Below are 72,089 nucleotides of genomic sequence, written 5' to 3' on the forward strand. Positions count from 1 at the left end.
ACGTTTTGTAAACATTGCATTCTTTTCAAAAGGTACACAATAAATGAATATCAATTTCTAAGGTTTTCAACATTTGATGATTTCTACATATAGACAATCACCATAAATAATAGTTTACCATAATACATCCGTTGACAATGAAGTCAAAATAAGATACACGGTGATGATTTTGTGAATGCAAAGTTTTCTTGAATAAAGCATGTATGACTCCATGCACATAGCTTGTATCACATATAAGCAAATAGCGGAAGACTTCTAGAAACCTGAGAATAAACATGCTTAAAAGTGTCAACACAATGGTTGGTGAGTTCATAGTTTTAATGTTGCGCATAATCTGTATATAAAGGTGAATCACGAGATTTCAGTTGTTTCATCCAAAACGTTTATCAAAAGATTCTACAAGATTGAGCACCCTGGTAACTAAACTTAACGTATATATAATTTGCACCCTTTGTATAATCATCTTAATAATACACGCAAACCAACGTGTACGCTTCTCAAATAGCATACATCCGTTAAAAGGCTAGCGCTCTAGCTCGGACGGGGATATCAAGCCCTATGGATCCATATACAACTACTCGCGCCCACCAGTTCTTATAACTGGCAGTTACTAGTTACCAAAGCTAAGGGAGTTTTGGTTCAAACTCAGTGTTGAATTTAGTATGTACTTGTATCCATTGCGTTTAAAATAAAGTGCATGTATTCTCAGCCCAAAAATATAGATTGCAAAAGCAATTAAAAAGGGAGCAATGAAACTCACCTTAGCAGCACATAAGGTCATTCATCAAAAAGTGACCGTAACTCAGAATGCAAGATTAACCGTAGATATCAACCTAGAGAACATATGTTGGTCAATACATGTCTAATAAACTAGGTTGGGTTATAGTGTATCACAATCCTAATGCTCGAGATCGACATACAAAAGTTATCAAAAGTCATTTCAAAAAGTCAACTTTGACAATTGTTCAACAAAACGAGACGTGCCTTATATAAGGATTCATTTACTTGGCTAGTAGTATTTTATCAATCTCATAAACAGGTTGTTTAAATATTAATTGTAGATTCAAAAGTAATTCCAATTAACGTCAATTATAATTCAGTTGACCATATCTTTTGATTCGTTCATCGAAATTACGCGATTTCTAAATGAAAAGTTATTGATTTTTTGCCATCTTTCCGAAAACATGTATATCATATACCTTTTACCAGTAATATATGTATTTAATTCGTGATTCATTATAAACTATTTAACGACGAAATTTAGCATACAAGCATGTATAAATATATACTCGAGCACTAGACATGTATACACTATTAATATATAAAAGATAAGATATGAATGCTCACGTATCAATATTGAGATTCAATATTGCAGGAAAGTACGTAGACGCAACAGAGATGATAAATACTAGGTTTGACTTGCGAACAATACCTATGAACATTACCCATAACCTCCATAGCTATAACCCATAATTTCCTTAGTTCTATCCCGTTTAAAGCTTGTTTTGAAAGTGACACGCGCATGACCTCGTCGTAATATTTTATGTATTATATTACTAAAAATATTAAGATTAATAATAATAATAATAATCTTAATAATATAATAATAATAATAATAATAATAATAATAATAATAATAATAATAATAATAATAATAATAATGATAATAATGATAATGATAATAATAATAAATAAATAAATACTTACAGAGTAATAGGTGTAAAAAAACATGCGCTGTTTTATAAATGTTTTACGAAATAGGCACAAGTACTAAAACTAATTCTATGTGGGTTTAAACCAGAAATATACCCTTAGCTTGGTAACATTAAACTACTTATCTATGTACGGTAGGCGCGAATCCTAAAGATAGATCTATTGGGCCTGACAAACCCCATCCTGACAGCCTATAGAATACCTTTATACACTTGCGAGTGTACATATATTTATAAACGGAAATCTTGTGGTCTATTAATATATTGAAATGATTGTTATGATAAACCTATGAACTCACCAACCTTTTGGTTGACGCTTTTAAGCATGTTTATTCTCAGGTATGAAAGAAATCTTCCGTATGCATTTGCTTATATTAAAGATATTACTTAGAGTCATTCATGGCATATTTAGGTCAGTACCTCGCAATGGGACTAGATGTTGATGACTTCGTCCAGGTGGATAAGGACGGGTCACTAAAATAACCGAGAACCACTTCACCCGACCCGCACCCATCCTACACATACATATGCACATAGGATATTAACACTCACCTTGTCGCCTTGATGAATGCTTCCAAATAATCTGCAACACGTCAATGGAAAGTTCCTATTCCATTATCATAAGTACAACAACACAATTAGGATGGATTTACAAACCAACCCAATTCGACACTTAGTGCAATTTCGACCCAAAAGCACTTCCAAGCACAAACCGCGCCCAAAACTAACCAATAATCACTAACACAAGTGAGAATGGTCCTAATACGCCATATTAACCCAATCATAAGTGTAAAACACTTATAATTCTCAAAATCACCCATAAACCCTAATTTTGACCCAATTCCAAAATTAGTCTTTCAAACACACAAATGGGTTCTAACACTTCCATAATCACTAAACCTAGTGATTAAACCCAATTTCAAGTTCCAATCATAACCAATTTGTTCACCAACCCAAAATCCACCAACAACAACGATAAACCCGATTACTAGCATCAAAGAACTCATTTCAAGAGTTTAAATGGGTTTATCAACAATTTAAGTTCAAAACCCTAACTTGAATATCAAAATCAACTAATGAAATTCGGAGTTAGAACTTACCACAACAACCAAAACATAGCTAGGAACGAGGTGAACAACTTTAAAACCCGAGACTTTGATCAATTCAAGCTCCTTCTTCTCCAAAACCCCAATTCTCTCACTAGAATTCTCCCTCTCTCTCTCTAAGATACTTGAGAGTGTTTATGTATGTGAAAAGTGATCCAAAAGTGGATCTAATCCAGCTGATAATGCCTGAGATTCGGCCTCAAGTGAAAGGACCAAAAAGCCCCTCATTAAACTTAAAATAGAAAAAGTCAAGAATCTGTCGATGGGCTAGTGCGCGGCGCGCACCCATGGGTGTGCACGGCGCGCACCCATGGGTGTGCGCGGCGGAAAAATCTGAGCTTTGTTTAATTACACAATGCTTCTTGCACTTTATGTAGCATAATTACACTTCCGTATAATAAATATTAGGGTCTTACAACTCTCTCCCACTTAGAATTGATCACGTCCTCGTGATCCTCGTCACTTAACCAAGGTTCCTGTGAAGCTACAATAACAAGATCATAACAATCTGTAAATTGGAGTACTTGATCAAACAGACAACCAAAACTCCATGAAACTCACTCTATTCGTTCTAAACACGCTGAACAAAAACATTAGATACAAAATGAGCACAATATTAATTACAACAACGACAACCACCTTACCTAAGCCAAATATAGACACATAAACCCGGTCCCAAATCCAACCCCGCATCTTCATCCGCAAAAACCGTCAATTCAAACCATTCACCGGGCAACCCAAGAACACCTAACCCGAGGCCTATTTACCGAAGTCAACAATGTCGACAACGCCAGTAACAACATTGTAACATCCTCCAGATAGGGTCTGGAAGAAACGTCGCTAATATCAAATAAACCAACATATTATAATATACGAGAACAATACTACATGATAAAATCAAACTTTATTGAGAGTACACAGCGGAAAATGAAATGTCATTACAAGAATTGAAATTACAATAAAGTAAATGTTTCAAATTCAAGAATAGTAAATGCGATATCTCTTGTTCCTAAGTCCAAGTAGCATCACATAAGCAGTAAGTAAGTAAGCATGAATCAATCAGCACCTGACACAAACATGCTAAAGTGTCAACCAAAAAGGTTGTGTGAAATCATAGGTTTAACAAAAGTAGTTATCGTTGTTTTTAGACCACAAGATTTAGTTTGTAAAGTTGATCTCCTGCAGGATCAAAAAGTTGATCTCGCAGATCCAAAAGTTATGCCAGTGCGTGATATTTAGACTAAACGTTCAAGTTTGCCCCAAAGACAAGTTGTAGTTTATACTTATCGGTTTAATTTCATTATTAAGTAATACAATGACTTGGTCAAATGTATCGGGGACGTTACTCCCGATAGGCCTACCCCCAATAATTAAGCATGCATTCAACAAGCAATTAAAAATATCACTGTAGGGACTTAGTCGGACATAGCCGGGTATAGCATAGTTTAGTAGTTTGGTACTTGTGTCTAAGTTGTAAAATGTAAAAACAGCATGTGTCTCACCCCAATAAAAGTAAGTAAGTTAGCTAGCAATAAAGAGTGGGGCTATGAATTCACCTTAGTAAGTAGAGAGAGAGTTATTCCTCGGAATAGAAAGTTGGATGAGTGAGCAGAAAAGTCAACCTATTGACATTTAAGAGTAGTAAGTATTTTTGCCCAAGTTTAAGTAGATGTTTAAGTATGATAGTGTTGTAAGTATAGTTCGTTTTACTAAGTTTCATTTCCTAGCAAGTTTCTATCTTTAGAAAGTTTCCACTTTTAGTAGATTTCTTATCTTAGTAAGTTTCTATAACTAGAAAGTTTATACTTTAAGAGTGTTTTCCATTTTAGGATACTTGCCGTATTAGATAAGCTTTCAATCACCCCTTTCCCTTCGAATGGCCATTTCAGGTCTAGGGGCTTGAGCTATAGGATCCTTTAAATCGGAAATCCAAACCCTTCCGCCTAGAGTTTCGTAGAAACTATTCGTCAAGAAAGTTCGAAGATCTATACATCTCTAATACATATCCCAAAATATTTTTATGTGTTATAATATAAGTAGTAGGTTATAGGTGTTAGTAATAGTAATAGTGTATATGTAATGACCCGGAAAATTTCGACTTATTTAAACCAATTCTCTATACGATTTATTATTTTGACACGTTAAACAAAGTCTGTTAGATTGAGTCTCAAAATTTTAGAACTGTTTCATATATACAATTACCTTTGACTACTCTCGACGATTCATGAACAATTATATGTATGTATATATATATATATATATATATATATATATATATATATATATATATATATATACAATTAAAAACGACTTTCCTACAGTAAAACCCTATTTGCTACAGTAAAAATTACTTTTCTACAGTAAAACACTATTTGCTACAGTAAAACACTATTTGCTACAATGAAACCGTATTTTGCTACAGTGCTACAGTGATTTGCTACGGTAACACTATTTGCTACAGTAAACACTATTTGCTACAGTAAAACACTATTTGCTACAGAAAACACTATTTGCTACATTAAACACTATTTGATGTCGACGAACTAGCAAACAAAAATAGAAAAGGCGGCCATGCGATCGCATGGCAAAAACACGGAAAACTCATGCGATCGCATGAGCTACAATAAATCGAAAAGTAATATAAATATGCCAGTTTTCTCGACGAACAACACACATCTTTTTTTTTTCTTCTGTAACATATTTATATTTATATTATAAATATAATTTTAATTTTAAATTTAAGTTTAATAATAATAAGGTATATACGAGGGTGTTTTTAATTCGGGTTTCAAACCGCTTTAAGCTAAGAAAATATTGGGTATTATTTGGGGTATTGTTCTTGAATCCAAGGCCAACCATACAGTCGTCTACCATCATTACGTCTACGCAATTTGCCTACAATATTGAATCGCAATATTGAACTGTGAGTTTATAGTCTCCCTTTTTATATACTTTAAATATTTTTGGGCTGAGAATACATGCAATTTATTTTAAACGCGATAATACACAAGTACATACTAAATTCTACACTGAGTTAAACCGAAAATCCCTTAGCTTTTGTAACTAGTAGCTGCCAGTACATAGGATATGGACTGGTGGGTGCGAATAATTGTATATGGATCCATAGGACTTGACATCCCCGTCCGAGCTAGAGCGCTAGCCTTTTAACGAACGTATGTTATTTGAGTTTAAGACACATTGGTTTACGTGTATTAAAACGAATGGGGTAATTATCACTATAGCGTTAAGTTTAGTTACCAGGGTGCTCTGTTACGTAGAATCTATTGATAAACTTTTGATGAAATCTTGTGGTCTATCTTTATATATGTTTATGACTCGAGCAATTAAACCTATAACTCACCAACATTCGTGTTGACTTTTTAGCATGTTTTATTCTCATGTCCTTAGAATGCTTCCGCTGTGATGTGCTTGTTGCCTGCATGGAGTCTCTCATGCTTTGTACAAAGTTTATTACATTCAAAATAAAACTGCGTTGTGTAATAAATAATTGGACTGTGATGTCAACCTGTAAATTAAAGACTTATGTATTTCGGGGTTTTGCTTATACCTAAGCACTCGCCCACATGTTTATAACTTTCTATGTTTAGAAAGTCACTTATTTTAATGAATGCAATATTTTATCAAAACGTATCATATAGAGGTCAAAACCTCACTGTGGAATCAATGATTAACGTGCCGCGTCAATAGCAATTTTGACGGGTCGTTACAGTATACATGTTAATTAATAGTATAATTAGTATTAGGGTTTCATTAATTAAGGTTAGTTAATTAAAGTAGTATTTTAATGATTAGGGTTTAGGGTTTTGAGGATCTAAATAATATGAATGTTAAGATCATGCACGAATATGATTATGAATATAAACATGAATTGAAAGAAAGATTTAAAAGTTTTAAGATTTTGGATCATACATTGTTAATGATGATGAATATTAACAAGAAACAAGAAGAAAACTTGGTGATGAAGATCAAATAACCCAAATAATGAAGAACACGCTTGAAAATTTTGATGAACACGAAGAACAATCTTGAAGATCCGAATACCACAAGAGAGGGAGAGAGAGAGAGAGATTGTTTTTGAGAGAGGATTTTGGTGTGATTTGTGAATGAGAAATTAGGAGTCTATGGGTGTTTATATAGTGCAAGTATTAGAGTGTTAGTCAACATAAGGATGTTCTAATTAATGATTTTATTTTATTTTATAATTTTTAGTCAACAATAGGTGGTACTAGTTTATATATATATATATATATATATATATATATATATATATATATATATATTTTATTTTATTTTTTTAGTCAACATAAGGATGTAATTGTTTAAGATTCTTTAGTCTCATTATTATTATTATTATTATTATTATTATTATTATTATTATTATTATTATTATTATTATTATTATTATTATTATTATTATTATTATTATTATTATTATTATTATTTTTACATTTACTACATGATAAGTATTATTTTCTTTTTACTAATTCATGACTTGTATATATATTTTTTTTATTTAGTTCCCAATTGTTTTATTATTTATATAAATGTCACTTTTTATTTATTACTTATAGGTTATTAGTTATAATATTACATAAATGCATAAATTTTAATTAGCAGTGAGTGTCGACTAACAGTTTATTATTTTCATCTTTTATTAACTTGTCAATTATTGCACAAAGTTAATTAATATATTTTATAACTCTTAACACTTAACAATTGTTGATTAAAGTTTAATCATTAAGTTTTAATCATATTGTTTGGGCATTTAGTATTGGAAAAATATAGAATGGAAAAATGAGGGTCGTTATAGTACCTCCCCGTTATTAGAAACTTCGTCCCGAAGTTGTAAGTAGATTTCTCGTTTGCATCAACAGTTGAGAAGAGATGGGGTTAGTCTTCGCGTTCCCATGTATGTTAGGGGCTTCTACGCAAATTCCAACGGACTTTAACAATAGAGTTTGTTTTTTATGTTCTCGGGTACGGTCGGGGCCAATGAGTGTTAACAATAAGTATATTGTTTTGTTTACATGTTTGATCTCATGATCCTTAACCTTAATAGGTCGTTTACAAGTACATTAAATGCGGAGAATTTTCCAAGGAATAACAAGGGTGTCGTTTGACTAGTTTTTCTTTAAAAGGAAAGATGATGCTATAACAGCATGAAATTTATTATTGAGCTCGTTAAGATCTTGAATGTTTATGCCGCAATAGTAGGGCAGATAAAATAGAGTAGAGTACGTAAAGATTTCAGTTACGTAGTTTGATGTATGGCTGGTGTTTGTTAGAGATAGTACCAGCTTCAAGTTTCGAAAGGTAACCATAATACCTTTAGTTTTCAAGAGATGTCTAATAGAAAAATGAGATGTTAGTTGAGAGTTCGTTGATATCAGGATAATACGAGCGATTAAATTTAAGACATCGTTCAGTATACATGAGAACTTGTCTTTAGAAATAGTTTCAGAATGTAGCTTTAAGATTTATGATTTCAGTTTCATGTCGAATCATAGATTAAAACTTGACTAGAATAACATCTAGTTGCAAACCAAAAATGAAGAAATGTTTAGAGTATCTTCATAAATGTCTAAAGTAACTCCTTCAGAGTAAGAAAAGTGTTTTCGCACAAATGGCGAGTCGGTCTATTATTTACTTATGAGTTTAAATGTGGATGAGAATAAATGTGAATAATTGATTATAAGGTATTGTTTCTACCATGAAGGAACCTTTGCTTCCTTGTTCAAAAGATCGTAGTATTGATGTTTACGAGAGCGTCGTGGTTTGGCCATGAAATACCGAAAGTAGAAACTTCTTAACGAATAACATAGCAAGGAAGAGATGATGTACGTAAAGAGGTAAGTCTCGTTCTTGCACGGAGAATGGGAATAAAGGTGATCCAAACATATTGGAGAGCAATACGAAAGTTTTAATAATAAACCAAAGTAATTTTTGAAAAGTTGCGACATTTGTTATAACAATATAAATGAAGCGGAGCTATTGGTAAAACTTGAGTTATGTACAACACGTACTATTTTATGTGAAATAATTTGAACAATACGAAAAAAAGAGTTGTTTAAAATAATGTTTAATTTAATGAAACAAAGGTAAATTGCTAAAAATGCGAAAATGTTTATATAATTAGTGAAAGTAATTTTAGAGGAGGTGACGAAATGATGTTCATAGTACAACTAGGGTTACGTAAAATTTTGTAAAGTAATTTCGATTTAATCAAAGTGGAAATTTGTAGAAGTGAAAGTATAATTTGATATGTACTAGTCAAAGTACGTAAAGTTAAGTTTATGTATAAGGTTTTATAAATCACATAAGTGAAAAATCATTTTTTATAAATTCCGAGATAGTTTGAAAATAAAGACTCGTGTAAGAAATCTTTGGAAAACAGAATACTTGTATTTAAGAGTTTTTTTGTTTGAGAAAAATTGATTGAAGATTTTAAAATTCCGGAGGATAATTGTGTAATAATTGTTTCAAGGTAGTGAAAACTAATGGATCGACTTTTATCAGGGCATGAGTCCTTGGACTCGAAATGTTAACATTAAAGTTAGAAGGATGATAATGTGATTATCATCAAATGAGTAAATCCCTCGGATTTAGAGTTATGTATGAAAGAACTTCAAATAAGATTTGCAACTTTGAATCGTTCGAATGATAGTGAGAGTTCGAGAACTCGGCATGAATAATCTGGCAGTCACATAGACAAGTATAAATAAATGCTAAAGCAGTGACTTTCAACTACGTAATGATTGTTGGAATTCATCCTTAATTGGTCTGAGAGGAGGATACATTAAAGTATGATGGAATCATTTCAATTGTTACGGCAGTTTTTCAGATGAGTTTAGCTCAAGCCACAACTTGAGATAGTGTATTTCACCTCTGGTTTTCTAGTTGACAATGATCGATTATTGTTTGAGTATGACACCATTACTTGCATGGTGCCAAGTAGTCTATTATAAGTAGATGTATGAGTACATAAGTTTCTTGACTATGATAGTTAAAATGATACATGTATGGAGGTTTCATTCTTCAGAAGATTATGCATATGAGATATTTATCATCTCAACATAGATAATGTAATGGTGTTTGTAATATTGACGTTGGAGGGTTCAAATGACATAGGTTTTTGAAAGTCATATGAGAATTTACACTGAGAGTGTAATAACAAGTGATGATTATGTATCAATGATCAGGAGATATCCATTTAGGATGAATGAATTTCAAGATTCGATAGTCTACAACTTTTTATGGTACATGAAAGTTTGTTAAATGAGTATGAGATAGATATATAGTTTGATTAGAATGAGTTCTTCGTATCTACTAAATATCAAAATGATCATTTTTCTCTTTTCATGCCCTTGCATTTGGGTTTTTGAACAGATAGCTTGAGAGTTTTTCTTTGATTCACTTTCTATTCCATACGTCATGATATTGGAATATCTCTATGAATTACCGTAATATAATCACGTTGGCCACCGTCATTATATTTCACTAATTCATATTTCCTTTCCAAGGTCACTCCATAAGGTCAGGATATGTGATCAATGATGACTTCTAATATAGTGTGTTAAGGACAACAGTAATCTTAGCTGGATCGACAACATGTCGGTTTTAAGCCAAAACTTGCACTTTGGAAAAGTTTACGTAGAGTTGTTCTTTTTCTCAAGAATGAGTTTGTAAATGTTGCTCACGTCCTTTCTCACTCTTGGAGCAGTTTGAAATGCCATCCGTGAAAACAGTTACTAACTTATGGTTGGCTAGTTTTAAGTTGCAGTCTTTATAGACTTGGTTAACCTTCATATCTTTGATAGTTATGGAAGTTGTGGAAGACGTAGTCAGACGAGAAAATTATGAAACATCGTGGTAAGAGTTGGTGTAGTTGGACGAACCATGATTCTTCACTACATAAGGGTGTATAGAAGTTTGATAAATCCGATAGGATAAAGATGAATATGATATAAACGAAACACTTTGTATTATTAAGAACGAGGCATTAAATAAGCCTTTTTAATACACGATTCGGATATAGAAATGGTTTAAGGCATAGCCTTTACATAGATGAGAAATTGGAATAGGATAAACTAGGAAATATTAGGATTGAAGTAGTCTTCATATTTCTTCTTCTCGTCCTCAACCTTCTTCATAAACTTCTCAACTTTCTCATTCTTCGCCTTTTGTTTCTCATGCAAGAACTCGAGGCGGTTTTCCTCCATCTTCAATCTAAAGTTAACATCTTCTCTTAGGTAGGCAAGAGATTGCTTCCCCCATCGGGCATTTCTATCACCTTCATACTTCACCAACTTTATCTCCTTCTTTAGCTCAGCATTTTTCTCCATGAGCTTCCTGATCGCTAGGTCTTTTTCCTTCATTTGAACATCGATCCTTGCAATATGACGAATTAGGCCATTGGTAGTTTTTCGCAGATTCATGATCTCGTACTTGGCATCAACTTCTTCGTAGGAAGGAGATCGGGATCTTTTCTTTGACTGGCCATCTTCTTTAAAATCAGCAGGGCAATTCCATTTACTTTCCGTTCTTGGAGTCGGGTAGTATTTGGGAGAATTAGGTAAAGTATCCGGACTATAGTTTGGTGAGGGAGGACCACCAAAGCCATAAGTTAGACTTTGGACTGGTCTTGCAGTTGAAGGATATCCAGTATCTTCTTCGATAGCAGGTTTGAAGTGAGTCATTACTTCAGATGGTTTGAAAAGAATTGTCTTGTCGTTTTTATTAACGCTTGACATCCTATCATTAGGAAAAAGACTTTGATTAGCATATTAAGCCACGATTATCAAGGCAAGGTTGTTAAGATTATAAGGCAATCCTAAGTGCTTTAAAGTCTAAGGCAGGAAAGGTTATAGTTTCCTAGATTGCTAAGGCACCCTAGCTAGCAAGTAAGGCACACATAAAGATGCAATCCTGGTTCTCTATAACAGCCTGGTTGAAATGTCCCATTCTTATTGATTAAAAACGTTCCATATTAATTGATTTCGTTGCGAGGTTTTGACCTCTATATGAGACGTTTTTCAAAGACTGCATTCATTTTTAAAACAAACCATAACCTTTATTTCATAAACAAAGGTTTAAAAAGCTTTACGTATATTATCAAATAATGATAATCTAAAATATCCTGTTTACACACGACCATTACATAATGGTTTACAATACAAATATGTTACATGGAAATCAGTTTCTTGAATGCAGTTTTTACACAATATCATACAAACATGGACTCCAAATCTTGTCCTTATTTTAGTATGCAACAGCGGAAGCTCTTAGTATTCACCTGAGAATAAACATGCTTTAAACGTCAACAAAAATGTTGGTGAGTTATAGGTTTAACCTATATATATCAAATTGTAACAATAGACCACAAGATTTCATATTTCAATATACATCCCATACATAGAGATAAAAATCATTCATATGGTGAACACCTGGTAACCGACATTAACAAGATGCATATATAAGAATATCCCCATCATTCCGGGACACCCTTCGGATATGATATAAATTTTGAAGTACTAAAGCATCCGGTACTTTGGATGGGGTTTGTTAGGCCCAATAGATCTATCTTTAGGATTCGCGTCAATTAGGGTGTCTGTTCCCTAATTCTTAGATTACCAGACTTAATAAAAAGGGGCATATTCGATTTCGATAATTCAACCATAGAATGTAGTTTCACGTACTTGTGTCTATTTTGTAAATCATTTATAAAACCTGCATGTATTCTCATCCCAAAAATATTAGATTTTAAAAGTGGGACTATAACTCACTTTCACAGATTTTTACTTCGTCGGGAAGTAAGACTTGGCCACTGGTTGATTCACGAACCTATAACAATATATACATATATATCAAAGTATGTTCAAAATATATTTACAACACTTTTAATATATTTTGATGTTTTAAGTTTATTAAGTCAGCTGTCCTCGTTAGTAACCTACAACTAGTTGTCCACAGCTAGATGTACAGAAATAAATCGATAAATATTATCTTGAATCAATCCACGACCCAGTGTATACGTATCTCAGTATTGATCACAACTCAAACTATATATATTTTGGAATCAACCTCAACCCTGTATAGCTAACTCCAACATTCACATATAGAGTGTCTATGGTTGTTCCGAAATATATATAGATGTGTCGACATGATAGGTCGAAACATTGTATACGTGTCTATGGTATCCTAAGATTACATAATATACAATACAAGTTGATTAAGTTATGGTTGGAATAGATTTGTTACCAATTTTCACGTAGCTAAAATGAGAAAAATTATCCAATCTTGTTTTACCCATAACTTCTTCATTTTAAATCCGTTTTGAGTGAATCAAATTGCTATGGTTTCATATTGAACTCTATTTTATGAATCTAAACATAAAAAGTATAGGTTTATAGACGGAAAATAAGTTACAAGTCATTTTTGTAAAGGTAGTCATTTCAGTCGAAAGAACGACGTCTAGATGACCATTTTAGAAAACATACTTCCACTTTGAGTTTAACCATAATTTTTGGATATAGTTTCATGTTCATAATAAAAATCATTTTCTCAGAATAACAACTTTTAAATCGAAGTTTATCATAGTTTTTAATTAACTAACCCAAAACAGCCCGCGGTGTTACTACGACGGCGTAAATCCGGTTTTATGGTGTTTTTCGTGTTTCCAGGTTTTAAATCATTAAGTTAGCATATCATATAGATATTGAACATGTGTTTAGTTGATTTTAAAATTCAAGTTAGAAGGATTAACTTTTATTTGCGAACAAGTTTAGAATTAACTAAACTATGTTCTAGTGATTACAAGTTTAAACCTTCGAATAAGATAGCTTTATATGTATGAATCGAATGATGTTATGAACATCATTACTACCTCAAGTTTCTTGGATAAACCTACTGGAAATGAGAAAAATAGATCTAGCTTCAAAGGATCCTTGAATGGCTTGAAAGTTCTTGAAGCAGAATCATGACACGAAAACAATTTCAAGTAAGATTTCCACTCGAAATAAGATTATTATAGTTATAGAAATTGAATTAAAGTTTGAATATGATTATTACCTTGTATTAGAAAGATAACCTACTATAAGTAACAAAGGTTTCTTGATCTTGGATGATTACTTGGAATGGATTTAGAAAACTTGGAAGTAAACTTGCAATCTTGGAAGTATTCTTGATTTTATGAAACTAGAACTTTTGGAATTTATGAAGAACACTTAGAACTTGAAGATAGAACTTGAGAGAGATCAATTAGATGAAGAAAATTGAAGAATGAAAGTGTTTGTAGGTGTTTTTGGTCGTTGGTGTATGGATTAGATATAAAGGATATGTAATTTTGTTTTCATGTAAATAAGTCATGAATGATTACTCATATTTTTATAATTTTATGAGATATTTCATGCTAGTTGCCAAATGATGGTTCCCACATGTGTTAGGTGACTCACATGGGCTGCTAAGAGCTGATCATTGGAGTGTATATACCAATAGTACATACATCTAAAAGTTGTGTATTGTACGAGTACGAATACGAGTGCATACGAGTAGAATTGTTGATGAAACTGAACGAGGATGTAATTGTAAGCATTTTGGTAAGTAGAAGTATTTTGATAAGTGTCTTGAAGTCTTTCAAAAGTGTATGAATACATATTAAAACACTACATGTATATACATTTTAACTGAGTCGTTAAGTCATCGTTAGTCGTTACATGTAAATGTTGTTTTGAAACCTTTAGGTTAACGATCTTGTTGAATGTTGTTAACCCATTTCTTATTATTACAAATGAGATGTTAAATTGTTATATTATCATGATATTATAATATATAATATATCTTAGTATGATATATATACAGTTAAATGTCGTCACAACGATAATCGTTACATATATGTCTCGTTTCGAAATCATTAAGTTAGTAGTCTTATTTTTACATATGTATTTCATTATTAATACACTTAATAATATATTTACTTATCATTTAACATAATTAACCAAGTGTATCAATATCTTAATATGATTCATATGTACCTAGTAAGACGTTGTTATAACGATAATCGTTATATATATCGTTTTCGAGTTTCTTAAATTAATAGTCTCATTTTTATGTATATAACTCATTGTTAAAATACCTAATGAGATACATACTTATAATAAAATCATGTTAACTATATATATAACCATATATATGTCATCGTATAGTTTTTACAAGTTTTAACGTTCGTGAATCACCGGTCAACTTGGGTGGTCAATTGTCTATATGAAACCTATTTCAATTAATCAAGTCTTAACAAGTTTGACTGCTTAACATGTTGGAAACACTTAATCATGTAAATAACAATTTCATTTAATATATATATATATAAACATGGAAAAGTTCGGGTCACTATAGTACCTACCCGTTAAATAAATTTCGTCCCGAAATTTTAAGCAGTTGGAGGTGTTGACGTATCTTCTGGAAATAAATGCGGGTATTTCTTCTTCATCTGATCTTCACGCTCCCAGGTGAACTCGGGTCCTCTACGAGCATTCCATCGAACCTTAACAATCGGTATCTTGTTTTGTTTAAGTCTCTTAACCTCACGATCCATTATTTTGACGGGTTCTTCAATGAATTGAAGTTTTTCATTGATTTGGATTTCGTCCAACGGAATAGTGAGATCTTCTTTAGCAAAACATTTCTTCAAATTTGAGACGTGGAAAGTGTTATGTACAGCCGCGAGTTGTTGAGGTAGCTCCAGGTGGTAAGCTACTGGTCCGACACGATCTATAATCTTGAATGGTCCAATGTACCTTGGATTTAGTTTCCCCCATTTACCAAATCGAACAACGCCTTTCCAAGGTGAAACCTTAAGCATGACCATTTCTCCAATTTCAAACTCTATATCTTTTCTTTTACTGTCCGCGTAGCTCTTTTATCGACTCTGGGCGGTTTTCAATCTTTGTTGAATTTGGATGATTTTCTCGGTAGTTTCTTGTATTATCTCCGGACCCGTAATCTGCCTATCCCCCACTTCACTCCAACAAATCGGAGACCTGCACTTTCTACCATAAAGTGCTTCAAACGGCGCCATCTCAATGCTTGAATGGTAGCTATTGTTGTAGGAAAATTCTGCTAACGGTAGATGTCGATCCCAACTGTTTCCGAAATCAATAACACAAGCTCGTAGCATGTCTTCAAGCGTTTGTATCATCCTTTCACTCTGCCCATCAGTTTGTGGATGATAGGCAGTACTCATGTCTAGACGAGTTCCCAATGCTTGCTGTAATGTTTGCCAGAATCTTGAAATAAATCTGCCATCCCTATCAGAGATAATAGAGATTGGTATTCCATGTCTGGAGACGACTTCCTTCAAATATAGTCGTGCTAACTTCTCCATCTTGTCATCTTCTCTTATTGGCAGGAAGTGTGCTGACTTGGTGAGACGATCAACTATTACCCAAATAGTATCATAACCACTTGCAGTCCTTGGCAATTTAGTAATGAAATCCATGGTAATGTTTTCCCATTTCCATTCCGGGATTTCAGGTTGTTGTAGTAGACCTGATGGTTTCTGATGTTCAGCTTTGACCTTAGAACACGTCAAACATTCTCCTACATATTTAGCAATATAGGCTTTCATACCTGGCCACCAAAAATGTTTCTTAAGATCCTTGTACATCTTCCCCGTTCCAGGATGTATTGAGTATCTGGTTTTATGAGCTTCTCTAAGTACCATTTCTCTCATATCTCCAAATTTTGGTACCCAAATTCTTTTAGTCCTATACCGGGTTCCGTCTTCCCGAATATTAAGATGCTTCTCCAATCCTTTGGGTATTTCATCCTTTAAATTTCCCTCTTTTAAAACTCCTTGTTGCGCCTCCTTTATTTGAGTAGTAAGGTTAGTGTGAATCATTATATTCATAGATTTTACTCGAATGGGTTCTCTCTCCTTTCTGCTCAAGGCGTCGGCTACCACATTTGCCTTCCCCGGGTGGTAACGAATCTCAAAGTCGTAATCATTCAACAATTCAATCCACCTACGCTGCCTCATATTCAGTTGTTTCTGATTAAATATGTGTTGAAGACTTTTGTGGTCGGTATATATAATACTTTTGACCCCATATAAGTTGTGCCTCCAAGTCTTTAATGCAAAAACAACCGCGCCTAATTCCAAATCATGCGTCGTATAATTTTGCTCGTGAATATTCAATTGTCTAGATGCATAAGCAATCACCTTCGTTCGTTGCATTAATACACAACCGAGACCTTGCTTTGATGCATCACAATAAATCACAAAATCATCATTCCCTTCAGGCAATGACAATATAGGTGCCGTAGTTAGCTTTTTCTTCAATAATTGAAACGCCTCCTCTTGTTCATCCTTCCATTCAAATTTCTTCCCTTTATGCGTTAATGCAGTCAAGGGTTTTGCTATTTTGGAGAAATCTTGGATGAATCTTCTGTAGTAACCAGCCAATCCTAAAAATTAACGTATATGCTTTGGAGTTTTTGGGGTTTCCCACTTTTCAACGGTTTCGATCTTTGCCGGGTCCACCTGGATACCCTCTTTGTTCACTATGTGACCAAGGAATTGAACTTCTTCCAACCAAAATGCACACTTTGAAAACTTAGCGTACAGTTTTTCTTTCCTCAATACTTCTAGCACTTTTCTCAAATGTTCTTCATGCTCTTGATCATTCTTTGAGTAAATAAGTATGTCATCGATAAAAACAATGACAAACTTGTCAAGATATGGCCCACACACTCGGTTCATAAGGTCCATGAACACAGCTGGTGTGTTAGTCAATCCAAACGGCATAACCATAAACTCGTAATGACCATAACGCGTCCTAAAAGCAGTTTTTGGAATATCATCCTCCTTTACTCGCATTTGATGATATCCAGAACGTAAATCGATCTTCGAATAAACCGACAAGCCTTGTAGTTGATCAAATAAGTCGTCAATTCTCGGCAGTGGATAACGGTTTTTGATGGTAAGTTTGTTCAACTCTCTGTAGTCAATACACAACCAAAATGTACCATCCTTCTTCTTGACAAACAAAACAGGAGCTCCCCATGGTGATGTGCTTGGTCGAATGAAACCACGTTCTAATAGTTCTTGCAGTTGGCTTTGCAGTTCTTTCATCTCGCTGGGTGCGAGTCTATAAGGAGCACGAGGTATTGGTGCAGCTCCTGGTACAAGATCTATTTGAAATTCAACAGATCGATGTGGAGGTAGTCCCGGTAATTCTTTCGAAAATACATCGAGAAATTCTTTTGCGACGGGAACATCATTGATGCTCTTTTCTTCAGTTTGTACTTTCTCGACGTGTGCTAGAACAGCATAGCAACCTTTTCTTATTAGTTTTTGTGCCTTCAAATTACTAATAAGATGTAGCTTCATGTTGCCCTTTTCTCCGTACACCATTAAGGGTTCTCCTTCTTCTCGTACAATGCGAATTGCATTTTTATAACATATGATCTCTGCTTTCACCTTCTTCAGCCAGTCCATGCCAACTATTACATCAAAACTCCCTAACTCTACTGGTATCAAATCAATCATAAATATTTCGCTACCCAGTTTAATTTCTCAATTCCGGCATATATTATCTGCTGAAATTAATTTACCGTTTGCTAATTCGAGTAAAAAATTTACTATCCAATGGCGTCAATGGACAACTTAATTTAGCACAAAAATCTCTACTCATATAGCTTCTATCCGCACCCGAATCAAATAAAACGTAAGCAGATTTATTGTCAATAAGGAACGTACCCGTAACAAGCTCCGGGTCTTCCTGTGCCTCTGCCGCATTAATATTGAAAACTCTTCCGCGGCCTTGTCCATTCGTGTTCTCCTGGTTCGGGCAATTTCTAATAATGTGGCCCGGTTTTCCAAATTTATAACAAACTACATTGGCATAACTTGCTCCGACACTACTTGCTCCGCCATTACTCGTTCTGACACCATTTGTTCCTTTCGTTCTGTTAACCCCTGGTCCGTAGACCTCACCCTTCGCCGCGCTATGACCATTTCTTTTACACTTGTTGCAAAATTTGGTGCAGAACCCCGAGTGATACTTTTCACACCTTTGGCATAGCTGCTTCTGATTGTTGTTGTTGTTGCGGTTGTTATTGTTGTTGGGATGATTGTTGTAGTTGCTGTTGTTGTTGTTGTTGTTGTTGTTGTTGTTGTTGGGCCGTTTGTTGTAGTTGCGATTGATGTTGCGATTGTTAGGATAATTGTTGCGATTATTATTGTAATTGCTGTTGTTGTATTGGTGATTCTTATCACCGTTTTCCTCCCACTTTCTTTTGACTTGCTTCACATTGGCCTCTTCAGCCGTCTGTTCTTTAATTCTTTCCTCAATCTGGTTCACTAGTTTGTGAGCCATTCTACATGCCTGTTGTATGGAGGCGGGCTCGTGTGAACTTATATCTTCTTGGATTCTTTCTGGTAATCCTTTCACAAACGCGTCGATCTTCTCTTCCTCATCTTCGAACGCTCCCGGACATAATAGGCACAATTCTGTGAATCGTCTTTCGTACGTGGTAATATCAAATCCTTGGGTTCGTAACCCTCTAAGTTCTGTCTTGAGCTTATTGACCTCGGTTCTGGGAAGGTACTTCTCGTTCATCAAGTGCTTGAATGCTGACCACGGTAGTGCGTAAGCATCATCTTGTCCCACTTGCTCTAGATAGGTATTCCACCATGTTAACGCAGAACCTGTAAAGGTATGCGTAGCGTACTTCACTTTGTCCTCTTCAGTACACTTACTTATGGCAAACACCGATTCAACCTTCTCGGTCCACCGTTTCAATCCGATCGGTCCTTCGGTTCCATCAAATTCCAAAGGTTATTGTTGGTATGTAGCGCAGCCTGTACTGCGGCTATGTTTGAAGCAAGAAAGGCACGAAATTCCTCTTCGCTCATATTCAAGGTTTGTCGAGTAGTCGGTGCCATTTTCTTCAAATGTAAGACCCAAATATTTATTGTACATAATGTATTTATGGTGTACGATGCGTGTATGAAGTGTACGTGTTGCTTGCTCGAACGTCGAAGGAAACTGGACGTTGTCCGAAGTGACAAGGTGTGTACGTATCTTTTCAACCCCAAATAAAGTTTGAGTTGATGTTTCAAAGCCTTACCATTGGATAGAATATCTTATTACGTTTCCAACGATATTTGATTCATCGAAAACGGAGCTACGGTCAAAAAGTTATGGCCAAAACAAGTTTCTGAAATCTGACCTGCATGTTGGAGCGGCGCCCCACCATTTGGCGTGGCGCGCCGAACCCGTCTGATGCAATTTTCAGCCTTTTTAAAAGGTCTAAATGAGGGGTACTTTGGTCTTTTCACTTGGGGTCGGTTTGGGGTCATCAAAACTGATCCATTGATCAGTTTGGATCACATCTCACTCATCAAATACTCCCATCCTCAAACCCTAGAGAGAGATTGAGTTCTAGTGAGAGAGAACTCCATTTGGAGAAGAAGGAGGTTGTTTCGGGTCAAACCTCAAGCATTAAAGTTGTTCTACTCGTCAACGACATCATTTTGGCGGTATTGGTAAGTTCTAACTCCGAATTTCATTGTTGATTTTGCTATTCAAAGTTAGGGTTTGAACTTGATTTGTTGATAAACCCATTTAGACTCATGAAGTGGGTTTAGTGATGCTAGTAATCGGGTTTATTGTTAGTGTTGGTGGATTTTGGGTTGGTGAACAAATTGGCCTTGATTAGGACTTGTAATTGGGTTTAATCACTAGGTTTAGTGATTATGGAAGTGTTGGAACACTTTTAGGTGTGTTGGTTGACTAATTTTGACTTTGGGTCAAAATTAGGGTTTGGTGATGATTATGACCCAATTGTCGAATTAATAAGGTTTATAAACTTAAAATGGATTAGGTTGAAGCATAGAACCGAGTTAAATATGTTTTGGTGTCAAAACTTGCTAATGGCATGATATTGACTTCTTATGGGTCATATTAGGGTTTAAGTGTCATTTTGGGCAAGATAGGTATTTAACACCTATGATGGGGTTTAATTGGCGTATTAAGACCATTCTCACTTATGTTAGTGATTATTGGTTAATTTTGGGCGCGGTTTGTACTTGAAAGTGCATTTGGGTCAAATTTGCACTAAGTGTCAAATTGGGTTGGTTTGTAAATCCAATCTAAGTGTGTTGTTGAATTTGTGATAATAGAATAGGTACTTTCCATTGACGAGTTGCAGATTATTCGGTAGCATTCTTCAAGGCGACAAGGTGAGTGGAATAATTATATGTGTAGGTATATAATGTATCTATTTGTTGTAGCGTGAAATGTGTAGTGTCGAGGTACTAAGACACCACGTTTCACGTGAAGAGTGTAGCATCGAGGTGTTAAGATGCCACTCGGGTGTAGCATCGAGGTGTTAAGATGCCACCTAGGAGTGTAGTGTCGAGGTGTTAAGACACCACTCCGTAAAATAATGAGTGATGCATCGAGGTGTTAAGATGCCACTTGGGGTGATGTGCCGAGGTGTTAAGGTGCCACCCTAGGGGTTAGTGGTGCGAGGTGTTAAGTGCCCTAACGGATGTTACGAACACCGATGGCGTTTTCGCGAGCGCCGTTCCCTTGTACTATTGGTTAACCATGGTTATTTGTGTTGTAAGCGTATTATATTATTCGAGTTATATTCATACGCGGTTGTTATGCTAGCTTGTGGTATTGGAGATTTATAGCTTGTTATTGTGACGATAAGCTAAATGTGTATGCTAGCGTGTTTGCGGTTTGGTGTGTAAGTGTATGCAAGTAGGTATAATTATATATGTATTCGTATAATTATTGCATTCACTAAGCTTTGCTTACCCTCTCGTTGTTTACTATTTTTATAGGTTCGGTTTTGGACAAGGGTAAGGGCATCGTTTTGGACTAGAGATCCCGCTTGATGCTAGGGGACGCTTTTGGCTTTAGTAGCTCTTGGAGTTTGACCGATAGTTGGGTAGTTTAATCCCAAACGCCATGCTCATTGTGTAGTTTGGAACTTAAACTTTTTGGTGGTCGAAACTCGTAAATTGTATTAAACTCATAAAACGGCTGATGTGGGCCCCGCTTGTAAAACATTGATTTTATAATTGAAACAGGTTAGTTTTACATATTTGGAGGTATGGTAAAAAGCGTTTCGTCTAAAAGTGTCGGGAACTAGTCAATCTTTTTCGCATTTGGAGACTTTCCGGACAGACCCGAATGGCGCGCCGCGCGGCCATCCTGGCGCGCCGCGCCAGTTCACTGTGCAGCAATTTTTTTTTATTTTGTATTTTCACGTGGTTTGTTCGCGGGTTGGTTTGGGTTGTTACAAGTGGTATCAGAGCATGGTCTAAGGGATTTAGGTGACTTGAGATAGGCGCCTAGACTTAGACTTTTTGTGTGCGCGTTATGCGGGACTTGTAGGACTTTGAGTCGGAACGAGATTGGTTAGTGCATAGGTTTATGTGAACTAATCATGTACTAATTGTTTGTGTTGTGTTTAGCCATCATCAAGCGAGATAGACGTTGTACTAGCGAGTTAACGCTACGTGCTCGCGTAACAACGACTAGCTACCGTTGTTACGGGTGCAAATCATGTCAAACAAGCAATGTACAATGATTGTTGAGCAAGATGGGGTAGTGTGGTATATGTATATATATATATATATGCATACGTGTTATATCTTTTCGTTCCATTGGTTAATCTATTTCATTTCTTAAGAATGAAGACGGAAGATGAATACGGAACGGAAGGGCCTACTCATGAAAGGAAGGGCGAGTTAGCGGTAATGGTTGAAGCCGCGATTGAGCAATGCGTCTCGGGTTTCGCCAAGGGAGTTGGTCAAGTAGTCAAAGAGTCAATCGAAGGACGAGTAACCGAAATGGTCCGAGACCAAGTGACTAAGGTTGTAAGGGAAGAGTTTGAGAAGAGGTTTTCTAAACCTCGAGGTAGTAGTAATGAGGATGTACTTGCAAGATTGGAGTCAAGTGCTCCTGGTAAGAGGACAAGAAGTGCGCCTGAAGGCGTCGGAAACGTGAAGAAGAGGAGTAAGGGAGGTCATGTACCTACGTGTTATAATTGTGCTGAAAAGGGTCACCTGTCGCGTGATTGCACGCTTGCGCCTCCTAAAGACGACATATGCTTCAAGTGTCGAAGAAAGGGACACCGGAGGTCGGAGTGTCCCGAGTTGTTTAATAATCAAAGTAGAGGTGTAATTGAGGCGGCTAGTAGCTTGAAGAAGGGAGCGTCGGGCCCCGGTGGGTTGAAGTGTTACAAATGTGGGCAAAGGGGGCATAAGGCTCGCGAGTGCCCGTCGGGCAAGAAGGTATGTTTTTACTGTTAGAAGGAAGGTCACCAAAAGCCAAAGTGTCCTAAATTGATTACTAAAAGAGATTGTAAGTTGGGGGATTTCACGCCTACGGGTTATGATCATCTACAACGAGGTTATATGACACGCGATTGTGCAAATATGCCTTCAAGTACGATCATGTGCTTTAATTGCCGGAAGGAGGGACACAAAAGGTCGGAGTGTTCCGAATCATTCGCCGACCGAGTTAAGAGGTTAGAGCGCGAGTATTCGATGGATGGTGAAGCACAGAAGTCCAACGATGATGTTTCAGGTATTTTCGTCTTTGGTACAAATATGCCTTATTATTGTTTATTGTGTGTCGATGGATTTGTGTATGCATTAGAGACTTAAACTTTGTTTCGAGACCTAATTAGTCTCAAGTGAACGTAATTTTTTTTCAAAGGTACTCATAAGGGTGCGGGGTTAGTGAGCTCGGTGAAGATTCGGTTTGTTGGTGGTTTTGATGATAGTGTGCCGGGGTAGCGCTTGAGTCTTTGACTCGTTGGAACGTGCCCTGGGGACGAATGCATGGCGGTAACACGTAGTATTGATACGGGTGACGTTCCTAATGGAAGTACCCTATAGTGACGTTTGGTTGTCGGGCGAAGGGCGTAAGACTTGGTGCAACCAAGCATTCTTTAGTGTTAGGAAATGTTTCTACTAAGCCATAGGTATGTGCCTTGGTGTTCGATTATTAGAGCGTTTTGCTTTCGTGTTGAAGTTGTTGAACCCTGAGGTTCGACGGGTGGATAGAACCCTTGAGATCGAGTGTTTTGGGTCTCGATGTATGTTGGAAATGGAGTCTACGGGACGCAACGTTAGGTGCCTCTTTCATACCTACTAGCGTGGTATTCGACTCCGATGGTGTTGCGGTTACATTGTACTTAGGGTACCGGATAGAAACCCTTAGGTACATGAGTGACTAGGTGGAAATTTGACAAACTATAGCAATTGGATTATTGCAAGTGTAAGGTTTGTGTAAATTGTGGTAGACTCTTCGTTCAAGAGTTTAAAGATAGGTTAAATTCCTTCGTATGCTCAAGGTTGGAGCAAGATTATGGTAACGTGCTTATTAAGAGATGCAAGAGATGCAAGACGGGAGAACCTCATCTCTCTCATAGGAGTTACGGTAATGTGATTTGGCGCATTAGTTGTTAGGTTAGTGGTCACTCTTTCTGCGAAAGTGAGCATGTGTTTATCGTCGGGATTTATTGTTAAGGACGAATTCGCGAGAATTCAAGGACTATGACCAATGAGGATATTGGTTGTGTATGTTGATAAGTGGTCATTCCACGGGATGCTATTATTCGATGATGTGGTAACGAAGCGGAGTCCTAAGTGGGGGAGTTTGTACTCTTGCACGAAGGTGTTCTATTGCAGTGATATTTGGACGATGCTCGTAGGGATTCGAAGCTAGTGTTGAGACCTACATTGGTAGATTGTGGTAAAAGTAGGATTTGGAATAAATTGTACTTATGGTTTTTGGATTTAAATTATCACCGCGGTGGTAAGGTGGTAAATCTCATTGGGAGATAATTTACGTGTTCGACGAGCAAGGTAAGATCCCTCGGTAAAATCACAGGGCCGATCCTTAATTTGATTTCTTCTGATTGCCGATTCTATGGCAAAGATACCGAGGATGCTAACGAGCATCTTCGTAATTTTAATGATGTTTGTAACTTGTTTAAGCTACATGAGGTTGCCAACACTTCAATTAAGACAAGACTTTTCCCTTGGACTCTTAAGGGAGAAGCTAAGAGATGGTTAGATAAGCAACCAGAGGGTACTATTACATCTTGGGAGACTTTGGAAGATAAGTTTTTGTCAAAGTTTTTCCCTGCATCTCGAGCTGCTCGACTTCAAGCAGATATTTCTCAATTTAGACAAAAGAGCAGTGAGACATTGTTTGATGCTTGGGACCGTTTTGCTACTTTGTTACGCTCGTGTCCGCAACACGGGTTGAATGATTTACAGAAGGTTCAGATTTTCTACAAAGGTTGTGATATTCCTACGCGTCAGAGTATTGATCAAGCTGCAGGTGGTACGTTAATGGGTAAGACTGAAGAAGAGGCGTTAGCGATCATTGAAAAGCAAGCTGCTTATTCTCATGAGTGGCATCAGGATCATGAATCTTACCCTTCAGCTTCAGTTAAGAGAATAGAGACTACAGGTACAGGTGCTTATGATGATTTTGGGTCTTTCAGTGCTAAGTTGGATTCGTTTGGTAGGAATTTGGAGAAGATGAACAAGGATATTCATGGTATGAAGGTTGGTTGTGAATACTGTGGAGGTTTGCATCTGGGCAAAGATTGTGATGCGGGTTTGACTATGAATCAGAAAGAAGAGATCAACTATATTAGTCAGCAGAATAACAATCAGTTTCAGGGACGTGCTCAGTTTAATAGGAATTTCAATAATCCTTATAATCCGCAAGGTAATCAGGGTTCGAGGTTCCAACCGGGTTCTAGTGGAGGTTTTCAGCAGCAAGCTCCCGGTTATTTTCAGAAACCACAGGCCGAAGAGAAAAAGTCCAACCTTGAGGCTATGATCGAGAAGTTAGTGATTTCTCAGACTCAACTTGTTACTACCGTTACTCAGAACAATGAAAAGAATGACCAAATGTTTCGGAATCAACAAGCAACTTGATGTGTGAAATCTAGTATATCGCGTATTTTATACACATTTTCATTAGCGATATCGGTCACATTTTGGTCCATTCGGATACGATTTGGCAGTTATATTGATCATATTGAGATTTGTTCGAGTTTGAAAAGCTAAGTGTTGAAACGTGGTGTTTTATGGAGTTTATGAGGCGTTTTGTTAGTTTGTTATTGCTAAAGGCGCACCGAGGATGAAAACGTTAAGTATTTATCGGGTATATTGGGTTTTGAGTGAAGAAAGAGTGTAAAAAGTCAAAGGAACCTGACGCAGTGTATTGTCGCGGCGCGGAAAGGGGCCTCGCGGCGCGACATAGTACTAGTTTCCAGATCAGAAAGTGAGTTAAGAAGGTAATTATTTTATGAGTATCTCCGCGGCGCGACCAACAACGTCGCGGCACGACACCTCTGGCGGTTCAGCTATTTTGGCAAGTATAAAAGGCCCGAATTTAACCCTAAATAATCATTATCGTATCCAGACGAATTCCAGCCACTTTTTGACGAACTTAGGTGATTTTTGGGGATCTTCAAGGTCATTCTAAGGTACCAATCATTCCGGGAACAAGTCTCGATTCGTTTATCTTTCAGGATTCAATCTTTGATTAAGTTTATTCTTTTGTTATCAACAATGAATTTCTCTAATTCTTTGATTGTTATTTTGGTTTTAGCCATGATTGTAGGCTAAGCTTTTAATGTTTGTCTAGACTGAATATTTGCAAGTGTTTGGATGAAACCTTGATGTTTTATTAATTGATGCATGATAATTATGAGTTTTGATTAAGAACCATTCTTGTGGGTGTTGATTATTGTTACTAGGTTGATTAGTGAATCTTGTTTGAACAAAGGGAACCCTGTTTCAATTCAGTGATCTAATTTCCAATTGATTTGTCTTAACCGATTGGGTGCTTACTGGACCAAGGGGGTAAACCGGGTAACGTAATTGAACAAAATAGGGGTGAATTGTGTGGAGCGAACGCGTAACCAATTGAATCTTAATTTTATGATTAGCTAGTTACTAAGTCACAAACGAAAGATGGTATTTGGTGAAAGGGAACCCTAAGCCAATTAATCCTAGTTTGACGTGTTCGCTAAAAGAGAACTCTGGGTAAACCGACTCTGTAATTACGTGCATTGATTAATAGAACTAGTGCTTAATAACAAATCATCCAACACTGCGAATAGGATATCTAGGCGAACATTCTTTTATCCATTGAATTCAAATATCTTTACTTTTCCGTTGAGTCTGCATTTCTTTTACTTAAACTTAAAAACACAAAAATATTATCTTTTACTTTTAAAGCTATCTTGATTTGGCTAATCGTTAAATAGCCGCAAAACAAACTATCTCGTAATTTCAATTTTCATAGTTTAACTTAGTTTACTTTTATTAGTTTCAAACTTAATTCTCACGTTAATACTGTCCTTGGAACGATACTTGGAATTACCATTTTTATACTATTACACGATCGGGTACACTGCCCGTAAGTGTGTAGTAATCTTTAACCAGGCATATTTCCAGAGATAATTTATATACTAGATTTCACACATCAAGTTTTTGGCGCCGCTGCCGGGGAACGAACCCGGGTCACCCGCGTGACAGGCGGGAATCAACATGTGGAACAACTTGTTAACTATATAAAATATAGTTAAAAATTCGACCAAAACCCTTGTTTAAGTATGGCTTGGTATTTATATTTCATGATGTTTAAAGAAGCCAAGGTTGTTCCACATGTTCATTACCATTGAACATGAAATCCTACGAGTTCGGGGAACTCAATAGTAGGTCACCTGTACCAAAACAGGTGTAAACCGTGAGAGAGCGGTGATTGCATAGCGTGATTGTGACCGAATCACGTGCCAGATCAAAAATTTTTGGTTACTTGGTATAGCATACTTCCGAAACTATATCATTTTATTATTGCATTATTTAAATGATGTGATACTGTGGGAAGAGGAGCCTTGAGCTTCACCAGTGCTGTCCTTTTTAGGAGCAATAGCTACGTGCTTGTGTTTGCTTAGACAACACAACCCATAGCCAAAAGCTATGGAACCCGAAGGTTTTCGGGATTTTTCAAAACCGGTGTCAAGTGAAACAGATTGGCACTTTCGAGTGATTCAGATCCACTCATTAAGGAAGTAAAGTCTTCCGACCGTCCTACTTGGTACGTATACCTCTTAAGCGTGCCATTTCATTACCCATCATATCACGATGAGGTACCGTTAGAGGAGAAAGTCTTGAACTTTCAAAACACGTTCATTATTTTGAATGTGAAATCCTACATGAACATTCAGTTCATACGTAGGTCACTTGTACAAAAACGGATGTCAATCGTATGAACGGTGATTGGATCGTGTGGTCGAAGCCGGGCCATACGCTAGATCGAAAACTTATACAGGGCGGTCTTCATTGTTTCTCCTAACAAGGACAATGTATGCGCTCGACCACCTTTTATGACCATACAGGATGAATCCACTCCATCCTAAAAGGAGTCAAGTCTCTCGAACGACACACTTGCTGATTTATTTCAGAAGATGTAGTCCAGACCAGTTGTAGGGTGACGAAAAACCTTGAAAAGTCATTGCTAAAATCGACTGGAAATCTACCAGGCCTCAACATCAAACAGGGAAACTGGTAGTCAAAGCTTATCTCAATGAGGGAGATTTGCTAGCCAAATGGGAAGCGCACCATGATACACAAAATGTCAGTGATTGATCAGATTCCCAGTGGATAACCTCCGGAAAGGTAAGATATCAGCTTTTAAGTCTGATGAACTTCAATCTTCATGATTGACCTAACGGATTAGACGGTTACCTCATAACCGTCGATGATATCCGGACGTAATGTGTATCCTCCTAAGCACATTATTTTCTTACCGACATCTCGCGATGTTAGGTACTGTGGGAGGCTTGGCTTGACCAATTGCGGGGTAGCCCGTGCGTTCTCTTGGCACATGTGTTCGATTGCTTATTCCTTGGTGCTAGGTTCCCACTTGATTCCCGGATTCTTTGAAGATTTATATTATGATCGAGATTCTCTACTTCATCATTATGGTACGTTATCGAGATTATTTTTGGTTACTATATTGATTCATATTGATTGCGGTTTGGGAAGTTACATCGGGGGAATGCAAGTGGGAACCATGGTTGTTATTTATGCCAAATCGTGCCCACGCTAGTTGCTTGTTTGGTTTCTTGTTCATTGGTTCTACATTCATGTTTGAAGACGTTATTATATTGTAGAAGATTATTTTCGAGTTCTATTGCTTGAGGACAAGCAAAACTCTAGTGTGGGGTGGTTTGATATCGCGTATTTTATACACATTTTCATTAGCGATATCGGTCACATTTTGGTCCATTCGGATACGATTTGGCGGTTATATTGATCATATTGAGATTTGTTCGAGTTTGAAAAGCTAAGTGTTGAAACGTGGTGTTTTATGGAGTTTATGAGGCGTTTTGTTAGTTTGTTATTGCTAAAGGCGCACCGAGGATGAAAACGTTAAGTATTTATCGGGTATATTGGGTTTTGAGTGAAGAAAGAGTGTAAAAAGTCGAAGGAACCTGACGCAGTGTATTGTCGCGGCGCGGAAAGGGGCCTCGCGGCGCGACATAGTACTAGTTTCCAGATCAGAAAGTGAGTTAAGAAGGTAATTATTTTATGAGTATCTCCGCGGCGCGACCAACAACGTCGCGGCGCGACACCTCTGGCGGTTCAGCTATTTTGGCAAGTATAAAAGGCCCGAATTTAACCCTAAATAATCATTATCGTATCCAGATGAATTCCAGCCACTTTTTGACGAACTTAGGTGATTTTTGGAGATCTTCAAGGTCATTCTAAGGTACCAATCATTCCGGGAACAAGTCTCGATTCGTTTATCTTTCAGGATTCAATCTTTGATTAAGTTTATTCTTTTGTTATCAACAATGAATTTCTCTAATTCTTTGATTGTTATTTTGGTTTTAGCCATGATTGTAGGCTAAGCTTTTAATGTTTGTCTAGACTGAATATTTGCAAGTGTTTGGATGAAACCTTGATGTTTTATTAATTGATGCATGATAATTATGAGTTTTGATTAAGAACCATTCTTGTGGGTGTTGATTATTGTTACTAGGTTGATTAGTGAATCTTGTTTGAACAAAGGGAACCCTGTTTCAATTCAGTGATCTAATTTCCAATTGATTTGTCTTAACCGATTGGGTGCTTACTGGACCAAGGGGGTAAACCGGGTAACGTAATTGAACAAAATAAGGGTGAATTGTGTGGAGCGAACGCGTAACCAATTGAATCTTAATCTTATGATTAGCTAGTTACTAAGTCACAAACGAAAGATGGTATTTGGTGAAAGGGAACCCTAAGCCAATTAATCCTAGTTTGACGTGTTTGCTAAAAGAGAACTCTGGGTAAACCGACTCTGTAATTGCGTGCATTGATTAATAGAACTAGTGCTTAATAACAAATCATCCAACACTGCGAATAGGATATCTAGGCGAACATTCTTTTATCCATTGAATTCAAATATCTTTACTTTTCCGTTGAGTCTGCATTTCTTTTACTTAAACTTAAAAACACAAAAATATTATCTTTTACTTTTAAAGCTATCTTGATTTGGCTAATCGTTAAATAGCCGCAAAACAAACTATCTCGTAATTTCAATTTTCATAGTTTAACTTAGTTTACTTTTATTAGTTTCAAACTTAATTCTCACGTTAATACTGTCCTTGGAACGATACTTGGAATTACCATTTTTATACTATTACACGATCGGGTACACTGCCCGTAAGTGTGTAGTAATCTTTAACCAGGCATATTTCCAGAGATAATTTATATACTAGATTTCACACATCAGTTATCCTTAAGGATTCGTCTTTACTTGGTCTTCATCGTTTGGGTTGTTGACCTTAGGTCGATATTTGGTTGTTTTTAGCATTGTACTTGGAAAGGGTACGCTATAGGGTTGATATCTCGGTACGAGATCGGTTGAGTTTTTCCCGATGTATGGGGGATTGAGCAGGTTTTAGTGCTCGGATTTTAGTTTCGATAAAATTGCGGGTGATGATTTTAGTTGTTAAAGGCGATTCATTGGGAAGAATTGCTTAGAAAAGTCGGATTGGGACTTATAATTGAGGACCGTTGAGTAGTTCCGGATTGGTTAAGTGGAGAAGATCACGAGGACGTGATCGAGTTTAAGTGGGGGAGAGTTGTAAGACCCAAATATTTATTGTACATAATGTATTTATGGTGTACGATGCGTGTATGAAGTGTACGTGTTGCTTGCTCGAACGTCGAAAGAAACTGGACGTTGTCCGAAGTGACAAGGTGTGTACGTATCTTTTCAACCCCAAATAAAGTTTGAGTTGATGTTTCAAAGCCTTACCATTGGATAGAATATCTTATTACGTTTCCAACGATATTTGATTCATCGAAAACGGAGCTACGGTCAAAAAGTTATGGCCAAAACAAGTTTCTGAAATCTGACCTGCATGTTGGAGCGGCGCCCCACCATTTGGAGCGGCGCGCCGAACCCGTCTGATGCAATTTTCAGCCTTTTTAAAAGGTCTAAATGAGGGGTACTTTGGTCTTTTCACTTGGGGTCGGTTTGGGGTCATCAAAACTGATCCATTGATCAGTTTGGATCACATCTCACTCATCAAACACTCACATCCTCAAACCCTAGAGAGAGATTGAGTTCTAGTGAGAGAGAACTCCATTTGGAGAAGAAGGAGGTTGTTTCGGGTCAAACCTCAAGCATTAAAGTTGTTCTACTCGTCAACGGTATCATTTTGGCGGTATTGGTAAGTTCTAACTCCGAATTTCATTGTTGATTTTGCTATTCAAAGTTAGGGTTTGAACTTGATTTGTTGATAAACCCATTTAGACTCATGAAGTGGGTTTAGTGATGCTAGTAATCGGGTTTATTGTTAGTGTTGGTGGATTTTGGGTTGGTGAACAAATTGGCCTTGATTAGAACTTGTAATTGGGTTTAATCACTAGGTTTAATGATTATGGAAGTGTTGAAACACTTTTAGGTGTGTTGGTTGACTAATTTTGACTTTGGGTCAAAATTAGGGTTTGGTGATGATTATGACCCAATTGTCGAATTAATAAGGTTTATAAACTTAAAATGGATTAGGTTGAAGCATAGAACCGAGTTAAATATGTTTTGGTGTCAAAACTTGCTAATGGCGTGATATTGACTTCTTATGGGTCAAATTAGGGTTTAAGTGTCATTTTGGGCAAGATAGGTATTTAACACCTATGACGGGGTTTAATTGGCGTATTAAGACCATTCTCACTTGTGTTAGTGATTATTGGTTAATTTTGGGCGCAGTTTGTACTTGGAAGTGCATTTGGGTCAAATTTGCACTAAGTGTCAAATTGGGTTGGTTTGTAAATCCAATCTAAGTATGTTGTTGAATTTGTGATAATGGAATAGGTACTTTCCATTGACGAGTTGCAGATTATTCGGTAGCATTCTTCAAGGCGACAAGGTGAGTGGAAAAATTATATGTGTAGGTATATAATGTATCTATTTGTTGTAGCGTGAAATGTGTAGTGTCGAGGTGCTAAGACACCACGTTTCACGTGAAGAGTGTAGCATCGAGGTGTTAAGATGCCACTCGGGTGTAGCATCGAGGTGTTAAGATGCCACCTAGGAGTGTAGTGTCGAGGTGTTAAGACACCACTCCGTAAAATAATGAGTGATGCATCGAGGTGTTAAGATGCCACTCGGGGTGATGTGCCGAGGTGTTAAGGTGCCACCCTAGGGGTTAGTGGTGCGAGGTGTTAAGTGCCCTAACGGATGTTACGAACACCGATGGCGTTTTCGCGAGCGCCGTTCCCTTGTACTATTAGTTAACCATGGTTATTTGTGTTGTAAGCGTATTATATTGTTCGATTTATATTCATACGCGGTTGTTATGCTAACTTGTGGTATTGGAGATTTATAGCTTGTTATTGTGACGATAAGCTAAATGTGTATGCTAGCGTGTTTGCGGTTTGGTGTGTAAGTGTATGCAAGTAGGTATAATTATATATGTATTCGTATAATTATTGCATTCACTAAGCTTTGCTTACCCTCTCGTTGTTTACTATTTTTATAGGTTCGGTTTTGGACAAGGGTAAGGGCATCGTTTTGGACTAGAGATCCCGCTTGATGCTAGGGGATGCTTTTGGCTTTAGTAGCTCTTGGAGTTTGACCGATAGTTGGGTAGTTTAATCCTAAATGCCATGCTCATTGTGTAGTTTGGAACTTAAACTTTTTGGTGGTCGAAACTCGTAAATTGTATTAAACTCGTAAAACGGCCGATGTGGGCCCCGCTTGTAAAACATTGATTTTATAATTGAAACAGGTTAGTTTTACATATTTGGAGGTATGGTAAAAAGCGTTTCGTCTAAAAGTGTCGGGAACTAGTCAATCTTTTTCGCATTTGGAGACTTTCCGGACAGACCCGAATGGCGCGCCGCGCGGCCATCCTGGCGCGCCGCGCCAGTTCACTGTGCAGCAAATTTTTTTTTTTATTTTGTATTTTCACGTGGTTTGTTCGAGGGTTGGTTTGGGTTGTTACATCAAATAGTCAAATGAAACAAGTTAATCATACAGAATATTAAGAGTAGTCAATAGTATCTCGTAGCATAATATGAATTCATTTATAAAAGCTTTTTCTTCATATTAGCGTTTTATAAGTTTAAATTCGGGTAGTACCTACCCGTTAAGTTCATACTTAGTAGCTAATATACAATTCAACTACTACAATTCTATATGAAAAACTAATTATAATAATATTTCGCGTTCAAACTTTTACACAATATTTTACAAACTTACAATACCGCTTATTTTACATATATCATGAAATATAGCACACAATAACTTTGATACAAGATAGTTGTGAAGATAATTCTAGCTAGTACACAAGTCGTTCAGTAAAGGCAATAAAGACACGTGATTCATACGTCCAGAAACAAGTCATGCATTCTGGTTTTACTAGGACTACTTCCCATCCTTGGTCTTGTGGAACATAACCGTTATGGCCGTTGATAAGACAGCGTGTTGTAACGTCGTCAAAGGGATGAGGGTTACGTAATATCCAACAGTCCCTTAACAATCTAAAAACCTCATTTCTTGCCCCAATTACCGACTCCGTCACTTGTGGGAACGTTTTATTTAATAGTTGTAGCCCGATGTTCTTGTTCTCACTTTGGTGAGAAGCGAACATTACTAACCCGTAAGCATAACATGCTTCTTTATGTTTCATGTTAGCCGCTTTTTCTAAATCACGAAGTCCTATATTCGGATATATTGAGTCAAAATAATTTCTTAACCCGTTGCATAAAATAGCATTTGGGTTCTCCGCAATATATGCGTCAAAGTAAACACATCGTAACTTATGGGTTTCCCAATGTGATATCCCCCATCTTTCAAACGAAAGTCTCTTATAAACCAAGACATTCTTGGAACGTTCTTCGAATGTCTTACAAACTGATTTCGCCGTAAATAGTTGTGCCGAAGAATTCTGACCGACTCTAGACAAGATTTCATCAATCATGTCTCCGGGTAGATCTCTTAAAATATTGGGTTGTCTATCCATTTTGTGTTTTTATACTGTAAAATAGACAAGAGTTAGATTCATAAAAAAAAATACTTATTAATACAAGCAATTTTTACATATATCATAAAGCATAAGCACACTATATTACATATATTACACCACACGAATACAACTATCTTATTCCGACTCGCTCATTTCTTCTTCTTCGGTTTTGGTTCATTTTGCCAAGTTTCTAGGGATATATGATGTTCCCCTAATACGAGCTGTCGTTTTCCACAACGGTTTAGAAAAACCTGGTGGTTTAGAGGTTCCCGGGTCATTGTTACAACTTAAGGGCTTCGGGGGTTGACGATACATATAAAGTTCATCGGGGTTGGAATTAGATTTCTCTATTTTTATGCCCTTTCCCTTATTATTTTCTTTTGCCTTTTTAAATTCAGTTGGGGTAATTTCTATAACATCATCGGAATTCTCGTCGGAATCCGATTCATCGGAGAATTGGTAATCCTCCCAATATTTTGCTTCCTTGGCGGAAACACCATTGACCATAATTAACCTTGGTCGGTTGGTTGAGGATTTTCTTTTAATTAACCGTTTTATTATTTCCCCCACTGGTTCTATTTCCTCCTCCGGTTCCTCCTCTTCCGGTTCTGATTCTTCTTCCGGTTCTGATTCTTCTTCCGGTTCTTCTTCGGGAACTTGTGAATCAGTCCAATATATATTCGACTCTTCGTTATTATTAAGTGAGTCAATGGGATTTGTGCTAGAGGTAGACATCTATCACACAATATCAAACATGTTAAGAGATTAATATATCACATAATATATACATGTTAATAATATATAGTTTCCAACAAAAATGTTAAGCAATCATTTTTAAAGAAAACACGGTCGAAGTCCAGACTCACTAATGCATCCTAACAAACTCGATAAGACACACTAATGCAAATTTTCTGGTTCTCTAAGACCAACGCTCGGATACCAACTGAAATGTCCCGTTCTTATTGATTAAAAACGTTCCATATTAATTGATTTCGTTGCGAGGTTTTGACCTCTATATGAGACGTTTTTCAAAGACTGCATTCATTTTTAAAACAAACCATAACCTTTATTTCATAAATAAAGATTTAAAAAGCTTTACGTAGATTATCAAATAATGATAATCTAAAATATCTTGTTTACACACGACCATTACATAATGGTTTACAATACAAATATGTTACATCGAAATCAGTTTCTTGAATGCAGTTTTTACACAATATCATACAAACATGGACTCCAAATCTTGTCCTTATTTTAGTATGCAACAGCGGAAGCTCTTAGTATTCAACTGAGAATAAACATGCTTTAAACGTCAACAAAAATGTTGGTGAGTTATAGGTTTAACCTATATATATCAAATCGTAACAATAGACCACAAGATTTCATATTTCAATACACATCCCATACATAGAGATAAAAATCATTCATATGGTGAACACCTGGTAACCGACATTAAAAAGATGCATATATAAGAATATCCCCATCATTCCGGGACACCCTTTGGATATGATATAAATTTCGAAGTACTAAAGCATCCAGTACTTTGGATGGGGTTTGTTAGGCCCAATAGATCTATCTTTAGGATTCACGTCAATTAGGGTGTCTGTTCCCTAATTCTTAGATTACCAGACTTAATAAAAAGGGGCATATTCGATTTCGATAATTCAACCATAGAATGTAGTTTCACGTACTTGTGTCTATTTTGTAAATCATTTACAAAACCTGCATGTATTCTCATCCTAAAAATATTAGATTTTAAAAGTGGGACTATAACTCACTTTCACAGATTTTTACTTCGTCGGGAAGTAAGACTTGGCCACTGGTTAATTCACGAACCTATAACAATATATACATATATATCAAAGTATGTTCAAAATATATTTACAACACTTTTAATATATTTTGATGTTTTAAGTTTATTAAGTCAGCTGTCCTCGTTAGTAACCTACAACTAGTTGTCCACAGTTAGATGTACAGAAATAAATCGATAATTATTATCTTGAATCAATCTACGACCCAGTGTATACGTATCTCAGTATTGATCACAACTCAAACTATATATATTTTGGAATCAACCTCAACCCTGTATAGCTAACTCCAACATTCACATATAGAGTGTCTATGGTTGTTCCGAAATATATATAGATGTGTCGACATGATAGGTTGAAACATTGTATACATGTCTATGGTATCTCAAGATTACATAATATACAATACAAGTTGATTAAGTTATGGTTGGAATAGATTTGTTACCAATTTTCACGTAGCTAAATGAGAAAAATTTTCCAATCTTGTTTTACCCATAACTTCTTCATTTTAAATCCGTTTTGAGTGAATCAAATTGCTATGGTTTCATATTGAACTCTATTTTATGAATATAAACAGAAAAAGTATAGGTTTATAGTCGGAAAAATAAGTTACAAGTCATTTTTGTAAAGGTAGTCATTTCAGTCGAAAGAACGACGTCTAGATGACCATTTTAGAAAACATACTTCCACTTTGAGTTTAACCATAATTTTTGGATATAGTTTCATGTTCATAATAAAAATCATTTTCTCAGAATAACAACTTTTAAATCAAAGTTTATCATTGTTTTTAATTAACTAACCCAAAACAGCCTGCGGTGTTACTACGACGGCGTAAATCCGGTTTTACGGTGTTTTTCGTGTTTCCAGGTTTTAAATCATTAAGTTAGCATATCATATAGATATAGAACATGTGTTTAGTTGATTTTAAAGGTCAAGTTAGAAGGATTAACTTTTATTTGCGAACAAGTTTAGAATTAACTAAACTATGTTCTAGTGATTACAAGTTTAAACCTTCGAATAAGATAGCTTTATATGTATGAATCGAATGATGTTATGAACATCATTACTACCTCAAGTTCCTTGGATAAACCAACTGGAAATGAGAAAAATAGATCTAGCTTCAAAGGTGTAGTGACCCGAACTTTTCCATGTTTATATATATTAATTGAGATTGATATTTACATGATTAAATGTTTCCAACATGTTAAGCAATCAAACTTGTTAAGACTTGATTAATTGAAATATGTTTCATATAGACAATTGACCACCCAAGTTGACCGGCGATTCACGAACGTTAAAACTTGTAAAAATGACATGACGATATATATATGGATATACATATGGTTAACATGAGATTATGATAAGTAAGTATCTCCATAAGTATATTAACAATGAGTTATATACATATAAACAAGACTACTAACTTAAGGATTTCGAAACGAGACATATATGTAACGATTATCGTTGTAACGACATTTAAATGTATATATATCATATTAAGATATATTAATATATCATAATATCATGATAATATAATAATTTAACATCTCATTAGATATAATAAACAATGGGTTAACAACATTAATTGAGATCGTTAACTTAAAGGTTTCAAAACAACACTTACATGTAACGACTAACGATGACTTAACGACTCAGTTAAAATGTATATACATGTAGTGTATTTAGATGTATTAAAATACTTTTGGAAGACTTCAAGACATATATCAAAACACTCATACTTAACGAAAATGGTTACAGTTACTTTCCCATTCTTTTCTTTCATCAAGAATTCTAGTCGTATTCTTACCCGTATTATACACAGCTTCAAAACGTACTTACTATGGGTATATACCAATAGGAACTAGCATGGGATTCCACTCTTGATTATTTCATGTATGACTAATCAATTTCAACTTCTACCATGAGCTAGTCAACTAACTAGAACTCCTTTAAACCCCACTCACCACTCACCAATTACCACTCATCATTCACTCCATTTCACTTCCAATTCTCTTTCTAATTCTCTCTCAACACACACACACACTATTATGAACGTATTTTTCCAGTAGTTAATCATCATCTTCATCAAAAATCACTTCAAGAATCAAGCTATAATCATCATAGGAAGAACACTTCAAGAACACTTCAAAAATCCCTTCAAGTTTACTAATTTACTTCCAAGCTTTCTAATCCATTCCAAGTAATCATCTAAGATCAAGAAACCTTTGTTATATACAGTAGGTTATCTTTCTTATTCAAGGTAATATTCATATTCAAACTTTGATTCAATTTCTATAACTATAAACTATCTTAATTCGAGTAAAAATCTTACTTGAACTTGTTTTTGTGTCATGATCCTACTTCAAGAACTTTCAAGCCATCCAAGATCCTTTGAAGCTAGATCATTTCTTGTCACTTCCAGTAGGTTTACCTACTAAACTTGAGGTAGTAATGATGTTCATAACATCATTCGATTCATATATATAAAACTATCTTATTCGAAGGTTTAAACTCGTAATCACTAGAACATAGTTTAGTTAATTCTAAACTTGTTCGCAAACAAAAGTTAATCCTTCTAACTTGACTTTTAAAATTAACTAAACACATGTTATATATCTATATGATATGCTAACTTAATGATTTAAAACCTGGAAACACGAAAAACACCGTAAAACCGGATTTACGCCGTCGTAGTAACACCGCGGGCTGTTTTGGGTTAGTTAATTAAAAACTATGATAAACTTTGATTTAAAAGTTGTTATTCTGAGAAAATGATTTTTAGTATGAACATGAAACTATATCCAAAAATTATGGTTAAACTCAAAGTGGAAGTATGTTTTCTAAAATGGTCATCTAGACGTCGTTCTTTCGACTGAAATGACTACCTTTACAAAAACGACTTGTAACTTATTTTTCCGACTATAAATCTATACTTTTTCTGTTTAGATTCATAAAATAGAGTTCAATATGAAACCATAGCAATTTTATTCACTCAAAACGGATTTAAAATGAAGAAGTTATGGGTAAAGCAAGATTGGATAATTTTTCTCATTTTAGCTACGTGAAAATTGGTAACAAATCTATTCCAACCATAACTTAATCAACTTGTATTGTATATTATGTAATCTTGAGATACCATAGAACCGAAAATCAGAAAAAAATAAAAAGAGCTGAACGATCAGTTTCAGTCCCCAACCCAAAAACTCAAAAACAAACTGCGAAAATAGCTGCGAAAAACCCGAAAAACACCCCCAAAAATCCCAATTTTTAACCGTTAATCACCAAATTTTTTGCTAAAATCATGTTGAGAAGGATGCTATCTAAGAATTACTCAAGAAAAACGGTAAATTTCTACACCTAAACACCATTTAATCCGAAATTTGGTGTTCTTGAGTCATTTTTTTCCCAATTTGATTTTGATGCTTTTTAGTGTAATTATGCTTAAATTGTTTATGTATTATGCTTGTATAACCTAGATTGATGCTGTTTAACATGATTAGAAGCCTTAAACTTCAAATTTTGAGTAATCTAGGGTTTGTGTTCTTGAGCAAATTTGGGGCTTTTTGATATAAACAGGTTATGGCCGATTTTTGTCATGAATTGTTGCTAAAATAAGTAGTGTAACATGTCTAGGTAGTTGAATGATCCAAACTTTGAGCCTAAACATGATTTTGAGAATTAAAGTGGACTTTTTCAAGTCTAAAATTCATGAACTTGATTTTTGAAAGATAATGCCATTTGAAACTTGTTTAATTACTAGTAATGATTATTTTGACATGTTATTTGAGTTGAATGCTTATGAACTTGGCGAACATTTTCGTATATGCTTATTTGAAAAAGTGTAGATTTGATAAAAATGTGAAAATGAGCTTAAGTTTGATATAAATTGATAATGTCATTGTAATTATTTTGATTGATGATTTTGATGACACTAATGCATATTTGGATGCACAAAAATTGTGTTTGATGTGTTTTGCAGAATGAAAGGGGTGAATCTTCATCCCAAGCCCGCAATGCTCCTGCTGAGAATTTGGAACAACAGGAGGTAGATAACTACTACAAGCAGGATATACCTCATCCAGTCATGACCTTTTCCGATATGCACTTGGAAGAATTGCACCCGAACCTGAGATTTGACAGACTTTGGATAGATTATCCAAAATATCAAAGGGGTTTGCATACTCTTCATTCAAAGGTTGTTGAGGTACCGAGGGTCATAGAATGGGGACCCTTAGAAGCTGTAGAATTGGCCGGGCCAATTAGGGAATTACTTGTACAGAGGTATGGTAATTCTTCTTTTAATGACTGGGTACATTTATTCACCATACGTAGACCTGTATATAAAGTATGGTGTGAAGAATTGTTATGTAGTATAGAGTTGAATGATCGGGTAGCTAGTTTAACCGATCGTTCTTTTATTAGATTTTTGTTAGGCGGTTCGATGCGCCACATGTCTTTACTGGACATGGCTCAGGCTTTACGTATATATACGCCTGAGGAATTAGCGTCTGCCGATTGTAGAGGATTGATATTAAACGGTAGAAAGATAGATGAAAATTTTGATACACACGGTGTGTGGAGTCAAATGACAAGCCATCACCGTTTCAAAGGGGGAAATTACTCTTATTTGGATATAGATAGAGCCGAATTAAGAGTAATACATAGGTTTTTAGCTAATTCGATTACACAAAGGGGTAAAAACAAAGAAAAGGTAAATGAACAAGATTTGTTTTACCATATGTGTATTCGAGACCCACAAAGCGCTGTAAGTATACCATATTGTGTGGGTTATTATTTATCAGCTATGGTTCGGGGGATGCGACCGCATAGCATAATAGGAGGTGGTATTTTTATTACTTTGATTGGTGAATATCTCGGTGTGGATATAAGTCGGGGGGGATTATTACTAGAAGAGCCGGAACCCCGCGATACTATAGGTTTAAATGTATACCATGGTGTGAAAGTTTTGAAGAGGCGAAATAACGCCGCAGTACGATACCATGGTAGACATCCACAGGTGGAGAGAAACCAGCAGCAAGGTAATGTAGGAGGGGGGAATGAGATGCAAGAAATGCATAGGTTTATAGCTTCTCAGGAATACGAAAATGCTAGACAGAGAGCATTTGAAGATTGGCAAGTTCATCAGAACCGGATCATAGCTCATTGCCAACATATAGGTAGAAACTATATTCCTACACCGAAACCCATCTTCCCTCCTTGGTCTATAGAGATGCAGCCACCATATCCTACGTATGACCCTGCCGAAGCATTCTATAGCACCTATGGTTATGCCTGGAACCCCTATTGGTACCAATATCATCCTTAGTTTACTTATTATTTTTTTTTTATTTTGTAATTTGTAATTATTGATACGTTTAATACTTTTGTTAATATTGTAATCATTTTTATAATTATCTAACTTTTATTCTTAGATTTTAATAATTTTTGAATGTGGGGTAATATACGAAACTTCAAAAATATGTATATATGTTTGCAGTTTATCTTATGTACACAACAGGGTAAAACAACGCATTTTCAAAGACTGGCATTAAGTTCAGCAAAAGCAACTAATTTTGACGACAAGATGCAAAATATATGTGAAATAACAACAAGACGGAATGAACAAATGATGTGCACCATTTATCATTCAGCAAACAAACGCCAATATATTTGGAAACTTTGGTAAAAATTTAATCATTTTCACACAAATCACCCTCAATAATTTAAATTGTTACTGATTTCTTGCAAATGAGGGCATTGCAAGATCTTAAGTGTGGGAAGGGGTTAAATTCTTTCGGATTTTAAAATTTTTATTTTATACACTTGGTTACCATTAAAAATACTAGTAAAGCAGTAGTTGTATTAGAATCTAGTGCTCTCTGATAAAAAAGAACAGCCCTAGTCTTATATACTAACTACCCAATTCTAGTAAATTTTCTTTTTTTTTTAAAAAAAATTTTCAATTAAATGAACTCAAATTCATGTTTATATATATTTATGAACGATAAAACTAGGTTTTAACACCGAAATTATTGTTACCTCGGAAAGGACATAAATTGAGAAACAAACCAAAATGTTAAAATTCATTTAAAATGGAATAGAGGACGATAAAAAGGAAAATAAAAGCCAAATGTGGGAAAATTTACCAAGTTATCTTAAACATATGTCACATATATCTGTAACAAATAACTGAAAATACTTTTGCTTTGGACTAAACTAAACTGTTTTACCCGATGAAAGAAAAGAAGAGATGGATCTACACGATGAATCAATTCCATCATTAAAAGGAAGTAAAGTCTTCCGAAAAAGACACGCGCTTCTTGATTTAGGTCATGAAGTTGTCGTCCAGACCAGCTGTAGGTTGACGAAAAATCTAGAAAAGTCATCACTAAAATCGGTTGGAAATCCACGGACCTCAGCATAAAACAGGGTCGCCATGTGGTCAGATTTATCCTAACCATGAGAAGGATTTATCTTGTACAATGGGGGGCACCATGCAAATTAGTTGGATAAGACTAATGAATCAGATCCCCAGAAAGGATAATCTCCTTAAAGATTAAAAAATCAGCTTTTAAGACTGATATTACTCAATCCTAGAGATTGACCTTAAAGATTGAGAATTACAAACTCATGGAATTCAATGATATCTAAACTCGAGCTTGAACGAGAAAATATTTTGATCAAAATTACAAACCGATTTGTTTTCTGAAAACCCTATTTTCAATGCGTTCATTACCATTGAACGTAAAATCCTAGGAATTCACCTGGAATTCATTAGGTCACCTGAACTAAATCGGGTGTCAACCGTAAGAACGGTGGTTGCATAGCATGGTCAAAGACAGAACCTTGTGCCATACCGAAAAATTATAAGGGTGAGCTTTACTATTGCTCCTACCAAGGATAGTAATTGCGTCCGACATGTTATAGACCATAATTAAAAGCATGTCAGGGGACATTGCCTTAACAGTTGCTTGTTCAACGCTTTCCTTTACAACCGGACGGTAGTTTACCGAAAGGTAATATACGGGACAAGTAAACTGGACGTGTTGCTTTCCAAATACAAGGTTAGCAAGTGGGTGACACAAAACCGCAAGTTTTGAGCTAAAATTTTCAAATCTGAAACCCACCAAACCCACAAAAATATTTTGCAAATACCGGTAAAGGGTTATCCCGGAAAACTTATCTAGGGTAAAAACTAGATTTAATTTTCAAAAGATCAAATGTTTTCATAAAGATCCAATTTCCTTAATGGATCTAAATTTTTATAGTCATGTGGGACTGTAAACCATATCGTTACTACCATTGTTTATATCACCGTATAAAAATCACTGATGTACAAAGTGTGAAGAATAAAGAAGTGATTCTAGTATTTCAAAACGATATTGCTTGAGGACAAGCAACGCTCAAGTGTGGGAATATTTGATAATGCTAAAAACGAACATATATTTCATAGCATTATTCCTCAAGAAAGACAAGCTTTTAGTTGCAATTGTTCTATTTACAAGTGATATTCGTTTAAATAATAAAAGGTGAAGACAAAAGACAGATTCGACGAATTGAAGACGCAAACAACCAAAAAGCTCAAAAGAACAAAAGACAATTAAAGAGGTTCCAATTATTGATAAGAAACGTCTCGAAATCACCAGAGTACAAGATTCAAAACGCAAAGTACAAAATATAAAATTGTACGCAAGGACGTTCGAAAATCCGGAACCGGGACCAGAGTCAACTCTTAACGCTCGACGCAACGGACTAAAAATTACAAGTTAACTATGCATATAAATATAATATAATATATAATTAATTATATTAATTATATATATATTATATTTATAAATAAAACCGTCGGCAGAGAAAGACTCCAAGGACTGAGCTGTAAATTCATTCTTCGCGACTCGCGGAGTTTGAAGGCCAAAATCACCGCGAGTCGCGGAGCCCCAAAAATCAACTTTTCCTATAAAAGCAACCGAATTCTGATCGCAATTCATAATCTTTTTCTTCTCTTATCATACGTAAACAATATATATATATATATATAATTTATATTTTAATTTTAATTTTAATTCTAATAATAGGGGTATGTTAGCGAATGTTGTAAGGGTGTAAGTCGAAATTCTGTCCGTGTAACGCTACGCTATTTTTAATCATTGTAAGTTATGTTCAACCTTTTTACATTAATGTCTCGTAGCTAAGTTATTATTATGCTTATTTAAAACGAAGTAATCATGATGTTGGGCTAATTACTAAAATTGGGTAATTGGGCTTTGTACCATAATTGGGGTTTGGACAAAAGAACGACACTTGTGGAAATTAGACTATGGGCTATTAATGGGCTTTATATTTGTTTAACTAAATGAAAGTTTGTTAATGTTAATATAAAGATTTACAATTGGGCGTCCCTATAAATTACCATATACACTCGATCGGACACGATGGGCGGGGTATTTATATGTACGAATAATCGTTCATTTAACCGGACACGGGAATGGATTAATAGCCACTAGAATAATTAAAACAGGGGTGAAATTACATTCAAGGGTAATTGGTGTAATTGTTAACAAAGTAGTAAAACCTTGGTTTACACGCAGTCGATAACCTGGTGTATTCATTAAACAAAGTATTAAAACCTTGTTACAATTCGAATCCCCAATTAGTTGGAATATTTAACTTCGGGTATAATAATAATTTGACGAGGACACTCGCACTTTATATTTATGACTGATGGACTGTTATGGACAAAAACCAGACGGACAGATTAAATAATCCAGGACAAAGGACAATTAACCCATGGGCATAAAACTAAAATCAACACGTCAAACATCATGATTACGGAAGTTTAAATAAGCATAATTCTTTTATTTCATATTTAATTTCCTTTATTTTATATTTAATTGCACTTCTAATTATCGCATTTTTATTGTTATTTTATTTAATTGCACTTTTAATTATCGTACTCTTTAATTATCGCAAGTTTATTTTATCGCACTTTTATTATTCGCAATTTCATTATCGTTATTTACTTTACGCTTTAATTTAAGTCTTGTATTTATTTTATATTTTACATTAGGTTTTAACTGCGACTAAAGTCTTAAAATCGATAAACCGGTCATTAAACGGTAAAAACCCCCCTTTATAATAATAATATTACTTATATATATGTTTGTATTTTTATAAAAGTAAACTAATATAGCGTTGAGCTTTGTTTAAAGATTTCTCTGTGGAACGAACCGGACTTACTAAAAACTACACTACTGTACGATTAGGTACACTGCCTATAAGTGTTGTAGCAAGGTTTAAGTATATCCATTCTATAAATAAATAAATATCTTGTGTAAAATTGTATCGTATTTAATAGTTTTTCCTAGTAAAATATAAGCTATTTCGTATACACCTCGCATAACATCAAGTATTTTTGTGGGGTTAAATTCTTTCGGATTTTAAAATTTTTATTTTATACACTTGGTTACCATTAAAAATACTAGTAAAGCATTAGTTGTATTAGAATCTAGTGCTCTCTGATAAAAAAGAACAGCCCTAGTCTTATATACTAACTACCCAATTCTAGTAAAAAAAAATTTTTTAAATTACTAAAGAAAGACAAGCTTTTATTTTTAGCAAGTGGGATAAAAAGACAAAAAGATTTTTAAATTTATTTTTACCATGTTTTTAAAATTAATATTTAAATCTTAAATTAATATTGTAAACTTTGTAAAAACAATATATTTAAAATTGTAAATATTTGAAAAATTAATATAAGTTTAATATAAATTTATGAATTTTTAAATTAAGTTTGGTGTGAATTTTTAAAATATAAATTTTTTAATTTTATGCATTTCAAATTTTAAGTTTGGTGTGAATTTTTAATAATAATTTTGAATTTTATATTTTAGTTGCAATTGTTCTATTTACAAGTGATATTCGTTTAAATAATAAAAGGTGAAGACAAAAGACAGATTCGACGAATTGAAGACGCAAACGACCAAAAAGCTCAAAAGAACAAAAGACAATCAAAGAGGTTCCAATTATTGATAAGAAACGTCTCGAAATCACCAGAGTACAAGATTCAAAACGCAAAGTACAAAATATAAAATTGTACGCAAGGACGTTCGAAAATCCGGAACCGGGACCAGAGTCAACTCTTAACGCTCGACGCAACGGACTAAAAATTACAAGTTAACTATGCATATAAATATAATATAATATATAATTAATTATATTAATTATATATATATTATATTTATAAATAAAACCGTCGGCAGAGAAAGACTCCAAGGACTGAGCTGTAAATTCATTCTCCGCGACTCGCGGAGTTTGAAGGCCAAAATCACCGCGAGTCGCGGAGCCCCAAAAATCAACTTTTCCTATAAAAGCAACCGAATTCTGATCGCAATTCATAATCTTTTTCTTCTCTTATCATACGTAAACAATATATATATATATATATATATATATATATATATATATATATATAATTTATATTTTAATTTTAATTTTAATTCTAATAATAAGGGTATGTTAGCGAATGTTGTAAGGGTGTAAGTCGAAATTCTGTCCGTGTAACGCTACGCTATTTTTAATCATTGTAAGTTATGTTCAACCTTTTTACATTAATGTCTCGTAGCTAAGTTATTATTATGCTTATTTAAAACGAAGTAATCATGATGTTGGACTAATTACTAAAATTGGGTAATTGGGCTTTGTACCATAATTGGGGTTTAGACAAAAGAACGACACTTGTGGAAATTAGACTATGGGCTATTAATGGGCTTTATATTTGTTTAACTAAATGAAAGTTTGTTAATGTTAATATAAAGATTTACAATTGGGCGTCCCTATAAATTACCATATACACTCGATCGGACACGATGGGCTGGGTATTTATATGTACGAATAATCGTTCATTTAACCGGACACGGGAATGGATTAATAGCCACTAGAATAATTAAAACAGGGGTGAAATTACATTCAAGGGTAATTGGTGTAATTGTTAACAAAGTAGTAAAACCTTGGTTTACACGCAGTCGATAACCTGGTGTATTCATTAAACAAAGTATTAAAACCTTGTTACAATTCGAATCCCCAATTAGTTGGAATATTTAACTTCGGGTATAATAATAATTTGACGAGGACACTCGCACTTTATATTTATGACTGATGGACTGTTATGGACAAAAACCAGACGGACAGATTAAATAATCCAGGACAAAGGACAATTAACCCATGGGCATAAAACTAAAATCAACACGTCAAACATCATGATTACGGAAGTTTAAATAAGCATAATTCTTTTATTTCATATTTAATTTCCTTTATTTTATATTTAATTGCACTTCTAATTATCGCATTTTTATTGTTATTTTATTTAATTGCACTTTTAATTATCGTACTCTTTAATTATCGCAAGTTTATTTTATCGCACTTTTATTATTCGCAATTTCATTATCGTTATTTACTTTACGCTTTAATTTAAGTCTTGTATTTATTTTATATTTTACATTAGGTTTTAACTGCGACTAAAGTCTTAAAATCGACAAACCGGTCATTAAACGGTAAAAACCCCCCTTTAGAATGAACGATTATTCGTACATATAAATACCCCGCCCATCGTGTCCGATCGAGTGTATATGGTAATTTATAGGGACGCCCAATTGTAAATCTTTCTATTAACATTAACAAACTTTCATTTAGTTAAACAAATATAAAGCCCATTAATAGCCCATAGTCTAATTTCCACAAGTGTCGTTCTTTTGTCCAAACCCCAATTATGGTACAAAGCCCAATTACCCAATTTTAGTAATTAGCCCAACATCATGATTACTTCGTTTTAAATAAGCATAATAATAACTTAGCTACGAGACATTAATGTAAAAAGGTTGAACATAACTTACAATGATTAAAAATAGCGTAGCGTTACACGGACAGAATTTCGACTTACACCCTTACAACATTCGCTAACATACCCTTATTATTAGAATTAAAATTAAAATTAAAATATAAATTATATATATATATATATATATATATATATATATATATATATATATATATATATATATATATATTGTTTACGTATGATAAGAGAAGAAAAAGATTATGAATTGCGATCAGAATTCGGTTGCTTTTATAGGAAAAGTTGATTTTTGGGGCTCCGCGACTCGCGGTGATTTTGGCCTTCAAACTCCGCGAGTCGCGGAGAATGAATTTACAGCTCAGTCCTTGGAGTCTTTCTCTGCCGAAGGTTTTATTTATAAATATAATATATATATAATTAATATAATTAATTATATATTATATTATATTTATATGCATAGTTAACTTGTAATTTTTAGTCCGTTGCGTCGAGCGTTAAGAGTTGACTCTGGTCCCGGTTCCGGATTTTTGAACGTCCTTGCGTACAATTTTATATTTTGTACTTTGCGTTTTGAATCTTGTACTCTGGTGATTTCGAGACGTTTCTTATCAATAATTGGAACCTCTTTGATTGTCTTTTGTTCTTTTGAGCTTTTTGGTCGTTTGCGTCTTCAATTCGTCGAATCTGTCTTTTGTCTTCACCTTTTATTATTTAAACGAATATCACTTGTAAATAGAACAATTGCAACTAAAAGCTTGTCTTTCTTGAGGAATAATGCTATGAAATATATGTTCATTTTTAGCATTATCAAATATTCCCACACTTGAGCGTTGCTTGTCCTCAAGCAATATCGTTTTGAAATACTAGAATCACTTCTTTATTCTTCACACTTTGTACATCAGTGATTTTTATAGGGTGATATAAACAATGGTAGTAACGATATGGTTACAGTCCCACATGACTATAAAAATTTAGATCCATTAAGGAAATTGGATCTTTATGAAAACATTTGATCTTTTGAAAATTAAATCTAGTTTTTACCCTAGATAAGTTTTCCGGGATAACCCTTTACCGGTATTTGCAAAATATTTTTGTGGGTTTGGTGGGTTTCAGATTTGAAAATTTTAGCTCAAAACTTGCGGTTTTGTGTCACCCACTTGCTAACCTTGTATTTGGAAAGCAACACGTCCAGTTTACTTGTCCCGTATATTACCTTTCGGTAAACTACCGTCCGGTTGTAAAGGAAAGCGTTGAACAAGCAACTGTTAAGGCAATGTCCCCTGACATGCTTTTAATTATGGTCTATAACATGTCGGACGCAATTACTATCCTTGGTAGGAGCAATAGTAAAGCTCACCCTTATAATTTTTCGGTATGGCACAAGGTTCTGTCTTTGACCATGCTATGCAACCACCGTTCTTACGGTTGACACCCGATTTAGTTCAGGTGACCTAATGAATTCCAGGTGAATTCCTAGGATTTTATGTTCAATGGTAATGAACGCATTGAAAATAGGGTTTTCAGAAAACAAATCGGTTTGTAATTTTGATCAAAATATTTTCTCGTTCAAGCTCGAGTTTAGATATCATTGAATTCCATGAGTTTGTAATTCTCAATCTTTAAGGTCAATCTCTAGGATTGAGTAATATCAGTCTTAAAAGCTGATTTTTTAATCTTTAAGGAGATTATCCTTTCTGGGGATCTGATTCATTAGTCTTATCCAGCTAATTTGCATGGTGCCCCCCATTGTACAAGATAAATCCTTCTCATGGTTAGGATAAATCTGACCACATGGCGACCCTGTTTTATGCTGAGGTCCGTGGATTTCCAACCGATTTTAGTGATGACTTTTCTAGATTTTTCGTCAACCTACAGCTGGTCTGGACGACAACTTCATGACCTAAATCAAGAAGCGCGTGTCTTTTTCGGAAGACTTTACTTCCTTTTAATGATGGAATTGATTCATCGTGTAGATCCATCTCTTCTTTTCTTTCATCGGGTAAAACAGTTTAGTTTAGTCCAAAGCAAAAGTATTTTCAGTTATTTGTTACAGATATATGTGACATATGTTTAAGATAACTTGGTAAATTTTCCCACATTTGGCTTTTATTTTCCTTTTTATCGTCCTCTATTCCATTTTAAATGAATTTTAACATTTTGGTTTGTTTCTCAATTTATGTCCTTTCCGAGGTAACAATAATTTCGGTGTTAAAACCTAGTTTTATCGTTCATAAATATATATAAACATGAATTTGAGTTCATTTAATTGAAAATTTTTTTTTTAAAAAAAAAAAATTACTAGAATTGGGTAGTTAGTATATAAGACTAGGGCTGTTCTTTTTTATCAGAGAGCACTAGATTCTAATACAACTACTGCTTTACTAGTATTTTTAATGGTAACCAAGTGTATAAAATAAAAATTTTAAAATCCGAAAGAATTTAACCCCTTCCCACACTTAAGATCTTGCAATGCCCTCATTTGCAAGAAATCAGTAACAATTTAAATTATTGAGGGTGATTTGTGTGAAAATGATTAAATTTTTACCAAAGTTTCCAAATATATTGGCGTTTGTTTGCTGAATGATAAATGGTGCACATCATTTGTTCATTCCGTCTTGTTGTTATTTCACATATATTTTGCATCTTGTCGTCAAAATTAGTTGCTTTTGCTGAACTTAATGCCAGTCTTTGAAAATGCGTTGTTTTACCCTGTTGTGTACATAAGATAAACTGCAAACATATATACATATTTTTGAAGTTTGGTATATTACCCCACATTCAAAAATTATTAAAATCTAAGAATAAAAGTTAGATAATTATAAAAATGATTACAATATTAACAAAAGTATTAAACGTATCAATAATTACAAATTACAAAATAAAAAAAAAAATAAGTAAACTAAGGATGATATTGGTACCAATAGGGGTTCCAGGCATAACCATAGGTGCTATAGAATGCTTCAGCAGGGTCATACGTAGGATATGGTGGCTGCATCTCTATAGACCAAGGAGGGAAGATGGGTTTCGGTGTAGGAATATAGTTTCTACCTATATGTTGGCAATGAGCTATGATCTGGTTCTGATGAACTTGCCAATCTTCAAATGCTCTCTGTCTAGCATTTTCGTATTCCTGAGAAGCTATAAACCTATGCATTTCTTGCATCTCATTCCCCCCTCCTACATTACCTTGCTGCTGGTTTCTCTCCACCTGTGGATGTCTACCATGGTATCGTACTGCGGCGTTATTTCGCCTCTTCAAAACTTTCGCACCATGGTATACATTTAAACCTATAGTATCGCGGGGTTCCGGCTCTTCTAGTAATAATCCCCCCCGACTTATATCCACACCGAGATATTCACCAATCAAAGTAATAAAAATACCACCTCCTATTATGCTATGCGGTCGCATCCCCCGAACCATAGCTGATAAATAATAACCCACACAATATGGTATACTTACAGCGCTTTGTGGGTCTCGAATACACATATGGTAAAACAAATCTTGTTCATTTACCTTTTCTTTGTTTTTACCCCTTTGTGTAATCGAATTAGCTAAAAACCTATGTATTACTCTTAATTCGGCTCTATCTATATCCAAATAAGAGTAATTTCCCCCTTTGAAACGGTGATGGCTTGTCATTTGACTCCACACACCGTGTGTATCAAAATTTTCATCTATCTTTCTACCGTTTAATATCAATCCTCTACAATCGGCAGACGCTAATTCCTCAGGCGTATATATACGTAAAGCCTGAGCCATGTCCAGTAAAGACATGTGGCGCATCGAACCGCCTAACAAAAATCTAATAAAAGAACGATCGGTTAAACTAGCTACCCGATCATTCAACTCTATACTACATAACAATTCTTCACACCATACTTTATATACAGGTCTACGTATGGTGAATAAATGTACCCAGTCATTAAAAGAAGAATTACCATACCTCTGTACAAGTAATTCCCTAATTGGCCCGGCCAATTCTACAGCTTCTAAGGGTCCCCATTCTATGACCCTCGGTACCTCAACAACCTTTGAATGAAGAGTATGCAAACCCCTTTGATATTTTGGATAATCTATCCAAAGTCTGTCAAATCTCAGGTTCGGGTGCAATTCTTCCAAGTGCATATCAGAAAAGGTCATGACTGGATGAGGTATATCCTGCTTGTAGTAGTTATCTACCTCCTGTTGTTCCAAATTCTCAGCAGGAGCATTGCGGGCTTGGGATGAAGATTCACCCCTTTCATTCTGCAAAACACATCAAACACAATTTTTGTGCATCCAAATATGCATTAGTGTCAGCAAAATCATCAATCAAAATAATTACAATGACATTATCAATTTATATCAAACTTAAGCTCATTTTCACATTTTTATCAAATCTACACTTTTTCAAATAAGCATATACGAAAATGTTCGCCAAGTTCATAAGCATTCAACTCAAATAACATGTCAAAATAATCATTACTAGTAATTAAACAAGTCTCAAATGGCATTATCTTTCAAAAATCAAGTTCATGAATTTTAGACTTGAAAAAGTCCACTTTAATTCTCAAAATCATGTTTAGGCTCAAAGTTTGGATCATTCAACTACCTAGACATGTTACACTACTTATTTTAGCAACAATTCATGACAAAAATCGGCCATAACCTGTTTATATCAAAAAGCCCCAAATTTGCTCAAGAACACAAACCCTAGATTACTCAAAATTTGAAGTTTAAGGCTTCTAATCATGTTAAACAGCATCAATCTAGGTTATACAAGCATAATACATAAACAATTTAAGCATAATTACACTAAAAAGCATCAAAATCAAATTGGGAAAAAAATGACTCAAGAACACCAAATTTCGGATTAAATGGTGTTTAGGTGTAGAAATTTACCGTTTTTCTTGAGTAATTCTTAGATAGCATCCTTCTCAACATGATTTTAGCAAAAAATTTGGTGATTAACGGTTAAAAATTGGGATTTTTGGGGGTGTTTTTCGGGTTTTTCGCAGCTATTTTCGCAGTTTGTTTTTGAGTTTTTGGGTTGGGGACTGAAACTGATCGTTCAGCTCTTTTTATTTTTTTCTGATTTTCGGTCCCTCCGCGACTCGCGGCGAAATGCACTCCAAACTCCGCGACTCGCGGAGTTTGGTATTTTTTTTTTTTTTTTATAATCATTAACTTATTAATTGGTAGCGATTGTTTTAAAAGCTAAGATTTTTGGGTTTTTTCAATGTTTTTGGCATACTTTAATTCAATAAGATTAAAAATAATGATATTAAAAGTTCTCGTCCCTCCCTCGGGTAAAGCAATTTCGGTTCAAAGACCTAGTCTTCAACTTACGACGAATTTTAAAAATCATATTCTTAACTTAATGAGATAAAGTAAATTTTTGTTTTTTAAATTCACACAACTTAAATATAAAATTCAAAATTATTATTAAAAATTCACACCAAACTTAAAATTTGAAATGCATAAAATTAAAAAATTTATATTTTAAAAATTCACACCAAACTTAATTTAAAAATTCATAAATTTATATCAAACTTATATTAATTTTTCAAATATTTACAATTTTAAATATATTGTTTTTACAAAGTTTACAATATTAATTTAAGATTTAAATATTAATTTTAAAAACATGGTAAAAATAAATTTAAAAATCTTTTTGTCTTTTTATCCCACTTTAATCAATCAAATATTATCAAAAATATGCGCCCCTCTTTTCGGTAAAGTAATTTCGGTTCCAAGACTTAATTTAACTCATGACGAATTTTTGAAATATTTTGGGTTGATTGATTAAAGATATTTATACCTTAAGAATAAACGTTAAATTTCGCAGTGATGTAATAAATTTTTGAATGATATCAATAATTTCGGTCGCCAAACCTAATTTTATTCAATATCAATTTAATACTTTTTAGCGAACAAATTAGCGTTTATTATCAAAAGGTTAAAAATAAAAATAAAAATAAAAACTGTACAGACATACCTGTGAAATAGATTTCTTAGTTATATGATCTATCCCATTCATAAGATAGTCGGTTTAATTGGTTTTCCATGGCTACATAGGCGTAACCTCGAGCATTCAGTGTCTTTTCTTCTAAACATATGAACGGTCCGTCTCTGCATAAAGTAACAAATTCGGTATTTGAATAGGTTTGATTATTTGAACATTTACCTCCATGTGACCATTTTCCGCATTTGTGACATCTTTCTAGGTGTCGTGCTCTTCTTTTCGCTGCGGATTTTGATTTTCCTTTACCAAATTGTAACTTATTATCTTCGCATCTGGATTCTTTTCTAACTCCGTCCATTCTTTCTCTGATTACTGATACTATTTCACTCGGTAGTATGTCATTATTTCTTTTAGTGATCAAAGCGTGTAGCATTAGACCATGGTTTAGTTCACAGGCAGTCTTCATTTCGTAAAAACCTAAAAAAATAAAAATTCAGAATGGGGGGAGAAGACTAGTTCTTTAGGGTCTGCTAGGGAAAGACCATTCGGGTTCCATTTTCGAGAACTACACGAAAACAGACAATCTAACTCTAACAGAAATACATATTATCCTTTAAAGACTTGATTCTCCCCACACTTAGTTAGCTGTGGTGTCGAAATTGTGATTAACTTCGTTGTCGACTTCCATCGGACCATGTATGTAATGTTTAACTCTGTGACCATTAACTTTAAATTCAATCCCATTTGAATTTATTAATTCTATCGTTCCGTATGGGAAAACTCTTTTGACTATGAATGGTCCAGACCATCTTGATTTCAATTTTCCAGGAAATAGCTTGAATCGTGAATTGAAAAGAAGAACTCTGTCTCCTTCTTTAAATTCTTTTGAACTTCTGATTCTTTTATCATGCCATTTCTTCGTTCTTTCTTTATAGATTAACGAATTTTCGTATGCTTCATGTCTTAATTCTTCTAATTCGTTTAGTTGACTTAATCGTAGACGTCCGGCTTCATGTAAATCAAGATTACATGTTTTCAAAGCCCAAAATACTTTGTGTTCAATTTCTACTGGAAGATGACATGATTTTCCATAAACAAGTCTAAAAGGTGTGGTTCCAATTGGAGTTTTGTAGGCTGTTCTAAAAGCCCAGAGTGCATCCTCCAATTTAATGGACCATTCCTTCGGATTTGATCCTACGATTTTCTCTAGAATACGTTTTAAAGCTCGGTTGGTATTTTCAACTTGTCCACTTGTTTGTGGATGATATGCGGTGGAGATTTTATGAGTTACTCCATATCTTTTAAGAACTTTCTCAAGTTGATTATTACAGAAATGAGTACCCCGATCACTTATTAAAGCTTTCGGTGTTCCAAACCTTGCAAAAAGACGTTTTAAAAAGTTGACTACAACTCGTGCATCGTTAGTTGGGAGAGCTTGTGCTTCCGCCCATTTAGATACATAATCAATGGCTACGAGTATATATAGATTATTATGAGATTTTGGAAATGGACCCATAAAGTCAATACCCCAAATGTCAAATACTTCACATACTTGGATGACATTTTGTGGCATTTCATCACGTTGACTTATTTTTCCGGCCCTTTGACATGCATCACAGGATTTGCAAAGAAGGTGTGCGTCTTTGTAAATTGTAGGCCAATAGAATCCAGCTTCATAAACTTTTCTTGCTGTTAGTTGAGGCCCATAATGCCCTCCTGTTGGTCCTGTGTGACAATGGTTTAATATTTTACTAGCTTCATCTCCAAATACACATCGGCGTATTATTCCATCGGGACAACTTTTAAACAGATGTGGATCTTCCCAAAAATAGTGTTTTATATCACTGAAGAATTTCTTTCGTCTTTGGTACGATAATCCTTTTTCAAGGAATCCACAAACTAAGTAGTTTGCATAGTCTGCAAACCATGGGATTTTATTATAATCTATCTTCAATAGATATTCATCAGGAAAGTTGTCTTGTATGGCCGATTCATTTAGAACTTCTAACTCAGGATTTTCAAGACGAGAAAGATGATCAGCGGCGAGATTTTCTGCTCCCTTTTTGTCTCGGATTTCAATATCAAACTCTTGTAAGAGTAAGATCCAACGAATTAATCGTGGTTTGGCATCTTGTTTCGAAAATAGGTATCTAAGAGCAGAATGGTCGGTATAGACCACCGTTTTTGCTAGAACGAGATATGATCGAAATTTGTCAAAAGCAAAGACAATAGCAAGGAGTTCTTTTTCAGTAGTTGTATAGTTTGTTTGTGCTCCTTGTAACGTCTTACTAGCATAATATATAGGTTGAAATCGTTTTTCAATCCTTTGTCCTAAAACGGCTCCCATTGCAAAATCACTTGCATCGCACATTAGTTCAAATGGTAGATTCCAATTTGGTGTTATCATGATCGGCGCATTAGTAAGTTTTTCTTTAAGAATATTAAAAGATTTGATACACTCATCTGAAAAGATGAATGGCGCATCCTTTTCTAGGAGTTTATTCATAGGAGTGGCAATTTTAGAAAAATCTTTTATGAAACGTCGGTAAAAACCGGCATGCCCTAGAAAACTCCTAACTCCTCTAACATTGGTGGGATGTGGAAGTTTAGCAATTACATCTACTTTAGCTCTATCCACTTCAATTCCTTCTTTTGAAATTTTATGTCCAAGAACGATGCCTTCTTTAACCATGAAATGGCATTTCTCCCAATTAAGTACTAGATTTGATTGTTCGCATCTAATTAGCATTCGTTCCAGATTAACAAGACATGATTTAAATGTATCACCGAAGACTGAAAAGTCATTCATGAAAACTTCCATGCATTCTTCTATCATGTCGTGAAAAATCGCCATCATACACCTTTGAAAGGTTGCAGGGGCGTTACAAAGTCCAAATGGCATGCGTTTGTAAGCAAAAGTACCATAAGGGCACGTGAATGTGGTTTTCTCTTGGTCTTCGGGTGCTATTGGAATTTGAAAATATCCGGAAAATCCATCTAGAAAACAATAGTAACTATTTCCGGCTAATCTTTCCAACATTTGATCTATGAAAGGTAAGGGAAAGTGATCTTTTCTGGTGGCGTCATTTAATTTTCTATAATCAATACATACACGCCATCCTGTTACAGTCCTAGTAGGAATAAGCTCATTTTTCTCATTTGTAATGACAGTCATGCCACCCTTCTTAGGCACGCATTGAACTGGGCTTACCCATGGACTATCAGAAATTGGATATATCAAACCTGCATCTAGCAGTTTAATAATCTCTTTCTTAACTACATCTTGCATATTAGGATTTAGTCTTCTTTGACGTTGCACATACGTTTTATGACCTTCTTCCATGAGGATTTTATGTGTGCAATACGAAGGACTTATTCCTTTAATATCATGAATCTTCCATGCAATGGCTGGTTTATGAGCTTTTAACACAGAAATGAGTTGTGATTTCTCATTTTCAGTAAGAGAAGACGATATTATTACAGGTAATTCAGATTCACCATGTAAATAAGCGTATTCCAAATGGTTTGGAAGTGGCTTTAACTCTAATTTCGGAGGTTCTTCTATCGATGATTTATATCGATATCTGTCTTCTTCTTTTAGCATTTGAATTTCTTCTGTTGTTGGTTCATATCCATTAGCTATAAGTGTAGCTAACATTTCAGCTTCATCAATTGGTTCATTACCTTCTCCTAAAGAACATTCTCCTGTTCCTTGTAATTCTGGAAATTCTTCTAATAATTCTGCATGTGCATCTATAGTTTGAATATAATAACATGTATCATCTGCAGATTGTGGTTGTTGCATTGCTCTATCAACTGAAAAGGTAACACTCTCATCCTCTATACTTAGGGTCAGTTTCTTACCGAACACGTCTATCATTGCTTTAGCCGTGTTTAAGAATGGTCTTCCTAATATGAGAGGAACTTGAGAATCTTCTTCCATGTCCAGAACAACAAAATCTACTGGAAATACTAAAGTACCAACTTTAACTAGCATGTTCTCCATTATCCCTCTAGGATATTTTATTGATCTATTGGCTAGTTGTATGCTTATTCTTGTTGGTTTCAATTCTCCAAGGTCTAGTTTAGCGTATAGTGAATACAGCATTAGATTTATACTAGCACCTAAGTCTGCCAATGCTTCTATTGAACTAAGACTACCCAGAAAACATGGAATTGTGAAACTTCCTGGATCAGATAGTTTTTCTGGTATCTTATTCAACAGCACTGCTGAACAATTAGCATTCATGGTAACAGCCAAGAGTTCTTCCATTTTCTTTCTATTTGAGATTAGATCTTTCAAGAATTTAGCATATCTAGGCATTCCTGAAATCACATCAATGAAAGGAAGATTTACATTTATCTGTTTAAACATATCCAAGAATTTGGATTGCTCGGCTTCAAGTTTTTCTTTCTTCATTTTACTCGGGTAAGGAAGTGGTGGTTGGTATGGTTTAACATAAGGTTTATCCTTAACTGTGTTATCTTCATTAACTTTTTCAACTACCGGTTCTTTTTCCTTATCTTGATCAGGTTGTGGTTCTTGTGGAATAGGAATGGCTTCATCAGAAGTTACAGGTATTTCAGGTGGTTTAAGTGTTGTACCACTTCTTGTGGTAATGGCTTTAGCTGTTTCATTCCGGGGGTTAGCATTTGTATCACTAGGTAGACTTCCCGGTTTTCTTTCACCTATTAACCTTGCTAGGTTACTTACTTCTTGTTCCAGATTTTGAATAGAAGCTTGTTGATTTCTAAATGCTTGAGCATTTTGTTCATTGGTTTGTTTTTGAGATGTGAAAAACTGCGTTTGAGTTTCAACTAGCTTCGTCATCATATCTTCTAAATTCGGCTTTTTATCATCGGTTTGTTGTGGTGGTTTGTTTTGAAAATTAGGTCTTTGCTGATTATAAGTATTATTGGATACTTGTTGATTGCTAGGACCTTGTTGGTTGTTGTATGGAATATTTCGGTTATAATTCTGGTTTTGATTGTAAATCGGTCTTGGCGGTTGATAATTATTCTGATAATTATTTCCAGGCCTTTGGTTTATGTATGAAATATTCTCTCTTTGTTCCATTGTTAATTCAATACTGAGACAATCTTTTGTCAAATGTGGTCCTCCACACTGCTCACAACTAATTCGTATTGAGTGAATATCTTTAGTCATCTTTTCCATTCGTCTCTCCACAGCATCTATCTTTGCGGAAATGGAATCTAAGTCATGGCTAGAATCGGCTCTAGCTGCTTTAGATGATCTAACGATATCTTTTTCTTGGTGCCACTCATGTGAGTGGGAAGCAGTGTTATCAATAATTTTGTAAGCATCAGTTTCGGTTTTCTTCATAATAGAACCACCAGCTGCTATATCTATGTCTTTTCTTGTAGTGATGTCGCATCCTTGGTAGAATATTTGTACTATTTGACAGGTGTCTAAACCATGTTGCGGACATCCTCTTAACAACTTTCCATATCTAGTCCACGCCTCATATAGAGTTTCATTTGGTTTCTGTGTAAACGTAACAATTTCTGCTTGAAGTCTTACGGCTTTAGATGCAGGAAAGAATTGTTTAAGAAATTTTTCAACTAAAACGTCCCATGTATCGATCGCCCCTTCAGGTAACGATTCCAACCAATCTTTGGCTTCTCCCTTTAAAGTCCAGGGAAATAACATGAGATATATCTGTTCATCCTCCACTTCTCGGATTTTAAATAGTGTGCAGATCCTATTAAAGGTACGTAGATGTTCATTTGGATCTTCCTTCGGCGCACCACTAAATTGGCATTGATTAGTCACCATGTGTAGAATTTGTCCTTTGATTTCATAATCTGGCGCATTAATGTCTGGATGAGTAATTGCGTGACCTTGGCCAGTGCGTTTAGCTCTCATTCGGTCTTCCATACTTAAAGGTTCCAGATTCTCCATAATTGAATTTGTTGAATCGGTATCACTAGATGATTCTGATTTAATGGTTCGTTCCTCAACAATCTCTGTTTGAATGATTGGTGGCTCCGGAGGAAAGTTTAGTGGTTCAGGATCTACGAACCGTTCCTGAATATTTTTCGGATTCTCAATTGTGATGTCGGGTTCAAAAAATGGATTATCGGAAATTTGAACTGAAGTACTTGGTCTACTGGATGACGATTCTAAAGAAAAATCAACGGCGGTTATATTTGCTAAATGTCTTGATCTAGTTACAGGTGGTGAACGTACAAAAGGTGGTGAACGTCTTGCTCGGTGCATTCACTGAATATCCTATTAGTTTTAAAAAGGATAGAAAAATTATAATAAGTTATCCAATTAATAGACTTTTCTGATTTTGCCCACGTTTCGAATAGCCAAAAGATGCAGCAGAGGGGCAGGATTCGTTTGGTCTCAATATAATTGAGGACTGTTTGGCTCCAATAACCCGGTCCACGTACAAATCCAACTATTACTACGAACCAGAAAATTTTGATGTCTATTAATTTAACCACTTAAAATAAATTTTCGTAATTTTAAGAAATTTAGATAAGAAGTAGAATAAAAATCTATGTCCTAAAACTAGAATAGCGAGAAATAAGAGAGAAAAAGAGTTCGTCGAAAAAGGTTGAAAAAGAAAAAATGGTTGAAAAATAAAAGGTGACGGAAAAATAAAAGAAACTTATAAAAACTTAAAAATACTTGACTAACCTAACCTTATTACTACAACTAACTTAAAATTATAATCGCAAATTGATATTACTAATTGGAATGATAATTGATACATAGTAAAAGGTCGTCTAAAAATATTAAAGCTTACAGGAAAAACTAAATCCCAAATGGAAATAACTTAAAAAGAAACTAAAACTTAAAAAGGCGTCGCAAAATTCTAAAGCACCTAAATCTTAGTCTAAAGAAAAAGCACTTAAGGAATTCTACGGCAAAGCCTAAAAATCTAGGAGTAAAAATAACTATAGCAAAAACTAAGTTTAAAATTAAATATGAGCTAAAAATACAAAAGTTATGCTACAACGATTAAAAAGGGACAAAATATAAAAATATATAAAAAGTTGTAAAAAGTACAATTTTTATAAAAATATTATTTTTATTTTATTAAACTATTAATTTTACAATTTAACTAAACTAATTTAACTAAAATATATAAATTAAATAAAAAGTAAAATTAATTATAATAATAATAATTAGTTAGGGTTTAATAATAATTAATTAATAATTACCGTAATAAATGCTGAATTAGGGCTTCTGTCCGTGTGTCAGGTACCCTCCGCGAGTTGCGGTAATTTATAAAGAAAACCCCGCGAGTCGCGGGGTTCAGAAATTCAGATGACAGCTTTTAATTTCGACGCGTTTTTTTTCTTTTTTTTTATTTTTTTTATTTTCTGTTTTCTGTTTTTAAATAAATAAAAGATATTTAAATAAAACTTATATTTTTATAAACTAAAATAAAAATAAAGAAACTTATAAAACTTAAATATTTAACAAAATCTTAAAAATACTTATATTTTTGTTTTTCTTTTTATATTTTCGAATATTTAAAACGTATTTTTACAAAAGCGAATTTTAATAAAAGTAAACAAAAAAAAAATCTTTTTTTTTTTTTTTTATATTAGCGTTGCGCTTCCGGCGTTTAAGAGTGTTCCCCGGCAGCGGCGCCAAAAATACTTGATGTTATGCGAGGTGTATACGAAATAGCTTATATTTTACTAGGAAAAACTATTAAATACGATACAATTTTACACAAGATATTTATTTATTTATAGAATGGATATACTTAAACCTTGCTACAACACTTATAGGCAGTGTACCTAATCGTACAGTAGTGTAGTTTTTAGTAAGTCCGGTTCGTTCCACAGGGAAATCTTTAAACAAAGCTCAACGCTATATTAGTTTACTTTTATAAAAATACAAACATATATATAAGTAATATTATTATTATAAAGGGGGTTTTTACCGTTTAATGACCGGTTTGTCGATTTTAAGACTTTAGTCGCAGTTAAAACCTAATGTAAAATATAAAATAAATACAAGACTTAAATTAAAGCGTAAAGTAAATAACGATAATGAAATTGCGAATAATAAAAGTGCGATAAAATAAACTTGCGATAATTAAAGAGTACGATAATTAAAAGTGCAATTAAATAAAATAACAATAAAAATGCGATAATTAGAAGTGCAATTAAATATAAAATAAAGGAAATTAAATATGAAATAAAAGAATTATGCTTATTTAAACTTCCGTAATCATGATGTTTGACGTGTTGATTTTAGTTTTATGCCCATGGGTTAATTGTCCTTTGTCCTGGATTATTTAATCTGTCCATCTGGTTTTTGTCCATAACAGTCCATCAGTCATAAATATAAAGTGCGAGTGTCCTCGTCAAATTATTATTATACCCGAAGTTAAATATTCCAACTAATTGGGGATTCGAATTGTAACAAGGTTTTAATACTTTGTTTAATGAATACACCAGGTTATCGACTGCGTGTAAACCAAGGTTTTACTACTTTGTTAACAATTACACCAATTACCCTTGAATGTAATTTCACCCCTGTTTTAATTATTCTAGTGGCTATTAATCCATTCCCGTGTCCGGTTAAATGAACGATTATTCGTACATATAAATACCCCGCCCATCGTGTCCGATCGAGTGTATATAGTACTTTATAGGGACGCCCAATTGTAAATCTTTATATTAACATTAACAAACTTTCATTTAGTTAAACAAATATAAAGCCCATTAATAGCCCATAGTCTAATTTCCACAAGTGTCGTTCTTTTGTCCAAACCCCAATTATGGTACAAAGCCCAATTACCCAATTTTAGTAATTAGCCCAACATCATGATTACTTCGTTTTAAATAAGCATAATAATAACTTAGCTACGAGACATTAATGTAAAAAGGTTGAACATAACTTACAATGATTAAAAATAGCGTAGCGTTACACGGACAGAATTTCGACTTACACCCTTACAACATTCGCTAACATACCCTTATTATTAGAATTAAAATTAAAATTAAAATATAAATTATATATATATATATATATATATATATATATATATATATATATATATATATTGTTTACGTATGATAAGAGAAGAAAAAGATTATGAATTGCGATCAGAATTCGGTTGCTTTTATAGGAAAAGTTGATTTTTGGGGCTCCGCGACTCGCGGTGATTTTGGCCTTCAAACTCCGCGAGTCGCGGAGAATGAATTTACAGCTCAGTCCTTGGAGTCTTTCTCTGCCGAAGGTTTTATTTATAAATATAATATATATATAATTAATATAATTAATTATATATTATATAATATTTATATGCATAGTTAACTTGTAATTTTTAGTCCGTTGCGTCGAGCGTTAAGAGTTGACTCTGGTCCCGGTTCCGGATTTTCGAACGTCCTTGCGTACAATTTTATATTTTGTACTTTGCGTTTTGAATCTTGTACTCTGGTGATTTCGAGACGTTTCTTATCAATATTTGGAACCTCTTTGATTGTCTTTTGTTCTTTTGAGCTTTTTGGTCGTTTGCGTCTTCAATTCGTCGAATCTGTCTTTTGTCTTCACCTTTTATTATTTAAACGAATATCACTTGTAAATAGAACAATTGCAACTAAAAGCTTGTCTTTCTTGAGGAATAATGCTATGAAATATATGTTCGTTTTTAGCATTATCAAATATTCCCACACTTGAGCGTTGCTTGTCCTCAAGCAATATCGTTTTGAAATACTAGAATCACTTCTTTATTCTTCACACTTTGTACATCAGTGATTTTTATACGGTGATATAAACAATGGTAGTAACGATATGGTTTACAGTCCCACATGACTATAAAAATTTAGATCCATTAAGGAAATTGGATCTTTATGAAAACATTTGATCTTTTGAAAATTAAATCTAGTTTTTACCCTAGATAAGTTTTCCGGGATAACCCTTTACCGGTATTTGCAAAATATTTTTGTGGGTTTGGTGGGTTTCAGATTTGAAAATTTTAGCTCAAAACTTGCGGTTTTGTGTCACCCACTTGCTAACCTTGTATTTAGAAAGCAACACGTCCAGTTTACTTGTCCCGTATATTACCTTTCGGTAAACTACCGTCCGGTTGTAAAGGAAAGCGTTGAACAAGCAACTGTTAAGGCAATGTCCCCTGACATGCTTTTAATTATGGTCTATAACGTGTCGGACGCAATTACTATCCTTGGTAGGAGCAATAGTAAAGCTCACCCTTATAATTTTTCGGTATGGCACAAGGTTCTGTCTTTGACCATGCTATGCAACCACCGTTCTTACGGTTGACACCCGATTTAGTTCAGGTGACCTAATGAATTCCAGGTGAATTCCTAGGATTTTACGTTCAATGGTAATGAACGCATTGAAAATAGGGTTTTCAGAAAACAAATCGGTTTGTAATTTTGATCAAAATATTTTCTCGTTCAAGCTCGAGTTTAGATATCATTGAATTCCATGAGTTTGTAATTCTCAATCTTTAAGGTCAATCTCTAGGATTGAGTAATATCAGTCTTAAAAGCTGATTTTTTAATCTTTAAGGAGATTATCCTTTCTGGGGATCTGATTCATTAGTCTTATCCAGCTAATTTGCATGGTGCCCCCCATTGTACAAGATAAATCCTTCTCATGGTTAGGATAAATCTGACCACATGGCGACCCTGTTTTATGCTGAGGTCCGTGGATTTCCAACCGATTTTAGTGATGACTTTTCTAGATTTTTCGTCAACCTACAGCTGGTCTGGACGACAACTTCATGACCTAAATCAAGAAGCACGTGTCTTTTTCGGAAGACTTTACTTCCTTTTAATGATGGAATTGATTCATCGTGTAGATCCATCTCTTCTTTTCTTTCATCGGGTAAAACAGTTTAGTTTAGTCCAAAGCAAAAGTATTTTCAGTTATTTGTTACAGATATATGTGACATATGTTTAAGATAACTTGGTAAATTTTCCCACATTTGGCTTTTATTTTCCTTTTTATCGTCCTCTATTCCATTTTAAATGAATTTTAACATTTTGGTTTGTTTCTCAATTTATGTCCTTTCCGAGGTAACAATAATTTCGGTGTTAAAACCTAGTTTTATCGTTCATAAATATATATAAACATGAATTTGAGTTCATTTAATTGAAAATTTTTTTTTTTTAAAAAAAAAATTACTAGAATTGGGTAGTTAGTATATAAGACTAGGGCTGTTCTTTTTTATCAGAGAGCACTAGATTCTAATACAACTACTGCTTTACTAGTATTTTTAATGGTAACCAAGTGTATAAAATAAAAATTTTAAAATCCGAAAGAATTTAACCCCTTCCCACACTTAAGATCTTGCAATGCCCTCATTTGCAAGAAATCAGTAACAATTTAAATTATTGAGGGTGATTTGTGTGAAAATGATTAAATTTTTACCAAAGTTTCCAAATATATTGGCGTTTGTTTGCTGAATGATAAATGGTGCACATCATTTGTTCATTCCGTCTTGTTGTTATTTCACATATATTTTGCATCTTGTCGTCAAAATTAGTTGCTTTTGCTGAACTTAATGCCAGTCTTTGAAAATGCGTTGTTTTACCCTGTTGTGTACATAAGATAAACTGCAAACATATATACATATTTTTGAAGTTTGGTATATTACCCCACATTCAAAAATTATTAAAATCTAAGAATAAAAGTTAGATAATTATAAAAATGATTACAATATTAACAAAAGTATTAAACGTATCAATAATTACAAATTACAAAATAAAAAAAAATAATAAGTAAACTAAGGATGATATTGGTACCAATAGGGGTTCCAGGCATAACCATAGGTGCTATAGAATGCTTCGGCAGGGTCATACGTAGGATATGGTGGCTGCATCTCTATAGACCAAGGAGGGAAGATGGGTTTCGGTGTAGGAATATAGTTTCTACCTATATGTTGGCAATGAGCTATGATCTGGTTCTGATGAACTTGCCAATCTTCAAATGCTCTCTGTCTAGCATTTTCGTATTCCTGAGAAGCTATAAACCTATGCATTTCTTGCATCTCATTCCCCCCTCCTACATTACCTTGCTGCTGGTTTCTCTCCACCTGTGGATGTCTACCATGGTATCGTACTGCGGCGTTATTTCGCCTCTTCAAAACTTTCGCACCATGGTATACATTTAAACCTATAATATCGCGGGGTTCCGGCTCTTCTAGTAATAATCCCCCCCGACTTATATCCACACCGAGATATTCACCAATCAAAGTAATAAAAATACCACCTCCTATTATGCTATGCGGTCGCATCCCCCGAACCATAGCTAATAAATAATAACCCACACAATATGGTATACTTACAGCGCTTTGTGGGTCTCGAATACACATATGGTAAAACAAATCTTGTTCATTTACCTTTTCTTTGTTTTTACCCCTTTGTGTAATCGAATTAGCTAAAAACCTATGTATTACTCTTAATTCGGCTCTATCTATATCCAAATAAGAGTAATTTCCCCCTTTGAAACGGTGATGGCTTGTCATTTGACTCCACACACCGTGTGTATCAAAATTTTCATCTATCTTTCTACCGTTTAATATCAATCCTCTACAATCGGCAGACGCTAATTCCTCAGGCGTATATATACGTAAAGCCTGAGCCATGTCCAGTAAAGACATGTGGCGCATCGAACCGCCTAACAAAAATCTAATAAAAGAACGATCGGTTAAACTAGCTACCCGATCATTCAACTCTATACTACATAACAATTCTTCACACCATACTTTATATACAGGTCTACGTATGGTGAATAAATGTACCCAGTCATTAAAAGAAGAATTACCATACCTCTGTACAAGTAATTCCCTAATTGGTCCGGCCAATTCTACAGCTTCTAAGGGTCCCCATTCTATGACCCTCGGTACCTCAACAACCTTTGAATGAAGAGTATGCAAACCCCTTTGATATTTTGGATAATCTATCCAAAGTCTGTCAAATCTCAGGTTCGGGTGCAATTCTTCCAAGTGCATATCAGAAAAGGTCATGACTGGATGAGGTATATCCTGCTTGTAGTAGTTATCTACCTCCTGTTGTTCCAAATTCTCAGCAGGAGCATTGCGGGCTTGGGATGAAGATTCACCCCTTTCATTCTGCAAAACACATCAAACACAATTTTTGTGCATCCAAATATGCATTAGTGTCAGCAAAATCATCAATCAAAATAATTACAATGACATTATCAATTTATATCAAACTTAAGCTCATTTTCACATTTTTATCAAATCTACACTTTTTCAAATAAGCATATACGAAAATGTTCGCCAAGTTCATAAGCATTCAACTCAAATAACATGTCAAAATAATCATTACTAGTAATTAAACAAGTCTCAAATGGCATTATCTTTCAAAAATCAAGTTCATGAATTTTAGACTTGAAAAAGTCCACTTTAATTCTCAAAATCATGTTTAGGCTCAAAGTTTGGATCATTCAACTACCTAGACATGTTACACTACTTATTTTAGCAACAATTCATGACAAAAATCGGCCATAACCTGTTTATATCAAAAAGCCCCAAATTTGCTCAAGAACACAAACCCTAGATTACTCAAAATTTGAAGTTTAAGGCTTCTAATCATGTTAAACAGCATCAATCTAGGTTATACAAGCATAATACATAAACAATTTAAGCATAATTACACTAAAAAGCATCAAAATCAAATTGGGAAAAAAATGACTCAAGAACACCAAATTTCGGATTAAATGGTGTTTAGGTGTAGAAATTTACCGTTTTTCTTGAGTAATTCTTAGATAGCATCCTTCTCAACATGATTTTAGCAAAAAATTTGGTGATTAACGGTTAAAAATTGGGATTTTTGGGGGTGTTTTTCGGGTTTTTCGCAGCTATTTTCGCAGTTTGTTTTTGAGTTTTTGGGTTGGGGACTGAAACTGATCGTTCAGCTCTTTTTATTTTTTTCTGATTTTCGGTCCCTCCGCGACTCGCGGCGAAATGCACTCCAAACTCCGCGACTCGCGGAGTTTGGTATTTTTTTTTTTTTTTTTTATAATCATTAACTTATTAATTGGTAGCGATTGTTTTAAAAGCTAAGATTTTTGGGTTTTTTCAATGTTTTTGGCATACTTTAATTCAATAAGATTAAAAATAATGATATTAAAAGTTCTCGTCCCTCCCTCGGGTAAAGCAATTTCGGTTCAAAGACCTAGTCTTCAACTTACGACGAATTTTAAAAATCATATTCTTAACTTAATGAGATAAAGTAAATTTTTGTTTTTTAAATTCACACAACTTAAATATAAAATTCAAAATTATTATTAAAAATTCACACCAAACTTAAAATTTGAAATGCATAAAATTAAAAAATTTATATTTTAAAAATTCACACCAAACTTAATTTAAAAATTCATAAATTTATATCAAACTTATATTAATTTTTCAAATATTTACAATTTTAAATATATTGTTTTTACAAAGTTTACAATATTAATTTAAGATTTAAATATTAATTTTAAAAACATGGTAAAAATAAATTTAAAAATTTTTTTGTCTTTTTATCCCACTTTAATCAATCAAATATTATCAAAAATATGCGCCCCTCTTTTCGGTAAAGTAATTTCGGTTCCAAGACTTAATTTAACTCATGACGAATTTTTGAAATATTTTGGGTTGATTGATTAAAGATATTTATACCTTAAGAATAAACGTTAAATTTCGCAGTGATGTAATAAATTTTTGAATGATATCAATAATTTCGGTCGCCAAACCTAATTTTATTCAATATCAATTTAATACTTTTTAGCGAACAAATTAGCGTTTATTATCAAAAGGTTAAAAATAAAAATAAAAATAAAAACTGTACAGACATACCTGTGAAATAGATTTCTTAGTTATATGATCTATCCCATTCATAAGATAGTCGGTTTAATTGGTTTTCCATGGCTACACAGGCGTAACCTCGAGCATTCAGTGTCTTTTCTTCTAAACATATGAACGGTCCGTCTCTGCATAAAGTAACAAATTCGGTATTTGAATAGGTTTGATTATTTGAACATTTACCTCCATGTGACCATTTTCCGCATTTGTGACATCTTTCTAGGTGTCGTGCTCTTCTTTTCGCTGCGGATTTTGATTTTCCTTTACCAAATTGTAACTTATTATCTTCGCATCTGGATTCTTTTCTAACTCCGTCCATTCTTTCTCTGATTACTGATACTATTTCACTCGGTAGTATGTCATTATTTCTTTTAGTGATCAAAGCGTGTAGCATTAGACCATGGTTTAGTTCACAGGCAGTCTTCATTTCGTAAAAACCTAAAAAAATAAAAATTCAGAATGGGGGGAGAAGACTAGTTCTTTAGGGTCTGCTAGGGAAAGACCATTCGGGTTCCATTTTCGAGAACTACACGAAAACAGACAATCTAACTCTAACAGAAATACATATTATCCTTTAAAGACTTGATTCTCCCCACACTTAGTTAGCTGTGGTGTCGAAATTGTGATTAACTTCGTTGTCGACTTCCATCGGACCATGTATGTAATGTTTAACTCTGTGACCATTAACTTTAAATTCAATCCCATTTGAATTTATTAATTCTATCTTTCCGAATGGGAAAACTCTTTTGACTATGAATGGTCCAGACCATCTTGATTTCAATTTTCCAGGAAATAGCTTGAATCGTGAATTGAAAAGAAGAACTCTGTCTCCTTCTTTAAATTCTTTTGAACTTCTGATTCTTTTATCATGCCATTTCTTCGTTCTTTCTTTATAGATTAACGAATTTTCGTATGCTTCATGTCTTAATTCTTCTAATTCGTTTAGTTGACTTAATCGTAGACGTCCGGCTTCATGTAAATCAAGATTACATGTTTTCAAAGCCCAAAATGCTTTGTGTTCAATTTCTACTGGAAGATGACATGCTTTTCCATAAACAAGTCTAAAAGGTGTGGTTCCAATTGGAGTTTTGTAGGCTGTTCTAAAAGCCCAGAGTGCATCCTCCAATTTAATGGACCATTCCTTCGGATTTGATCCTACGGTTTTCTCTAGAATACGTTTTAAAGCTCGGTTGGTATTTTCAACTTGTCCACTTGTTTGTGGATGATATGCGGTGGAGATTTTATGAGTTACTCCATATCTTTTAAGAACTTTCTCAAGTTGATTATTACAGAAATGAGTACCCCGATCACTTATTAAAGCTTTCGGTGTTCCAAACCTTGCAAAAAGACGTTTTAAAAAGTTGACTACAACTCGTGCATCGTTAGTTGGGAGAGCTTGTGCTTCCGCCCATTTAGATACATAATCAATGGCTACGAGTATATATAGATTATTATGAGATTTTGGAAATGGACCCATAAAGTCAATAACCCAAATGTCAAATACTTCACATACTTGGATGACATTTTGTGGCATTTCATCACGTTGACTTATTTTTCCGGCCCTTTGACATGCATCACAGGATTTGCAAAGAAGGTGTGCGTCTTTGTAAATTGTAGGCCAATAGAATCCAGCTTCATAAACTTTTCTTGCTGTTAGTTGAGGCCCATAATGCCCTCCTGTTGGTCCTGTGTGACAATGGTTTAATATTTTACTAGCTTCATCTCCAAATACACATCGGCGTATTATTCCATCGGGACAACTTTTAAACAGATGTGGATCTTCCCAAAAATAGTGTTTTATATCACTGAAGAATTTCTTTCGTCTTTGGTACGATAATCCTTTTTCAAGGAATCCACAAACTAAGTAGTTTGCATAGTCTGCAAACCATGGGATTTCATTATAATCTATCTTCAATAGATATTCATCAGGAAAGTTGTCTTGTATGGCCGATTCATTTAGAACTTCTAACTCAGGATTTTCAAGACGAGAAAGATGATCAGCGGCGAGATTTTCTGCTCCCTTTTTGTCTCGGATTTCAATATCAAACTCTTGTAAGAGTAAGATCCAACGAATTAATCGTGGTTTGGCATCTTGTTTCGAAAATAGGTATCTAAGAGCAGAATGGTCGGTATAGACCACCGTTTTTGCTAGAACGAGATATGATCGAAATTTGTCAAAAGCAAAGACAATAGCAAGGAGTTCTTTTTCAGTAGTTGTATAGTTCGTTTGTGCTCCTTGTAACGTCTTACTAGCATAATATATAGGTTGAAATCGTTTTTCAATCCTTTGTCCTAAAACGGCTCCCATTGCAAAATCACTTGCATCGCACATTAGTTCAAATGGTAGATTCCAATTTGGTGTTATCATGATCGGCGCATTAGTAAGTTTTTCTTTAAGAATATTAAAAGATTTGATACACTCATCTGAAAAGATGAATGGCGCATCCTTTTCTAGGAATTTATTCATAGGAGTGGCAATTTTAGAAAAATCTTTTATGAAACGTCGGTAAAAACCGGCATGCCCTAGAAAACTCCTAACTCCTCTAACATTGGTGGGATGTGGAAGTTTAGCAATTACATCTACTTTAGCTCTATCCACTTCAATTCCTTCTTTTGAAATTTTATGTCCAAGAACGATGCCTTCTTTAACCATGAAATGGCATTTCTCCCAATTAAGTACTAGATTTGATTGTTCGCATCTAATTAGCATTCGTTCCAGATTAACTAGACATGATTTAAATGTATCACCGAAGACTGAAAAGTCATCCATGAAAACTTCCATGCATTCTTCTATCATGTCGTGAAAAATCGCCATCATACACCTTTGAAAGGTTGCAGGGGCGTTACAAAGTCCAAATGGCATGCGTTTGTAAGCAAAAGTACCATAAGGGCACGTGAATGTGGTTTTCTCTTGGTCTTCGGGTGCTATTGGAATTTGAAAATATCCGGAAAATCCATCTAGAAAACAATAGTAACTATTTCCGGCTAATCTTTCCAACATTTGATCTATGAAAGGTAAGGGAAAGTGATCTTTTCTGGTGGCGTCATTTAATTTTCTATAATCAATACATACACGCCATCCTGTTACAGTCCTAGTAGGAATAAGCTCATTTTTCTCATTTGTAATGACAGTCATGCCACCCTTCTTAGGCACGCATTGAACTGGGCTTACCCATGGACTATCAGAAATTGGATATATCAAACCTGCATCTAGCAGTTTAATAATCT

The sequence above is a fragment of the Rutidosis leptorrhynchoides genome, chromosome 4 (assembly GCF_046630445.1).
Source record: "Rutidosis leptorrhynchoides isolate AG116_Rl617_1_P2 chromosome 4, CSIRO_AGI_Rlap_v1, whole genome shotgun sequence".
Classification (NCBI taxonomy): domain Eukaryota; kingdom Viridiplantae; phylum Streptophyta; class Magnoliopsida; order Asterales; family Asteraceae; genus Rutidosis; species Rutidosis leptorrhynchoides.